Source organism: Erithacus rubecula (genome assembly GCF_903797595.1).
Source record: "Erithacus rubecula genome assembly, chromosome: 3".
In the NCBI taxonomy this organism is placed as follows: domain Eukaryota; kingdom Metazoa; phylum Chordata; class Aves; order Passeriformes; family Muscicapidae; genus Erithacus; species Erithacus rubecula.
The window spans coordinates 13782874-13843821 of record NC_136689.1 but is presented as its reverse complement, the minus strand read 5'-3'; the positions used below and the strand labels follow the sequence as shown (position 1 = coordinate 13843821).

The window sequence follows — 60948 nt, the reverse complement described above, 5'->3', positions numbered from 1 at the left end:
ATTTCTCATCAGGAATGACTCTTCCCACCTCTTTTGTGCTGCTCAAATGTCTGTGGATCAATGGAGACAAGTCAGCTGGAAATGAGAGAAATATACTAAAATGTCTCAAGCTTCACCTATGAGTGGATTTGATAATGATTCACCCACTGCACAGCTCTGACTTTCTGCCATTAATTCAGTATATTCATTTTGCAGTTCAAATAAAGAAACCAAATTTGCGACATTTCCAAGCATCTTCCCATTAAAAAAAACAAACAAACAAACAAAAAAACAAAAAAAAACCCCAAAGAGTGGGAAATGCATAGCAGAATATTCTGGTATGTATTTAGAAACATAACACACGTCTTGTCCCAGTGTTTCATCGCCAAGATTCAGTCCTGGGCAGCTCAGGAGCGAGGAGCAGCTTGGCTGTAGGTCCCGGCTGGACGGGAGGGAACCAGCGGCACCGGCAGGTCCGGGTGGTGCCGAGCCCGGGAACGCCCCCGAACGCTCCGGGAACGCTCAGGGAATGCACCGGGAACGCTCTGGGAACACTCCGGGAACGCTCCCGAACGCTCCTGGAACGCTCCGGGAACGCTCCGGAAACACTCCGGGAACGCTCTGGGAACGCTCAGGGAATGCTCAGGGAACACTCCGGGAACGCTCTGGGAACGCTCCCGAACGCTCCGGGAACGCTCCCGAACGCTCAGGCAACACTCCGGGAATGCTCCGGGAACGCTCTGGGAACGCTCCCGAACGCTCAGGCAACACTCCGGGAATGCTCCAGGAACGCTCCCGAACGCTCGGGCGCTGAGCGCGCCCCCTGGCGCTGAGCGCGCGCCCCGCAGGGGCCCGTGTCCCGGGCGGATCGGAGCCCGTGTCCCGGGTGGATCGGAGCCCGTGTCCCGGGCGGATCGGGGCCCGTGTCCCGGGCGGATCGGAGCCCGTGTCCCGGGCGGATCGGAGCCCGTGTCCCGGGTGGATCGGAGCCCGTGTCCCGGGCGGATCGGGGCCCGTGTCCCGGGCGGATCCGGGCCCGTGTCCCGGGCGGATTTGAGCCCGTGTCCCGGGCGGATCGGGGCCATGTCCCGGGCGGATCGGAGCCCGTGTCCCGGGCGGATCGGAGCCCGTGTCCCGGGCGGATTTGAGCCCGTGTCCCGGGCGGATCGGGGCCCGTGTCCCGGGCGGATCGGGGCCCGTGTCCCGGGCGGATCGGGGCCCGTGTCCCGGGCGGATCGGAGCCCGTGTCCCGGGCGGATCGGGGCCCGTGTCCCGGGCGGATTTGAGCCCGTGTCCCGGGCGGATCGGGGCCCGTGTCCCGGGCGGATTTGAGCCCGTGTCCCGGGCGGATCGGGGCCCGTGTCCCGGGTGGATCGGGGCCCGTGTCCCGGGCGGATCGGGGCCCGTGTCCCGGGCGGATTTGAGCCCGTGTCCCGGGCGGATCGGGGCCCGGCTGACACCCGAGATCCCGGACGGGAGGCAGGACAGAGCCCCGGGCCAAGGGGGCGAGCAGGGACCCTTGGATCCTGACCCGGTTAGTGCTGGCTATCCTTCACCAGCTCAGCACCGCTGGAACTTCAGCGCCGAGTGGACAATTCTGGTTTTAGTGCCCCGAGCAGCGAGATTACAAAAGTGGCTTACACTTCATCACCACCTTGTAGGTTCATCAACAAAACAGTCCCTTGCTGGGCAGGGAGGATGACCTCAGCCCTGGCAGTGGAGGAACTCCTCACTCGGCCTGAAGTCAACTGAACCTCAGACCTAGAAAGTGTCACAAACCAAACTCGAAACCTTTATTACTCCACCACAGCCTGGCCTGTGTTCCTTCCTCTCCATGGGCTGCGCTCAGCTCCTCTCCTATTGTGTAACCTTGAGCACACGGGAGGAAAGCAGACCTGTAGAAATCAGTATGCTCCAGGAGAAGCAGGCAGCTCGTCCCTTCCCCCAGCACAGGGACAAGGCAGTCACACCGGGGTGGGCAGAGGGCAGAGAGCTCTGCAGTCTGAGGGGCTGAGCCCGCTGATGCCAGCCCCAGGACTCGCTCTGCGAGCAGCAGGAGCTGCGCTGCCTCTGCAGGACAAGGAACTGTGAGAGGATGCGCTCCCCTACAGGAGCGTGGCTCTTCCCCCAGCAGCAGGAAATGGATCACCCTGCTGCCCGCCCTGCAAACCTGCTCCGGGCACTGCGGTCACCAGGCTGTGCTGGCATCGCAGTGAGCTGTGCCTGAAACCTTCCTGGGCAGCAGAATAAGCTCTGTCCTGGTTTCTGCTAAAGGACATTTCCTGCAGTAAAAACATTTATAGAATCATTGACACCCTCTCGGGGAAGATCATCACAAAATACCCTCCAAATACTCGCTTGTTTATGGGATGCTGAGTGATCACTTAAAACATCTGTCCGGGCAGCACAACCCCTGGCCATGGAACTGGGCCTGTTGATGAACGTGATAAGCAGGCAGGATAACACCGACATTTACACTTCCCTAATTTACCTTTACTTTTTAATGCCAAAAAAGCAAAATGAAGAAACCACTGAAACAGCAAGTGGCTTCACAGGTAACTTCGATAAACTGTTACAAGCTGTGAAGTGTATTTGTCTCCAGCTGTAGTAGACAATATAGCTGATTTACAGGACAAGCGTTTCCAGGCATTTGTTCCTCACAACAGGAGCTGTGGAAATAGCTCTCTTTAACACACACCCGGGGGCACCTCCGAGTCATTTCCACGCCCAGTTTTGTGGATTCAGGAACGCGGAGAATGTGGGTCATGCTGCTCTCCTTGCTGCAGGTACACATCAACACTTCCCTCGGTACTGGAGGTGGAGCCAGTCCACGGACTGAGCTCGTTCCACAGGACGGCTGCGCCCACACCGTGCAGAGCGCAGCCCGCAAGGCATCCCAGGGCGCAGATGTGCCACACCACGCTGTGCAACGCCTCAGCTTTCCCTTCATCATCATTGCTCTTGCTTTCCTTTTCAAACGCTAATAGGCTAAATAGGCTCTTTGCGCTGTATTTCCCTTCTTCACGTAACTGTCCTGCCCATTACACTGACTGGTACCCTCTGTCCCTTTCGCAGTGAAACACTCGCAGGCTTGCACTGCTCTCCCGGTTAAAGGTAAAACAACAAACAGCCCCGTGCCGAGCTCAGGAACACTCACGAGCTGAAAACACCCCAGGCAAAAATTCTGACGTACCCATCACTCCTCAGTAATCATCTTCCAGAGGGGTTTTCTTTGTCATTCAGAGAGGTTTTACTACGTCCTTAATACATACATAAGTGGCAGTTTTGCACATAGCACACGTTAAATAGTGATTCATTGTGACACTTCCTAAATGAGTGTTACAACTCCTTGGTGCATTCAAGGGGAAGGCACCTAGGCCAGCCAATGAGTTCCTTATCAGTTTGACAGTGCAGGTAACTACGGCTTTCCCCTGGCAGAGATGCAGTAATGATTTTTGCTACCTTTCAAAAGTAATTTTGGACCATTCCATTGCTCATAAGAAATTTCAGAGTGAAAGATTTCCTTTCTGAGCATCTGTTAGCGTCTGTCTGCAATTAAAGAGGTCTGAGTTGAACATCCCCTAGCAGAGACACCGATCTACTAAAAAGGGAGCTCTGTGACTGAGCCATCTTCTGCTAACAAGGCACACTACGAAATATTTTACAGTATAGATCAGCTCACTGCTGAACAGTTTTACAGATGCAATTTCTCCTTCCTGAGATCTTTGCTTTTACATAACTGTACTGGCAGACTTAAATCATGACCTCCTTTATGCTTTATATATATGCATATATTTATATATCAAAGTTCTATACATCTAGCTAAATCTTTTTCTATGGAAATTATCCAGAAGCTGATTGCAGCCTTGCATAACTACACTGTTCCATAAAAAAATATCAGTTCAATGGCACTAAGAAAAGTAGAACCAGCTATTATAGATAGTGGTAAAGGAAAATGAGTCCCTGAAAGGAAAAGAAGCCTACAAAAGTCTGGATAGCACAGAAACACTGGAAATTGATTAATCTGTCTCATCCAGAATGTGGGGTCACCAAATCAGCAGACACCAAGTTCAAAACAAGGAGAGGTACACAAAGCAAGTGATAACTCCTTTCCAACCAAGCGCACATGGATTCTGGAAACAACTGTTCAAGCAGTGGATAAAAAGAGAACTGTGATTATCACCACACAGACAACTGACACCACACTCAGGAGAGCCCCAAGCACAACACAACACACCTAGAGAAGATTGTTGCATCATCACATTTGACCACACAAAGAGATAAGAAATGGAATAAATGCACAAAGAAGTTCAAAGATTTTTCTCCTCTTTATTTAAACACAAATACATTTACAGCATGCAGGTAAGTTAAAACTATATGGCGTCTTCCCCAAACCAATTGTTTTAATGCATCTTAAGTGTACTGAAGTTAAATCAGATTCCACAGGTAGACTTGTCCTCATGTCAAATTTAGAGTTACACACAGTAGTGAGTCAGCATTTAAGTTACGTAAATAATTTAGTTGTTCACCAGAAATAAATATTTCACCAAGTTCCTATCCTAAACCATCTTTTAAAAATATGATCTAGAGGAACATAAAAATAAGAACCACTCAAAGACTGCAAGTTGAAATAGCAGTGTTGAACATTCCCCGTTTAGACTGAATATTTTCATTTACAAAATACAGTAATTGTCCTGTCTGGCTGACCTATGACAGCCTAACCAGAAAGCAAAGAAAGTTGTGTGTTTTTATCTTTTTTTACATTTTAAGAGGCAGTTCTTGGTAAACTTCATAAAAGGTTTAAAATAAAAAAAAAGTTTAAATATAAAAAAGTGATGTACACTGAGCTACACACTAGTTTACTATTTAATCTAATTCTTTAAACACAGCAATTTTCAGCACCAAAACCCATGACAATTACCTACAGGAATGAAACCCCCATTCACAGGCAAGAGAAAAAAATCCTGCTTCATTTGAGTGTGTTTTGTTTTTATGATTGCACATTGAAAAATGAAGGCCTGAAAACCTGTAGTTAACATTTGAGAAAGACAATGGACAGTGCTGATTGCATGATGAGAAATGGAACTCAAAATATTTTGTTGCTTGTTTATTATTTTTCCTCAGCATGCTGCCTTCAACTGTGCTCTAAAACAACTGCAAGTCTGGAGTGTTTGGCGGCCTTAGTGAAGAAAGCTGTCTTAAAAGCTGAAAGCTCCAAAATAGTGGGATTTTCAACTGATACACTCAACCTTTAAAAATCAAACTATTAAAAATTCAGACTACTGTAGCTATAGAAAAAAAGTGGTTCAAGGTCTAAAATTTGACTATATTCCATCATAATATAAATATTTTGCCTATTTTAAAATATAAAAATTAAAAGTGATTTGCTGTCTGAACAGTCACAGAGTTTCTACTGTTGCCACAATACCTGAATACCCAGCAAAAAACTCAATCCACAACATAAAGTTGTATCAACCAGGTCTGAAAAACTCATTGAATTCTTCCAGCAACACTAAGTTTTTTCTTTCTTAAAGACCTGATAGCTAGTTTCTATACAGAAGAAGGCTGTTCTAAAAATTATAGTGGCTAAACCCTACAAATAAGTTAAGTAAATTATGCTATAAAACTTCAAACCCCAGATTCAGCTCAGCGAGAGTACCGGGGCTCAAAACAAAACAAAAAATAAAAACTAAACAAAACAAAAAAATCAAACCCCCACATTTCATTTTGTTAGCCACTTTACAGGACTTTATTGCAAAGAGAAGAAAAATACTCAACAACTACTACTTTGGACATTTCGCATACCTACTTACAAATGGACTACAAATACACTTCAGGGTAGCACTTTATTTTATTGTTATTTTAAACACATGCCTCTGGCATTTCTGAATACATCAGTTTAAAAAGCTGTGTCCTTTATTTATGTATCTGAATTCATTGGCCTGTTGCTGAAAAAGGCTTTTAAAATTGAAAATTAAAATTTTAGCCAAAAATTCCAGTACTGTATGCAGTGGGATATAAAGTTACAGTTTAGATTGCCGTCATTTCACTATTATAAAACAGTGAAAGTGAACCGTCACAGCTACAGACAAATGGACAGACAGGCTCATCAGAATGAAGCAGAATGTTTTCACTCCACCAGACTGTACTGTGTGCAGAACCAGGACAGATGGGATAATCCATTGCCAAAGTCTTTTTTGTAAACTCAGGTTTACTGTTCCTACTGTACAGTATTTAATTCTAGGTCACCCATGGCCGGGCAGTTACAGTTACAGAGCCTCGTTCACACTGAACTCTCTCGGTCGGTGGTGGTGTGGTGCCTCTGGTGCCTCGTGGCAGCTCCTCAGCACTTCAGGATCCTCACACTGTACAAACACAGTTAGTTCCAATGCTCTGTGCAGCATTCCAAAAGAAAACTGTAATGTAGAGTGCCGCCCTAATTCAGTGGGACATGTAGTGTTATGTGAAGTGATAAAAATGAAAGTATACTTTAACACTGTTGCACATTCCCTAAGACAATAAGATGAACACAAATTAAGCTAGAAAATTTGAACTAAGATTTTCTCAACGTACATTCAGCTTGGCACAGTGCAGACTAAATTTAAGACATGAAAGACAAACTGTGTAATAAGCAGAGCTACACTTTAACATGTCATTTTTCGAGACGCCAAAATTGCACTCTAGTTGGTTTTTTTTTTTGGGAATCAGTTAGCAGAATTTGTAGAAGGGGGAAGAGCTGTACAGGCCAAGTATAATTTATACAATTTTCAAAAAATAATCCTACAGTCCCCAAAAGGAGAGATTATTGTCATGGAATGACTCCCTCTACACAATATCCAATCCTCCTCACGCTGCATTTACTTTTCAGCAACTGTAAATGAAAAAAAAAAAAAAATCATACAGTTAAACCAAAAAAAACCAAAGTTATTTACATTTACAGTAGACCATATCACTATTTACATGGCCTTTAAGAGCCCAGTTCTTAGACCACTCAGATAAGTGCTAATAAAACACACACTTTAAAATAAGAAATCACACAACACAAAGCATTTAAGCAACGCAGTCTGCTACCAATGAGTTTTCAGCACGACAAACTGACTGGGTATGCAATCTTGACTGGAATAATGGAGTAAACATTACAGACAGAAACCACTTACAGCCCAGCCCCATTTCCCATGAATGTTGCTGCTTTTCCTGGGTAGTGGCACCTCCTTGGTCATTCAAGGCAAATTTACTGAAGGTTGAAGTAGCCATCAGCACAACTTCTTATTTACTAAGAGACATTACTGAACAGAACCAGGTACCTTGACTAGTACTACAGTCTAGTTTTCTCTGAACTGGAGAGAAAGCTTGGAAAAGTCAGTCAACTAATCAAAGGAAACAAATAGAAACAAGATTCACACAAGCTGTTCTGGAGCCCTTCAGAAGAGGAGTACTCAGATTTCAAGCACCCTACCTCATTTTTGATACATTTCAAACTGAAGATGAGGATAATTAACTAAGGGAATGTCTAGAAGGAATTTATAGACTCAAAAGTGAAGATGAAAACAGAGAATATAAAATAAAGCATTGCTGTTAGGTGAACAACAGATCAACCAACTACTAAGCAGATGTTAATTAAAAAGAGATGATTTCGTAAAGCAACTTAAACATACTAAATACCATGCAATTACTTTGGAGATTAGAGATGTTTTAAAGTATGTGAACAGTTAATTTCAATCAATGTTAACTAACTGCATTTTAGCTAGGCTAACATTTTAAGTTTACTGGATAAAGACATGAATTCTTCTGTTAAATAATTCCAAATCACTGACACATGAAGCAGTGTGCAAAACAGTTAAGTAAATAAATAACATGCAAAGTACAGTAAATTTAATTTTATCACTTCATGTTTTCTTGAAGAAAATCACATTTTAAAAGATACTAGCAAGCTGAAAGAATTTAAAATGTTGACTCCTTCCCCAATCAGTGGCTACTGTCTTTGACCGGTAACCATCTCCAATTTGATTGTTTCCACTCCCATAGAACACCATCAGAATTACCATTTTACAGCAAACACGTTTTAGAAGAAAAGCAGCAGCATCTTTAGTCAGGTGTACATTATATCATTCCACTGGCTACAAAATTCTGTAAAAAGGAGGAGTTAATCTGACTACTTAAGTGACTTTATACCACAGAATGAACTGTAATAAACCTAATATGAAGTAGTTTGATCACACATTTTAAAAAATGCTGCAAGACAAACTTACACTTTGTCCTGCCGTCCACCTCCGCGCAGCACGACTGGCTGGCTGTTCTGAGTGAACGCACCTCCACCACGAATTGCACTTGGATGAGTTGGAGAAGCTGCTGGATGCTGGCCAGGGCGGATGGGCTTAGCTGCATGACAAGAAACATGACTTACAAATAGATACACAACACTACCTTGGATTATTCAAATTTACTCATACCATTAGCCAAACATAATAACCATAATTGAATGCACTTTGAATAAGAAAATAAGTTTACAGGATGGCATTCTGAGAATGTAATAGATAAGTGTGAACTACAACAAACCCTGGAAAACAGACAACGTTTTGCTTTCATTGTTCCCAGTTAAAGCTCGCAAAGCTTCTGATAAAGATTATCTTCATAAGAATTATCTGTCCCACCTAATGTATTACCTTCTATGAATCCTATTTTTTGGCAATAAGAACTCAGAGACAAAACACTAGACAGTTTCCTGAGAGTTATGTATCAATGAGGAATCATTACACTTGCTATCATTCCCACATCTAATTGACTGATAGTCACTAGTTTCTCTCTCTGAAGGTAGTTCCATGTACCAATATTCCACAGATAACAGGCTTCATCAAACTTCCACCACATAAAAATAAAACTTGCTCCATAGCCCAATTAAAAATCCAGCAGTTCATAAACTGCATACACTTAATAAACTGCATTTTCAATCAATTTTGCACTTAACTGTTAACAGAACATGCAAAATATATCTGTAGGACTTCACAAAGTTCTGTAATATTAAAAAGAGAAGCACCTAAAGTTTCAGCAGGCAAAAAAACCCTACAGGCAGCAGCTGCAGCAGAGAAACACTTCTTAATTACTGCCTTAAACAAAGCTGATTTCCAAGAAGACATGGCTAGATCATCAATACATTTAATCACAAGAGGCTGTAAACCTCAGGTGAGCTCACCAGAGAATTGTTTGTTTTCTTGGAGACCCACTTGAGAGAAAATTAAGACAGAAAAGCACCCATCTGCAAACTGCCACTTCACGTGACCAACAAATTATAACTATTTTGCAACAGCTCTTTTGAGCCCTGCAGATTATGAGCAAAATTTAACTGCAACACTCATTACAGTTGCATTAACATTTAAGAGAAGTGTATTGATGACTGAAGTCCTTTAGTGCTACTGCTGTAGTGTAATGTGAACAGTTAAGTTTTTCACACACCACAGTCCTCCTTGGTTCTCAAGAAAAATGGCAGGTGGAGGAGCAAAGGATTATAACTATTTTACCTCCACCTTCCCACCCCTGTTTGTCCATTATTTATTCCTTGAGAGGGCTGTGGCTATCTAATGTATTGGAACAAAGAACTGGAAAGGTAATTAATGATCTTTGGATATTGTGAGTTTCTGTCTGCCCCTCTGCCCCATAAGATCAGGTCAATTTTGTTGTTGTTGTTGAAAGTGATGGATTAATCTTTCTTATTGCCTTGAAATACCTGTTTAGTCTTAGAAATCGGAATGGAATTGGAATAATTTAAGAGATTAAGACTCACAAGCAGTGTACTGTTTCTTCTAGGAAATGTAACACATTAAGGCTAGAATCCTACGTTGGTAAGCCTTATCCAAAGCCATTTAAAATAAATAAAAAGCCAAACAACCATAAAGCACCACCTCCACACACAGTATGTTAACGAAAATACAACTCACAGTAGAAAATAGATCACATTGATATGTGCAGTTTCAATGAGGGCTGAAAGATGCTCATGTACACAAAAATAAAAAAAAAAGTATGAGACAGATGTAGCTTTAGGGGCAAGGGAGTCTTAACTCACCAATTTGTGCCGAATGTCCTCTTCTGGCCATGTTCTTGGATCTTACAGCCTCCTTTATGCGATCTACTTCCTGCTGGTAGCGCTTGCGATCACGAGAAGCGTTCTCTTTGGCTTCCTTCAGCGCAGATTCCAAAGCTTTAACTCTCTCAGCTGTAGCTCGAAGTCGCTTCTCCAGTTTAGGAAGTTCGCAGCGAAGATCAGCATTATCACGTACCAGCTACAAAAGCAGAAGTGATTATTTCCTTGGTATCTCTCTTCATAGGGAGACCTAACCAAATACCTCCCCACTCCTAAAGAAGCAAAGCACTAGGGCTACTATATTAACTTGGCTTAAGCTTTTAGTGAATCTATGGAGGTCAGTGACATTGAGACTGTCATTTGAAAAAACAGTAAGTGTGGAAGAACCTACTACCCAAGAGAGGCACCTGCTCCATCAGAAACAGGCAAGCAGCCTCTAGACTCATATGAAGTCAAAACATGGACTTGGATCCCTTTCACTTTAAATGCAGCTATTTTGTTATACACCTGTATGTACTTAAAAAAGCTAATTAAATTATTTATATATATTTTTATTTTCTTTTTACAAAATAATACACCGAAGTTTTCCTTTATCAAGAGACACACGATGTAGAAGTGCTTACTCATAAAAGTTACTTTATGATCAATAGGCAGTTGCTTCTGTAACAATGGATCTGGAGTAGTTTTATTAGAATTTGAAATGATGTCTCATTGTACCTGCTTGTGAACCTTTGTGAGCTGTTCAAGATTATTCTCAAGGAAGGAAATCTTCTGCTTCTGTGCAGCACTGCCTCCTGTATCATCTGAATCGATCTCAGCACTCTGCAGTAACAAAGGCATAGGGAGGGTGACAGGAGGCTGAGTAAAAATCTGAACTTTCATATTAAGATCAAGCCAGAAAAATTAAACCAAATAAACATCAGCTCCTAATTTAGTTATAAACTGAAATTCGTGTAGCATTCTCAGAAACAAAAAATTTAACTACAGCACATTACCTTTTTCACTCTAGTAGCCAAATCTTGAACAAACAGCTTCCGAAGATTGTGAAGAGTCTGAAGTTCTTTTGCCTACAGTTAAGGACAAGAAATTAACAAAACAACCCAAACAAACTCTGAAAGAAAAAAAAAGAGACAAATATTGACATTTGCTCTGGAATATATTTAGACTATCTTACCACAGTCTCTTCCAAACCCTTTAAATCTTGTCTTGCTTGTTCCCGTCTGTCCTGCATAACCCTAAAAGAGAATAAATTATTCTTGAAATATCCTAGAAAAATTAGAAATTTTGCTTTAGAGGACTAGAAAAATAAATACTATATGGTACAAATGAAAATAGTCTTAGTTGAAGTCTTAAAGATGTAACCAACAGATGTCACTCAAATCTGTATGGCATGGGGATGGTGGGATTGGGGGAGTTGCAAAAGGAAAAGAAGGACACATTTTTAATATTGAGTACAAACAAGTACATTCAGATGCATAAGTTTCTAGAATAGTAAAAGACAAGACTCTCAGAGTCAGTTCCAGAGTGAATACTTGGGGAGATCTTATCCTACAAATGTTCTTAGCTCTGACCAGCCAAGATAAGTATCATGTGCCTGATTAAAAATTTTCTGTTTTCTTTAACACCTCACCCTCAACACACTGGCAAAACCAGCATCATGAACAACAATGTCAGTGTACAGGAATACAACCTGATGATTATCAGTGTACAGAGCTGCTGTCTTGCCAGTTAATGTGAAAGCATTTTCTGCACAGGAAATGTTCTCAGAACTGTAAGTCAGTGCAGTTATCAAGATGAGAGAATACACAAAAGGAATGTGGACATATTTTTTCATGACCTGGGATTAGAATAGAAAGGCCAAGGACTGCACAGAAATGAAGTGCTCCTGTTAAATAGCTTAAAAATCCTCCTTTCCTCTTGAAATTTCTCCTCACTCAGTTTCACTACTAGTTCACAGTTAAATGTGCAATTGTTTGATCTAATAAAATATTCTAAACAATGTTACTATCCTATCCTATTTTCCAGATGTCTCTGGATAAGTAAGTAGTTCCAGGCATATTATACAACTTCAAATCAAAAAAGTTAAAGTGAATAATCTGCATTGTTCCTGCTCTGTCATTTGCCATGCACATTTATAATATACAGTGGCAAATAACTAGATTCAAGAAGGCTGGGAGAGAACACAGAATGTAAAACTAATTTTTAAAACTTCTTTGAAAATATTTTGAAGAGGAATGTTCCTATACAGCAAGTGCTTTGAAGTGGTCAATGCCAGATGTGGCTGAGCCTGCAAACTGAAATAGAAAGTGATAATGTGGTACGGAGAGCAAATCTTACAATACAAGAAAACCTGCTGTAGTTAATACAAGTTTTGTAATCATTGTGGCATATAATTAAATCACAATAAGATGGGATTCATGAGACCAGAGTACTATACAAATTTTAGTCAGTTAAATAGGATAAACAAAAAAAGTGTTAAAGAAAAAAAAAAAAAAAGCAAGTGCTGCTTCTTGGTTACCAGCACAGATCAGCTAGGTCCCTCTGATTACTTCAAATTCCATGATGAAAACCCCTGAAAACCACTGTGTGTGTTTTAAACATAGCCAAAAGCACTTTTCAAAAAGTACTTTTAAGTATGTGTATTTTTAGCTTCTGTTAAAATAAATTTGTATGTGCCAGGAAGGGGTTACAACTGATACACTTAGATTTCCAGGAGATTAAGGTCAGATTTCTAGTAGCTGAGAACTGTTTTCAAGCTTGACTTGGATACTTACCTACAAGCAGAATGTAATTCCATTTTTATACTAACTTTTGAGTCTCTAATTCACTAATACATTGCATTTAGTTAATCAATGAAGCATGCAACTGTTTAAGAACAAACCAATTAGAGCCACCTAACAAGTAAAATCACAGAAGAACCATAAAAAGAATAAGGGAACACAAAACACAGAAAGAGAGTAAGGGGAATTGTTAGAAGTCTCTCAGTCTTACAGAATGCAATACTTAGTTGCAAATTGAGAAGTTAATTATTCCAATACATAACATAATTTAAAAAACCAAAACAGTTGTGGCCTTCATATCTTTCACAATTTTACTTCCCATTTTAAGTATTAACACAGTGCAAAGGTTTTAAAAAAGGTTCAAGAAGGCATCTAACAAGCATACCAGAAATGGAGAGGCACTGCATCACATTAGAGCATGAGCTTATAGATAAAGTGTCCCCACACACAGTTTTATGTTTCATTATCACTTACGTTAGCTCGTGAAGTTTTCTGCTTTTTTCCTGATCAGTCGCTTTCAGCTTCTCATGCTCGACTCTCAGACGTTCCTGTTCAAGCATCATCTTCTGGTTTTGGCTAAACACAAAGTAAATATTTTATCAGCTGAAACTCTCAGACGGCACATTCAGTAACAAAATGGAAGAAGGACAGTTCTGGAGGAAACTCTCACCACTTCCTTCCACTGTACTGTGCTTCTGTACTTGCACAGTTCAGAGATACTTGGCACCACTAAAATAATAACAATTACTCACTCTTGAAGCTCTGTGATGAGCTTCTCCTTTGCATCAACTTCATCTCTCAGGCTACTGATTTGTTTCTGATGAGTCTCACGATGGCTCTGAATTTGCTGCTCCACAGCTTGCTATTAGAAAAAAACAGAACTTATTAAATGATCTGAGTTACCACCAGACTTCACTCTGTAGGGATTTGAGTTGAGGTTTTCTTTTTATAACAATGAAATTGACTTACCTTGACTTCATTTGCAGTTTGAACCTTATTTAAGTGCTCTTTCTCCATTTCATGGACCTTTTCTAATAGGGACAGAGATGAAAAAACACATTTCAGCAAGGTAGCTAGGAAATCACATGGATGATGGCACTTGCCAACACCTTACAATTTGGGAAAAGGTCCCAACCACCACAAAAAAATTAATTAAATTAGTAACATCTTGAATTCTATCAGTAAGTTCTTTCAAATAACAAACAGGTTTTACCATGGATTAATTCTACATGTTCAGTAGCAAAAAAGCTTTTCTACAGCTCTACCTTTAAACCTTAACAGAACAGAGAAATTCCCTATGGATCACTATATTCTTAAAACAGTGGTGGTGGGTGGGGTGTAGGGAGGCAAGTCCTACCCTGTGCTCGGAGTTGAACTAATTCTTCATTAAGGGAATCCACAGATTCTTCCAGCTGTCTCTTTTTCTGTTCCACATTCTGAAGATATTCAGTCAGTGACTTGATCTTGGCTTCATGCTTGTGGAATGAAAAGATTCATTTACTTTGGAACTAGGTACCATGGAATTATATCTGCATACACAGTTCATACTTATTTTTTACACAACAAGTAACCTCATCTCAAAAAAAAATGGTGCCAACTAGACTCTTAGAAGAATATGACTACTCGAGTAGATCTGTAATGTAGCCTGTAAGACAATGTCTTTATTCTGGATTGGAATGAAATACATTTCTGGCTGGGAGAAGAGATGTTTTGAATGTTAAATACTAACAGGGCAAGAGAGGCCCACTGTATTTAGCAGACTGCCCTGAAATGTGCATCTCTTGATTTTAAAAAAGATTATTAGCTGTATGAAAAACAAAACACAGAAATATTAAACAGCATATCTAGATAACAGTTTTCAGAAGTGTTAGATGTCACATTACTTATCTTTTCTAACAATCACATTAAAATGGTCTCTCTCACATTAGAAATAAATTTAATCTGCTATGCAAACCTCCTGGAATTTTACTTTATTACCTCTCCTGCTTCCAGATTGGGGCATTAGCAGGCATAATGCCCACTAGCCACTGCTTCTGTAAGATTTGTATTTGTTAAGAATCCTGTGATGGAGAACACATGGACTCCAGTATTTAATACAAGTGCTAAAAAAGCATTAGTAGGCCAGAGATAAATTGCAGAAATTCTGACATCCTGCCACACTGAATTACTTAGAAGCATCCAATCTGATGACAGTACTAAGGAAACAGCTGAGTCTTATTGCTGCTCACTCACAGTGGGCTTTGTTAGATGCCAAAAAAACCCTGCAACTTTTTTTCCCCCCAACAGGTTAATTAATTTAATTTATAAAGAACACTACAGAGAAATATTTACCTGTGAGATCCGGAGTTGGCAGGCAGCCAACTCCTTTTCATTTTCTTCCATTTTCTTATTGCTTTCAGCTTGTGTGCCTTCTAACTGTTTGCAACGTTTCACCATTGTTTTCACTTCTGATTTCATTTTGCTAATGTACAGTCTTGCGACTGTGAATTCTTCATCTATCATGCCAGTTCCCTCAGGCTGCTGAAAAGGGTGGAACAGCACATTTAGAAAGCTCAGGTAACAAAAGTGAACTAACAGTGCACTAGAGCACCTTAATGACCCAGACACACATCCCCAGCCTCAATTGGCAAGTACAGAACGTAAAAAAACCCAAAACCTAACATTTTGGTATTTAAGTTTTCTGCTTGATTATTTAGAAGTTTGCACAAAGATATTGAGTTGCCTGAAGAAGGAAATAGAGCTCACTGTTGATTTCTAATAGTGCTTACATTCTTGCCCTTTAGCCATCTTCTAGGCTTAACCTTTTATCTCATGTCCTCAGCCTGTTTTTATTAAAAGTATAATCTCGATCATCACTGTAGGTCAATATTAGATTTCCAAGAGAATGCTATTGATTAATACCACTTCATATAGCAGTTTGATAATGTGAATGAGAACACTGCTTCAGAAAAAAAACCAAACATGCCTGCTCTTCCTTGCTTATGCATAATCAAATTCTGTCTGGAACCTGATTAAGTCACAACATAAGCAATGGAGAAGCTTATGTCCAAGTTATTAATACACAAGAAGCTTCCTATGGTGGTAATTTTTACCATGCTAAGAAAATGTCCCCACCTATCCACAATGTATATCTTTGATAGAGAGCACTGAAGACAGCAGTGATCAACTCTTACCTTGACATCATTATTTCCTACTGCAATTCCAATCTCTGCAAGATCTTTTAGTAAGGAGGCCATCATTTCTGTTGCTCGTTTCTTCTGATGGTTGGTCATTTCTTTAAGTTTCTGAAGCTCTGCATCAATACTGGCTAAAGTGACCTATAGTAAAAGAAGTTAGCCTTGATTAAACAAAACACACTCTTGTTCTTGGAACTAGTTTCATACTATTTACTCAGCATCAGAATTTCTTCTGAAAGAACTAAAAAGTACTCACAAAATATAATCATAAAACTCTGCAGCAAAATTAGTGTTAACATTGTTAAACAGCATTTAGAGTTATATACAATTAAATATTACAGGGAATCACATTTATAGAAAAAGGGTAAATGGACAGCAAGGCCAACTTTTCACCATTATTTTGGTAAATTAAAACAACTTCAGCTTTATCTGCAGAGCTCTTAACAGTTCCTACTTGAAATCAAAAAATGAGAGCACTCTCCCAGTACTGACATTTCATAAGCACAGCACTTATTTATGAACACTTTTTCAGCTGTTTTGAGCTGCTGTGGCTGTAGTGGTTGCAATATTGTCTGCAAAGCCAGCAAACATGCTAATCCTTTCCAGTACTTGAAATTTTAGGACAGTAAGTAGACTGTCCTAACTGATTTAAATGATTGAGGCCTGCCAAATAACGGGCTACCAAAACAGTCAGTTCAGAAACTTTGCAGGTATGTAAGGAGGTGCACAGTAACCTGTAAGACTGATACTGCATCTGTATTTTAACCAGGGTTATCTTGTGGAATACGTCCTAAGCTACTCCTTTCAGAAAATAACCCAAACTGCATTATTTTTCAAGGCATCAAAGTAAGTTATTCCACATTCCATACACACAGCAGGTAAATACACATTCCTTTCAAGAAAAACTGTGGTATGCTCACTGCAACTTCAAGACTGGAAGAAGCACATTCTTAAGTCAGTATTTCTCCAACTGCATCAGAAATACAAACAAAACCAGCATGTAATGAAAGTGTTAAGTTTTGACACCTAGGATATTTCTGAGCACTCTTCAGGTAGTAAAATGCCACAGGCACTAAAAAGACAAACACTATCAAGGTCAATAACCACTATAAGTTTTTACTTAAGCTTATAGGTTTTAGTTAACCTTACTTTGTTTTTGCAGGGAATGATTAAGATTTAAGCTCTTGTTTTCCCTTGTGAAATACTTTCAAATTACATTAAGAAATACAGGTAAGGCAAGCAAAGTCACACTAAAGATTGCCAGTAAAATCCCAGTTTCATACCGATTTTTGATTGAGTTCATCACTAAGCAGTTCATATTCCTTTGCCTTATCTTCTACTTCCTGAGATTTCTGATCATAGTTGACAGCTAATTCTTCAAGGGCTTGTAACACCTCTTTCACTTCCTCTTTAGAAGCATCATTTTCAGCCTGAAGGCGATTCAACTCTGCTTGCAGGTTGTCTTGGTCCCGTCTGGTTGATGCCAGAAGCTGCAATAATGACAGAGATTTAATAAAAATACAACAACAAATAATAATGAAGAAAATTCTATCCATATCTTGAATTTTATTAAGGCTTTTAGCCAAATAGCTTATATCTACATTCTTAGTGAACAGCTTCATGTAATAAGGATACCAACAATCAAATATAATGAACAACTATATTTACCATCTACATACACAGTTCTTTTAAGTTTTTAAATATCTTAAAAATGGAAGTGATCACAAATGAAGACATATAGCAACTAGAAATGCACATGGAATAGTGCAAGTTCTCAAAAAAGCCACTGAAGACTACTTATGAGTATGAAGTTGTCAATAGTCTAGGGACTAAACTTCCAGAATTTTAACAGTTAGCTGCTGAAGAATAACTAGACAAAGGGTACAACTGCTAAAAAAACCAGACTTATTTATTAAACTAAGATTCAACAGTAGCTCCAACTTCCCCAGTCCTTGGCTCATTTCATTCTGAACACGTGCATGAGGATTACGATTTTTTAAATTTTTGTGCTATAGAGAAATAATTTTTCAAATATTTTAGATAAATGAAATTTTCTTTACTAATAGGAATTTCCCCAATTAGTTTATATCCCTGGCAAAATGTGCATACTAATAATTTGAATAGTCTAGCAAGTATGGTCTGAATCAACACATTGATACTTCCTTTTTCACTGTTGGCCAATGCATTTCCCTCCTTCCCCTTTCCCCTCTGTACAGCAACTGACCAGAAGTAAACTTTAAAACAGATTTCTTACATTAAATCAAGTTACCTTCAGTTTTGACAACCTGTTAACTTTGCATGGGGAAGACAACTGTGGCTGTCTTCACATAAAATACTTCAATTCTTTCAATCTTCATGGATACTTAAGATCCAAGTAAACTGGTTTAAGATTGGCCATCAGCACAGTGTAGGTGGGAGGAATGAACAGGCAGAGCACTTAGATAAGGCACAGAAGAGAACTACTGTGCAGTACTAAGATGTCATTCTAGTCCCTGGTCATAAACTGCGACCAATTCCAAATAGCACCAATTTCTTTGAAGGAAAGACAAACGAAAATCAAATATAGCTGCAAGAGCAAAACTCACCTCCTCCTGATCCAACATCTGTGTCTTCAGTTTTTCTACTAGTTGACTCTGCTGATTAATTTCTTCATCCTGCAATTGAAATAAGACCATGTTCATTAAACTGACAAATACCATTCAGAAAAAATAATCTATGAGACTGCAGACATTAGGTATCTAACTTTTCCCTGTTCTGAAATAATTACATAACAAAGTGATAAAAGTAAAATACAATTCTTTTCACTGGTTGATTCATTAGGCTCTTAACCTGCCCATGTATGTGTAACACACCATGCTTCAGAGACAAGTCTCATACCTGTGCTTTTGCAAGTCTTCTCCAAGTTGCTCTAACTTCCAAGAAACAATATTTAATTTAAAGATGTTTTTCTATTCAAATGCAGTACTATTGCTTAATTTTGAGATTGCATTCAGATAAAATATCCAAAACATGGAAAGAAAAAGTTTTGTCTTTAAATTACTCATTTTTCCACAACCATTATTTGCCAGCTAACAAATGATACCTCCTTAGCACCAGGTAAGAACCTTTTCTAATATCCAACCTAAACCTCCCCTGACACAACTTCAGACCATTCCTTCCAGTCACAGGACTGAAGAGATTTGTACCTGCCCCTTGGCTTCTCCTCCTGAGAATGCTGAAGATGTATTACACAATGATACAGTTTAAGATACTTTCAAGAGATCTTACAATAAATAAGAACAGCATACCTTGTCATCCAGCTGTTTGTAAAGTTTGGCAATTTCTTCCTCACACTTCCTTCTCTCAGCATCGGTGAAATTGCCAGGTACTCCAATTGTGGTAGCTGGTTTATCATTAATAACAGAAATATCCTTGTCCACTGCAAAAGCTTCCAAGTTGGCCTTCTCCTTGTCAAACTGTTCATCAACTGGTACAGTCTCCCCTTAAAAATACACTTAATTTTAGTACAGTTAGCCATGACATATTTACCACAAAATTACTCTTGAGAAGCATTACATACTTCCTACTAACAATATTGCATAGTTAATAAGCAAATGAAGTTCGGTTGATTACTTGGCAAAAAAAAATGACCACTAGATCATCCAAACTATTTCCTGCTTAACACAAAACATTGTATTTCACCCAGTTACTCTGCTATGAGCTTCAAATTACACATCAAACTGTATCTTCTAGAAAGTTACCTAACTTTCACAGAAGACAGAAAATTCTCTTTCCCTTGGCACTCTGCTTTGCTAGGTGGTCATGTTTACTTTTACATTGCTTTGCTTCTAATTTAAAATATTTTCAGTTACACTTTTATCCTTTTATGTTCATAAAGCTTTTTCTGAGGAGAACACTTTAACTTCACAGAGAAGAGAAACACCACATGCCAAGGCACTTCACTGGTACATTAACCTAAATTCCTTAGTGCTTTATTCAAAACATTTTATGCAGTTCTTGGAAGGTACAGGCTCTTTCCAACACTCTAGTATCTCGTGTTAAGTATAGTCCTTCCAGAATATTGACATTTCAGGTGTGGCCTCATACCAGCCCTGAAACAATAAAAAAACCCAGCAAAAAAAAAACCCCAAACAATCCACATCCTACCAAACCTATTTCAGCAGAGCCATTTTCTTGAGATGAACATCAGGATGTGGTGCAGCTCTGTACAAGATTGCAAAATCATCTTTTACAGCTGCCGAACTCCAGAATATATCTGTATGACCTATGTTCTCTTCTCATGAATGTATGGCCTCACTATGGACTTGCATTTTGCCAGCAACTTGAACTGATAAGAAGTTAATCATTCAGGAAGAATTAACAGGCACATGTTTGGTACTGTCAGCAACTTTGGGGTTTGGATGGGTTTTTTGCCTATTCACATGTTTGAGCTTTAAATGGGGCAAGATCTTGTGATATTGTTTTGAGTCAGAAAACCAAAGCAGAGGAAGCATTTTACTCCGTTTCTACATTTAAAAATAATCAGTTGTTTGTCCCCCAAAAGAAAATTTTTACAATACATGTAACTCCAGTCCTGCTAGAAAACCAAGTGTTGAAAAATCTAACATGAATACACTTTCAGACATTTTTGCCATTACATGATTATTAGAAGTTATTTCAGTTGCAATAAAGTAAAAAATATCATGTTCCAAAGCTGACTTAATACTATAGCTTTAATATCCCTATTACTGCCTTACATAGTGCTCTTAGATACTTCTGGTAGCCTGAAGACTAATTCTGTTGTCTTGCCTAAAGTTTGCAGAATAATAACATTACTGCTTCTCACCATTCCTCCATCTGTTGAGCTCATTTTCCAGCCACTGTATGGTGTTACGCAGAGTCTTGTTTTTCTCTTTTTCCTTCTCATACTTTTTCTTCCACTGCTCTGCAGTGAGCTCCACGTTGACACATACTGTGTTCTTAATGGTCTTTGCTCTACACAGAAAAAGCAAATAGCTCTGAAACTTCATTTTTAAAGAAAGGAATTAAAGTTTACTAAATAATATGTTCACATACCATTGTTGAAAGCACAAACATTCTCATCTCTTACAAAACCTTATTTCTATTCCCTGTCAAGTTGCTATTCTTTAATTTGGATTGATACAACTGTCAATGGACAGAGCAACACAACTTTGGAAAACTAAGAAATCTCAAGCTCAAATTCACCTGCATACCATCACCTGAAAGAACTCAGGTCAGGAGAGGTGTGAACAGTTTTGAACCAGGGATAGTATTCCACATCCAGCAAACACTGTCCAATGGAGAACACAACACTTTTAGGATACAAACCATCTGGCTTTTCTAAAAAACAGCTCATTTCAACCAAAAAGTCCAGTTACTAGATCTCCACTAACCAAACAGATAGTACAAGCTACTTAGAAAACTGCAGAAAGTCTCTGTGTTCAGTTGAATTCTGTCAAATTAAGTTTGGACCAGAGACAAAACTACAGGTACTGATAACATAGTAATGAAACCATGTATGGTGTTCACTATAGTGCCACCTCACTTATCTCAATAGTTTCCTGTTTGGTCCTCCACTACTGAATGCCCAAAAATCAGAAAAGCAAAAAAACTTAATGGCAGCTAAACATGTCCCTTATTCTGCATTGACACCTGTAAGTACTTTTCTGCAAAATCACAGGGACACATTACCACTAAAAGAGACATGACTTTCTATTTTCTACATTACATGACTATTACATAGGCTGCAGTTACTACAGTGGAGGGCTTCAGCACAAATTTGACATTCCTAGAAAGCTGAATTAACATACTGGACTAACTGTGGTGGCTGGGACAGAAGTGCACTCTGTCAACTCCAGAAGACATTGAGAGTACAAGGCAGTGAAACTACATAGCTGCAGCTGGAAGAAACTTTTCAGTAGGTCACTCACAAAATAATAAAAGGAAAAGACCTCTTACCTTCTAAAAGGAAACAAAAAACCTACACTGTTGCAGAATGCAGTCATTACTGCACACTCACTAACTATTCATATTCTGCCAGATTTCTAATCTGGTCTATTTTCCATAATACAAAACTTCTCAGAGAAGACCAGTAGGAAACTATCTTGTTGAACTGAAGTGGAAGAGGTACGCTAACATCAAAGAACAGATGGACTAGCAAAACAGACTGTTTTTGTAATGTACTCCACTAAATTATGTGATTCTATCTAGTGGTCAGGAACTGGAGTATAACAAAGCAGCAACAATAATAAAATGGTAAAGAAGAGCTACCTAACAAAATACCAAACTGGAAATTAGTCTGTATAAATTCAGTTACAAATGACACAGGAATTTACAAGTATCACTTAAAAATTTACTGGACTGTTAGATACAGGCCAGAGTACAAGCTCTCCTGTCAAATAAAGGATTCAACTTAGCAGGGGAGAACTCCTTCCTACCATCTTCCACCTTAGGGAGGGCAGGGGACAGGGAAGTACTTACAGCCCTCCAAAATTATACATTAAACCACATTTTGAACCAAATTATATGCTTCTCCTAAAAATACAGTCTTCAGGATCCTGGCTGGTTTAAGAATTTTTATACATTGAGACAAGATAGGTCACAACACTTAGCCATATATTCACTGAAGAATTACAGAAAGAAAATAAATATTGTAATTAATTTCATTCAGGAATCTTAATAGAGCAACTTTACTTATTTCTCATTCTGCATTTATTCCTATTAAGTCATCTACTCACCTTTGGCCGAACAGAAGAGTAGATTTAGTTTCAGATTCATTGTAAGAAGATGGAGAACAACAAATAACAATAGTGGTTCTGCAATTACCCCCTAGTGAATCTTGAAGGATTCTGGTCATTTTGCTATCACGATATGGAACATATGTCTACCAAGAAAAAGGTTAAATTATCAGTTATGGATTTTTAGACACATTTAATTAATTGAAATATGAACTACACTTTTGCTAGGTGTGACCTTACTAGAAAGACATTAAATTCTAATTTAATTCATTAATCATAAGACTGAAGATGTATGGGATGACAAATTTGTATTTCCATGTTCGGTAAACTTTAGAGCACAAGGAAACTTTCAGTATGATGCTTGGGTCCCTCAGCATTTACTGTCAATACAGCACAAGAGTAATGGCCACTGTATAACATGTTCAGAGATGCAAACTTTTAACCTTTAAGTATAAAAAGACAAAAGAAAAAACTTACACTGCTTTCAGCCAGTGCTGAGATGACATTTCCAAGAGCAGACAAAGACTTGTTGATGTTCTTGGCCTCATCCAGCACAGCACCTTCTGCTCCAGTTTTACTAACCTATACAAGATTTCAGAACATTAGTACATGCATCTTCAAAAACACCTTTAATATTTAAGAGAAACTTACATAATTTCCCTGCTTAAAAGTCAGTCTCCCTAACTTTATGAGGAACACATAAGAAAACTCAGACTCTTTCCCCAATTTGTCATCAATTTCTGATTCAAAACTCAGTATCTGAAGGCTTCTCATGTTTTTAACTGAAATGAATATTGTTCCTGCAAAGCACACCTTTTTGTAGCAGATATATGGCTAATAATTTATGTCAACTTAACAACTTCAAGTTCTTTGATGTCTGTAAAAAAGATTGAATTCCTTAAAATGAATAGTTTGTTCAGAGATCATCCTTAAAACCAAACTACCTCTCCCCCTTTAAAAACCCTAACAATACAAATCATAAAACCCAAACCACATACCACTACTATACCCAGAAAATATATCAGAAAATCTTCACAAGCAGAAATCTGTGGGAATAGATTTTAGAGGCTAAATCTGACCTACATTCTTGAATGCTCAAGGAACTTAAGTAGGTATCAGCAGAAATGTAAAAAAGCTGACTGATGCCATGCTATTTACCTTACCTCTTTTGCCTCAAGGGTTGAATTTGACTTACAGTTCTATAACCCTCCCTTTACTATTTCCACCAAGCTGTGACCATGTCTACAATTAAACAATTCTACTTTCCTGTGTTTAAACCAACACAAGGCATTAGAAAACTCCATGTATTTCAAAGGGAATGGGGAAATGCACTAAAGTAAAGTTTGAAACAAACACTGAAAGGAACTACAGAGAAAGAACCAGCAACCCAGCCCTTTTCTTTAAAAGAAAAAAAAAAAAACTCTGATTAAAGAAACACATTTCAGAATAAACAGGATCAGAGACAACAATAAGGTCATAGAAAAATGACGTAAGGAAAAACAACAGCAAGCAGAAATTACTGAAAAAACTGGAGGCAAAGACAGGAATAAACCCAGAAGCAAAGATGAAAAGAATGTCAGAAATCCAGCTCTTAGAAGACTAATTACAGCATATATTTACTTTCCTTCTTTAAGCTACTGATACAGAAAAGCAAGCTGTCAACCAGTGTTAATCAGAATTTCAAATTAAGAAACTTGGTATCACTACATAAGAAAACCCAGATATTCCACAACTATAAAACTTTATTTCTGTACCTGGCAAATCCACACATCTGTAACACAGGTAGTTTTTTTTTTTTTTTTTTTGCATTCTCAGATACTGAAACTGAACTTTACCCTCTTTCCCCACCCTAGTCCAGATTTACAAACCCTCACTTGCAGAAATGCAGATCACCTTAAAGTGGTAGTATCTAATAGCTAAGCCAGCCTAGTATTCAGAAACCATGTTTCAAAGTCAAAATTAACACACCTGAGATGACAAGTGAACCATCAGTATTTCACTAATGTAAAATACTTGATTATAAAGAAAAAGCACAGTTTCAGAGCAGAAAAAGAAACTTATAATTACCTTCTCACTACCTGCCAAGTCCACAAGGTAAAGTTTTCCACTTAGTTTCTGTTCTGTTTGAGTATTCTCTTGTTTTACATTAATAAGAAAAATACTATGACTTCGGGAGCTGTGTTCATTCATATCTATAATTCAAAAGAAACACATTGTAAAAAAAGATTTGTACAAGCAATCTTATTTAAAACAACACCTTCCCAGAGTACAGTAAAAGATCCAAAGCTAATGAAGCTGTATAGTGCAATTTCTCAATGACAGCAGACCTAGAGGCAGCAAAAACAATGGTATCATCTAATTGTGGAAGAAAGATCCAGTTTTCTCTTGGGCTCCTATTAATATCCCATAAGTTCACTCATCAGATTTACTAGCACAGATTTACTAGAACAGTAAGCATATTTAGGTTTTGATAGAAAAGCCTTCTGTAGACTTCCAGTGTACCCCATTTTATGCTTTTGTGAAAATTTTAACTGGCCACAGCATTTCCACCCTGTCTTGTACTGCCCCCTCTGCTGTGAAACATTAAGAGGAAAAAAAAGACATGTTGAATTTAAAGTATTATTTTAATCCAGTAACAAAATTTAAGCAATCTGAATGAGAACATCTGCCCATTTCTTCTTCCTTTTAACTATAAATCTCTCACAGTTCCAAAAGTACCACCTTACTGATTTTAAAGAAGCAAAGAACACAAAATAATATTCTATCCCAATTTTCTTAGTGCAGTCCCCACTTGAACTTTCTTACTTAGGAGCAATGAAGCAAAACCGCAAGACTGAAACATTCCTTAAAAGAACATCATATTTTTGTTTTTGATCTTTAACCAAAGAAATAAGAAGAAAACACTTATATTTTCTTAATGATTGTATAATCTTTCTTCCTGAATAAAGAACCAAACACAGATTGTGAAACATCCTTGAATTGGCTCTGAGACTTCCAACAGTCACCTCAGTTGCTAAGAGCTCAAGGCTTACTTTGCATGCACCTACATCTTCCCTCATCTTCTCTAACCCCTCTATCATTTCCAAATTCTGCTTTTTGAGGGACTTTGAAGACCTTTGACATGGCTCCTTGCAACTCAGTTGTATGCTACAGCTAAAACTCCTGGAATTTTGGGACACTGCTTAAATCCGCAGCAGGTCTGAATTCTGATCAGCTGCTCTTAGAATATGTAACAGAATGATCAAACTGTGGATGAGCCTCACTTACAGATTTCTAGGTTGTAACAAATTCCACAAACTTGGGATTTTGCACTATACCTGGAGTAGAACTACACCTTTTTCTCCAGTGATGCATAGCTCCTCACTGATGACTTACTTTCTCCTTTCAATCCTAGTCTAAGCAACATGATCTAACCAGAAATCAATTTAAATATTTGTTTCTGAAAGGCATACTGAAATTGTTTATGGCCAGATCCTTTCAAAAATATGAATGATTTAGCTCACTATCTGTGCCCCAACTATGTTTTTAAGGTATACCAGAAGAAAATAGATGAATCACTAAAAGGAAACAGAAGATGATACTTACTTGTAACTGCTACGTGTCGATTTGATTTTCCTTCATCTATAGTGTCCATAACTTCTTCTGGACTACATACAAAACGTTCTGTGCAACCCTTTGGGAGAAAAAAAAAAGGGAAGGTTGTGAAAAACAACAACACATCAACAAGGCACAAGTCAATGATGCACAATAGAAGAGATCAAGACAAAAATACATCAGACTGATGCTCACCTTTACATAGGGAACTCTATTTTTGTCCTCATGGACAGAAAGATTGGTCTTTGAAACTGGAAGAGAAAATATTCCAAAGCTAAGGCAAAACTGAATGAAAGCACTGCATACAATGCCCAAGTCATAAATGTTACCTCTCAGAAATACTTGACTAAAACTTCACGTATAAGAAAGCACCACCACTGCAGCTTTAGTAATCACAAAATAATAAATCATCATAAATCATAAAATGAGCTCCATACTTTCCCAGTATGATGCACCTTTATAATACAAAGGTTATTAACATAATGAATACTTAAGTAACATAAGGGTTTTTTTTAAATGAGTCCCTCCAGAATAATTTATTTTATATGTTGAGTACAAATAAAAATCTTACCATCCAAAAGGTCCCTTATTTTATCCAAGTATATTTCAAAATATGACACCTAGAAAGAAGAAAAGAAATACATCAGAAGGCAAAAATGCTTTGCTTCTTGATCACAAGGATTCAGCATGATTACTATGACCTCCCACATAACACATCCAGCTCAAGCTCTTAAGGCTGAACTAAAATACACTGTTAAGAAGAAACTGTTTTGATCAGAAGTTTCAGTCACTATCAGCACTGCCACAGATTATCAGCATAGCTTCCATCAATGTTCAGTGGAACAAAATTAAAGTGTTAACATAATTCCTCTTTAGGAAAAATCAGTTACTTCAGCAATAACTCAGGTTATCAGGTTTACAAGTTACAGGCATTTGAAACATACAGAATATCCATTTACCCACAGACTACCTTCAAGTTTTAATACAGATTAAAATAAAAATGAATGAAAAGTTTACCTTAATATGAAACTCAAGATTCTCATCCATGGAGTAAATATAATTAAAAATATCTTGCACTATTCTTGGAATAATGCCCATTCCATCTGGGTCATGAAGCTTCCCCTTAACAGAAAAAGATATAACAAAAAATTCATACTCAATCCAGCATTACAAACAGTATTAAAACACAAAACATCTGGTTCAGGTTTAACAGACAGAATGCTGACAGGTATGACACACTTACTTCATGAAGTAAAGTGAACCACCCATGCAGCCCCAGAATTCCCCAGTAAGTGAAAAGAACGACTTCAGAACTCTCCCAAACTACTACAAGTGAAAATATGCTACTGAGGGTGAAAAAAAAAAGCCACACGAATTGCTATTCTCAGTCCCAATACAAATAATGGGGTATCAAAATGTTGCAAGAAGAAAACAAGCAAACATCTTATTTCTACAATGCAAAGACTATTGTGATGAAAAGACAAGACAGTGATACTAAGAGAAAATTATTTTAACATTTCTTACTTCCATAGTGTGTGTCTTTCCAGATGATGTTTGCCCATAAGCAAATATTGTACCATTGTATCCCTCAAGTACATCTAAAGGGAAAGAGTATTTTCATTAGCATTCACTTCCTTCTTCTAAAGAAAAAGTCAAATTAAATAGAATGCAAGCAGGCAGGTCTTAAAATGCCCAGCAAGTTAAATCACTCAGTGTTTGGCAACTTTGTGCTAGAGTCAGGGGGAGGGAGGGTTTCCTCCCTACATCTTTTAATGCATTTTGCCATCACTCTGTGTTAGAAGTTGGCTGATAAGAAGCACCTGTTTCTTCAACCAGAAAAGTCAGAACTTCACAGTTAGGAACAAAAATGAAATCGATACAATCGCGAGGCTGAACAGATGGTCTTTGATATCTCAGAAGAAACCAAACATGAGAACACCATCACATTTTCTGCCTTCAGTAAAGTTTAATTGTCCAATTGTGATGAGAATGGGCAATGCCCTAAGTGTCAAGCATCTTACTTTTAGGCCATAAACCTCTATTTCAAATTATGAATGAAACAAGGAAAGTTTTAGTTTGAAGGGAGAAGGGGCTGGTGGGTTGACTTGTTACTGCAGAATCCTACCCTGCAAGCAAACTTTTATTTTCCAAAAACAAGGACAAGGAGATACTCCAAATGGGAAGGTCTTTGCCACTTCATCATACTCATAAATCCATCTGTCTTACCACTAGAGCTCATCTGCCACTTGATGCAGCACAGTTGAGAAATATCACACAGAGCTCAGAGTTTTACACAGAGAAGAGGCAGCACTGCAATTCTTAGCTAAATTCAATTTTCAAAGAACAAACTTCTGATCTCAGCCTGATTATTATTTAATTCATTAAAGGTTTAAATAGTTGCAGCAGCATAAATTTCCCAAGGTAATGTACTTTTCTAATTATGAAAAATATAGTATGCTTACCCAATATTCTGTTGTCACTAATAGCTGGTATTTCAGTGATTTCTGACAAGGCTTTGTAAAGCTGTTTTTAAAGTTGGGTCAATTAGAACTTAAAGATGACCTCACGAAATCAATCAATTATTTTTAGGGAACTAGCTAATTGCTTACTACAAAAACTTACTGTAGCATATCCTTCTTTGTGACAAGACTTGATTCTCCAAAGTTGCCAGGCCAAATCTGAGAATGCAGTTTCAGAGAAACTGTACACCCTGGCCTGCACAGCAATAACTTATATTTCACAATTTTTGTTTCCTCCTGCACTCCTCCAAATGAATTTCTATATGATGCTTTTCACCAATAAATTTCGGGTGACATGGGAAGGGCAAATGACACACCTCAAACTTATTAACAACTGTTTTCATGATTAATTTCTGATAAATTGTTTTCAATTATTGCAGAGAACTGTAAAAAACCCCTGACAGAAAAATGCTACCAAATGTTGCAATCAACTGAAACAGCAGGTTAAGTACTGACATAATTTATTAGCTCAACTACAGGATGACTGTATGGTGCTACAATCCACTTTGGCACTTATCAAACATTCCAAAGATAAAAGGCAGCAATAGAAGTATTAGTTTTCAACACTGAAATCCACAGGAATAGGAGATTTTTCTTATGGCAAATTTGCTCTTCCACCTTACCTTTGACAATCTTTTTAGCACAGTCATTGTACACTTGTTCTTGTGATGTGTTTGACTGGAATACACGGTCAAATATATATGGCTTGGACTGAAAAAAGGAAAAAAAAACCCAGAGCAGTTATCAAAAAATGCTGGAAGTGGAACTCAAAGGCATTTGTTAATAGTTTAGAAGTATTCTACACTGTCTCAGCCCAATCTTCTATTTTAAGCACTTGAAGACTGTAGTGAGGAAATCAGCTTAAATAGTGCTGCCTAAATCTTCCCATGCTTGCTTAAGAGGAAGGCTGTGAATTAAATATATTTGGGTTCAAAGTGTTATCTACATAATTCTGCAAAACTCCTCTGCCACATGACCTCAAGTTACTTGATTTACAAGGAAGCCATTGCCTGGTCTGTACATCTGAGAACCCCTTATTCTCATCGACCCTGGGAGTAGGTTTACTCTGGTAAACTCAAATTATTAAAAACATACCCCATGATACAAAATATATATCACAGTACCAATTCTCAAAAAAATCAAACCAAAAGGAAACATTCAACACAAACTATCATGCCACATAAGGTATCCTTAAAATAAAGCTCCCTTCTTCAAGCAGAAGAAAAGGCAATATTGGGGAAGGGAACCTTTCACAAAACTCATTTTAGAAAAGACTACATGAGGAACATCTGACAGAATATTGAGAGGAATGCTGAATATTGCTTTGTTTTATAGAAGAGACTTTCATAACAGTTCTGACAATAAGCAGCTGACAATCCATTAGGATATAAATGATTATGCTCATCTCACAAAGTTCAAACTTTTGTAGCAATTCTAAGAGCTTGATTTTGTAGTAGGTAGCCAAGCATACGGGTGCAGTTTACAAAGAACCTAGGTCAGTAACATTGTTAAACTCCCTGCAATGGTTAAGTGTTCCATTCTGCCTAAATTTAATTCATGATCACCCTTCCACAGGGATATTCTGGAACTGCCTCTGGCAAAGAAACAAGTATAGCTTCCATCTTTTTACCCACCCACATTCCCCTCCCCTGACCTTCCATTTGTCTTTTAATAATATCTAGCACCATAACAAACAAAGCTTTTTTAGACTAAACACATTTATTTGAGGCCTTGAAATCAGGTGGACGAGCACCCTCTTGGAAAAATAATTACAGTGTTCACTGTATAAATATGTTCAAGAAACCACAAGACTTAGCAGGTAGAAACTGTCCCTAAGGGGCTGAAGTTTGTCAAAACACTTGTTTCACAGCAGGGAAAACACCACCCTTCTCCATTACTCATTCCAGCTTCAAAGACACCTCAAATCCCTATGTTCTACAGGTAGAATTGAGGCCATTAGATACACCAGAAGGGAGACAGCTAACAAGTTAAGGAACCCTGAGGTAAGAAAATGAAGACTGAGAACACATTACACAAATAGGAAGATGCTGTAGAAAAGATGACACCACCTTTCTCACTAGCCACTGTAGTTTCAAAAAGCCTCCAGTTTCACAGATATCAATCAGCTACACTACACACTGCAAGTCAGCCACATCACAAAACATTAATCAGCTCTGTTTCGTGCTCAAGTGCTTATTTATATGCACTGAAATAATTCCACTATGGAACAGAAAATCAAACTGCAAGGCCTTCACTTGGGCAGTATTGCCTTTAATTGACCTTGTTTATTTATGCAGTGAAAGCTGCTAAGCACATGACCAATTTCAATTTCCCTCAAATTAACAACTGCTACCAATAAACAGAACTTAACAGTTTTGGCCACGAGAATCCTCACAAGCAGTCCTGTTGTCACTTGTCACCTTTTTATCCTTTGCAGGTGGAAAGTGGATTATTTGCTTACATGTCCTCATTTTTTTGTCACACCTATGAAAATCTGTATTAGTGGTATGTCCCTGCTCCATCATCACCGAAACAGTACCTAATCAAGTAGGTTTAGACAAGCATGCTCCAAAATAATTATGTTTTAAGAATGCAAATTACTCCCACTCAGTATGGTTTCACATCTTTGACATCTACAATCCTATGTCTTATCACTTCTCTTTACTGTCTACTTTCTGCAGTAAACAAAGCTAAAACAGCATTACACAGATTACCATGCCCTAGAAAGTCTCCTCATTACCTTTAAGAGATTAATCAAGAAAGATTAAAGTGTCAGATATTTTTTCTGCACCAGATGCCTTTTCTTCCCCAAGCAGTAAACAATCAGATCTAATGATGAACCAAAGAGACAAAAGGCCCAAGCAGCATTAGCACGTGGCATCCCTAACAGGGGTAGTAGCAGTGTCACTAACTCAGTATGAGGCTGCTTGGACACACTCCAGAAATTTTCAGAAACTGGTGCTCAAATTCTATTAAAAATTTAATATGCATGGCCTTATAAGCCATATAAAATACCAAGCAAACAAGCAGAACTTCTGACTTCCTCTTTCAGAATCTTTTAGTTCCTTGCCTAGCATTTCTTTTGTCCATTGTCAACCACAAGATAATTTCAGCTCTCGCAGTTGCCTTGTACTTGAAGGGATGTGGTCTCACAGCAAAAATTTCCAAATGCTCTTACAGCCTTCAGAAAGGTACAGCTGCCAACATGATTTAGCAGTAGTTAAACTGCATCTTAATAAAGGGATGATGCTGAAGTACAGTTCCATACCTAACTTAAAGACTAGTTACCCATTATATAAAAGGATGCTCAGCCAATCTAAATTATACAAAATTCGGCGTACTCATAAATTTCAGTGGAAAAGTTTCTTTGTCAATATGTCCAATTAGGACTACAGAAAAATCTGCAATCACATCTACACTGAAACTTACATCAAAAGTCTGAGAAACACTTAATGTTATCTCCATAGATGTAATTCTTAAACTCCTATTATTTTTGCAACTTTCCATAAGGTAGAGAATTGGTTATTCATAAGACCATCTGAGCTCACCTTACTTTTTATGCACTGATATCTGAAGCAAAGTCAGGAGCAAAAATTCATTTGAAAAATCAGTAGCATATTTTTCTACACAACACATCCAGAAGCTCTTTAGTGTTTTTTGCTGGAATGGAAAGTTAAAACAGTGCTACAATACCTACCCATGCTTAGCCCATTCTTGCTGAAAGGTTAAAGTAGTACATAAATGGGCTTACTTTGCCTTTAAGATCTGGATTTATATTAAAGAACGTTCTTCCCATCAGTACAAAATACGCTAAAAGAATAATCCAAAGTGGAATAATTCCTGGAAAGTATGATGTCGGGTACCTGACTCACTTCTTCCTATTATTAAGCTAAGGTGGTGCTGCTTTTACACACCTGATCCAGTCCAACACTGCCAGTGGGTGAAAAAGCACAGCTACAAATTCATATTTTAATTTTACAATAAAGAGGAATTTCTTCTAGTCTTAGCCCCATGCACAATATATAGAACTGATATAGAACAGTCAGTGAATCTCAGCTCTTTTTGTCCTCTTTTTCTTATTTCTGTGCAAATACTACAACTCAAGTATTAACTTTTACAGCAGTTATTTATTGCTATAAAATGACTAAATATATGATTTTAAACATTGTGTCTAGAAAGTCAATTTCCAGAATTGAAACAGAGTATTTTTTTAATAAATGTTTCAGCCAAACTTTAGTAGAAAGGTTCTTCTGAAGAGAAAAGCAAGTACTGCTGTTTACAATAATAGTCATTGAATTTCAGAACAAAAAATATGAGCGAGGTGTCTCTAAGAAAGCGGCACTGCAGGGAAAAAAGCTCTCCCTTTACTGATTCTTGTAAACCAGAGCATTTCCTTCCAGTTAAATCATCACACCACTGTCACCTGAAAAGCATCTTTGTTACTCAATATCTAATGGAAAAAAGAAAAAGAGAGTAGCACTGGAGAAATAGTATTATTTCAGCTACATATTGCTATTCCTGATTCATATTTAAAGTTCCACTGTAGACCTGATGCCTCTTTTTGTGTCTGTAATTAAACACTAGGTTTTTTGCATTAACAAACAATAATAAAGTTACTTTAAGAATGCATCTCATTTCTTGAATTTTACAATCCAGTACAGCCTTCAGCATTTTTCTTTTGCAAAACCTACGACTAAAAGCTGCAGTAGTAGCAAGTGACCTTCATTACCTGATTCTAACAACGCTGTAACCTAGCCTTGTCTCATTTACGATCTGGCACTAGTTTAAAAGATAATGAAGAAGAAAGCCAAATGTCTCAGGCTCTTTCCAGGATCACAGGGCTATCTCTTACACTAAATAAAAATAGTACTTAAACAAATATGAAAATACAGACATGATTCTTTCCTAAAAGCCATACAAATAAGGACTAGATAATGATGGTTACTAAAACCCATTTGGACAACAGAGGCATACTGCTCATTTCTGTGCACACCCATAAGGCCTCACCACTGCAGCCACTGGGCAGTGCTGGTTTTGGGCCAGGCTTCAGTTCCAAACCCTTGAGCATCACTGTATTCAGCAATGTTTCTCTCAGGCAGTTTTAAGATGAACAAGACTAAGAATAGAAGGTTTTTTAAAGAAGATGTATAGACACATTATGCAGAACTATAAAGCTACTCAGTTACAAGTAGTTTTATATTTGATAGAACGAGATGATCCCATATCAAACTGGTCTTCCTCCCTGTTCTTACTCAAAAGCCTGAAATCCACAAGCAAATTGCTATCAATTTTCACATACAGGTATATTTCTAATGTTTAACATAACAATCAAATAACGAGTTATCATCCTATCATATGTTTTAACAAAATCCTTATAGTAATTAACAGAAGAAGTCATTAGGAGAAAATAATTAATAGAATATTAAGATAGAAAGAAGCCATCTGTAATTAAAAAGTAAAAGTTCTTTACTAGGTAAAAATTTTCATCCTGTGGAAAGAAAATACTTTGATTCAGAGACTGATCTTTAAAAAAGACCAACACCTTATGTCCCCTCAAACTGCTGTTACACACTAGCTACAATTAAAACTATTATTTTATCTAACACAAATCAAAATGACTCACTTGTCCAGAATGACATTAATTATATAGGAGCTAGGAAAAAAAGAGAAGATAGCTAGCTCAGAGATGACAGGGGAGTCAAGAAAGAAGGAGGGTTCGGTTATAGTCACTGATTTTCCTCCCCACCCTCCTCCAGAGGAGTCAAATCTGCAGCCTGGGATCTGCTCTGCTTCCGCTGCCTCCCAGTCTTCACCTCCCATCGACCATTACAGGCAACTCCCAAGCACTATTAAAGCAGCCTCCACTTCCAGCACCGAGCCAGGTGCCCACAGGAGGTGCAAGTCCTTCAGACAGCTGAGGAAAGCAGCTATAAAAAAAACAAAAGTGGCTCAATTACTGCTCAACAGGCAGCCAACGTGACAGGCAGCAACAAGGACAGAAACCAAAGAGCTGAAGTAACCCAACTCAGCTTGTGGAGGAAGCCCTTCAGACACTGTTTCATGAGCACTGCTTCTGTTATCCTCCCCTGGGCAATTCTGCAACACACAGAAACAAGTCGTGCCTGGCTACAGGCTCAGGTTAGCTCCCTAAATTTGTAAAAACTCAGCCAAGCAATTAAAAACAAAACCACCAAAGACAAGATATTGCCAACAGTTTCAGGGATTCAAGTCATAATTTTGAGGATATAAATCTTGTCCTACTGCCACCATTCCAAACACAAAATCAGAGAACATCAAACCTTGACTCAAATTTTGTGAAACAAGACACAAACACTGTCACTATCAAATTTAATAATTTTAGGGGCGTTTTTCCTCAAGTCAGACACAGCAAGTCCTGGATCCAGGACAACTGGGAAATTTGTTGTGATTTTTACCAAGCAGGAATCACCAAGCTGTAGCTGGCAACACTAAAAATCCATTCTGAGCAGAAAGCCCCACATGATCCCTCAGGAGCACACCATCAAACTGTTCTACTTAGACACAGAATCACTTCAGCACAATCTATGTTTTAGATAATTTTAAAGTGTGCTTAAAGAGTATTTTAAAAAGATAAAGCTTTCATTTACTCTAAGGCTACTGAAAGAAAATTTAGAAAATTTCTTTTTTAAGTTAGAATACATCGAGGTTTATATATTAAACTGTGAACTATAAACAGACTATGCAGAGTTACAATGAATGGGTATTCACTGATGAAACTGAGATTATTCACTCTAGTTAAATTTTCCATTTTCCAGCATTGCTTCCTTACTCGAGTTTACCTGCACAACATCAGGAAGGAGTGATGCACTCCAAGATAGTAACTTGCCAGCTGAAATAAACCCAAATTACCTCATTTCACAAGCATGCTATTGTTCTTGTCACTCCAGACTCATGGAATTACATACTTTATTGACAAATTCAGCTGAATATTAATAGACTAAAGCACTAATATTAAGTAACTCCTCATAAAATAAATATTTTATTAAATTGCCTCCTGCAACTTCAGTTACTGTGCAAAAAGAGCTATTATTGGTAGCCTCAAAAAACAAAACATAAACCCTTAAAATTTTTAGACAGATAACTGGCATCTGAAGTTAATTTCTGTAAGAATCAGCAGTCTCTCAAGAAATATATTTACATGAAAACATAAATTATAAGTTAACAAAAATAAAACAAACATCGAGGCTACAGTGTGTTTGTACAACACCAACCACACCAGGCAATAAACGCCTGTACTTTATTTTTATATTCCAGTTCCACTTTGTAGCTAAATATGATCCATCGAAGAAAAAGGAAAGGATTATCTTTCCCCCTGCAACATCCTGATTGTTTTTAACAGGCCTCATACCTCGCAAAGAGACTCCAGTTAAAATACATTTACGAACATGCAGTACGGCAAATGGTCTGTTTATTCTGATTTAACAACAACAAAAAGAAGCTGTCAGCTGATGACTGATGTACAGATCTTGAGCACTATTCTCTGGAGCCTGCACTGCCGCCCCGCATTTCTTTCCCCAAACTCTCCGCAGACAGTTCTCTGGCGGCAGCTCCCACGCGTGCATTTCGGGGCAGCGGCAGAGCGCGGCCGGCCGGCGGGCACAGTGCGGGACTCGCCCTCGCTCCGCACTCGGCCCTTTCTCAAAGCTCTCCTGACCTGCCCCCACAGCGCTCTGCGCCCACCGCCTCCCTCCCTCCCGCCCGCCGTGCCCGTACCCAGAGCAGCCCACCCCGCCCGCAGCTGTCCCTGCCCCCTCTCCCCGTTCCCTCGGTCTCCAAGGAGGCCGCTCCCCTTCCCCAGGCGTCCCCGCCCGCGGGCGCTGCCGAGCGCTGCCGCCTCACAGCGCGCCCATCCCGCGGCGTCTGACCCCGCCGACCCCTGACACCCCCTCCCTCCCTCCCTCCCCGCCTCGCCCGCCGCGCTTCCCGCCTCTCCCGCCCGGGGCGGCCCCTCACCGCGATGACGACGGTGTCTTCGCCCTGGAACTTAGCGATGTACTTGTCGCCTCGGGCCACTTCGGACTCGTTGAGGGGCCTGAAGCGACACATCACTTTGATGTTACACTCCGCCGGGTCCGCCATCTTAGGCCACTGCCGCCTCCGGGGCGCTCAGCTCCGCCGCCGCCAGCTGCCGCCGCCGCACCGCCCAAGCCGGGGTTCTCGCAAGCCGCCGTGGCCGGGAAACCCGCGCCCGCCCCGGCAGGAGGGAAAAGGGAAGGGCTCCTTCCTGGCCGCCGCCGCCGCCTCCCGCTCTCACTTCCTCCCCAACATGGCACCGGCCATGGCGGCTGCGGCCGCGGCTCCCGCCCCGCCCCGCCCCGCCGGTGGGGCGGGCGGGTGACGTCACCCGCCGCAGCGGCCGCCCCGCCCCGGCCCCGCCCTGTGCGCAGGCGCGGCCCCGCCCTCAGGCGGGCGGGGACAGGGGCGGGGCTGCCTCAGGCGGGCGGGGCTGCCGTGGCTTCGGCTCATCTGGAACCGTGGAACCACGAAATCATAGAATTATAGAATTATAGGATCATTAAATCATCAAGGTTGGAAATGACAGCTAAGATCATGAAGTCCAGTCGTCAACCCAGCATTACCACTGGGATCCCTAATGCCCTAAACCATATCACCCAGCGCCAGATCCAGATGCCTCATGCACCTCCAGGGATGGCGGCTCCGCACCTGTCCTGGGCAACCTGGCATCCCCACAGAATCACAGAATCTGTTAGGCTGGAAAAGCCCTGAGGTCATCGAGTACAACATACGGCCAGACATCATCATGTCAACTAAATCCAGATCCAGTCTTTCCTTAAACATATCCGATAAAATTGGCACAGCCTCCCTGAGCAGCTCATTACAGTGTCTGATAACCATTTTTGTGAAGAAATTCTTTTACTGTCCAACCTGAACCTCTCTTGAGCCATCTTAAGGCTTAGTCCTCTTGCTCTGTCACCTGTGAGAAGAGGCTGATCCCACCTGGCTACAATCTCATTTCGGGCAGTTGTAGAGAGGGATAATTTAGAGTGCAATTTATTGCAAATTTTCTTTATATATTTATTACAGGAGTTCTAAATCTAGCTGACCAAAATGTAGGGACTGTATCTAGCAAAAACATCAGGTAAACCATTCTGATAGATAGCCCCAAGAGTCTCACACTTTTGCAAGTGTGCCTCTTACATCCAGGCATGACTTTCAGATTGGAACAAAGTACAAACTCACAGCCTGGCTGAGTTCAGTCAGTTTCCTGACAGAAATCATGATTTGTACTGGGAATTTTTCAACTAGCCTTGAAGTTAAAAAAAAACAAACAAAAACCCCCAGAAAAAATAATAGGGATCCTTTCTGTTAAGTTAGTATATTTGAACGGGTCAGAATGACTCAGAAGAGCAGTGTGCTTGCCTTAAAAGTACTCATTTTATAAAAAAGGGAGGAACTACTGTGAGTTTTAACAGAGATCATCTCTAATAAGGCATCCCCCATTTTTAATCCATTCTCAGTTTAGGGATTTCAGTGATGTGTTTTACTTAAGATAGGCGTGCAAGGCACGCTCTTCAAAACTGCTCCACATGAGAGAAGAATAACCTAATAATCTAGTTGCACTTATAGGTTCTTTTCACAGAGTAATGCAAAAAATATTTCTGTGCCTAGTTTATCTTATGAGGTAAGCTGTCTGCTAAACCGGGTTCATGTTGTAACAAGTTTATTTTTCCGCTGTGATTCAAAACGCAGCAGGGCTGTGCTTATGCAGAGCAGCAACAATGACATGTCCACACCTATAAGCACATGTGGAAATAGCTGTCTGGAAAAGCAAAGATATAGGCTCAGTATGTAGAAGGTGTAGTGCCAGTCCACAACATCCCAGCATATGAGATACACACAGACATCAGTCTACAGTTTTCAATAAAATGTTTTAAACATAGTTGTTATTAAGTTTTACGTGTCAGAAAACCTGTTTTAGTTGGTTGCTATTTTTAAAATTATTACATTGTATCTCTAGCAGCAATATGTATTAATTCTTCTCATCTATTTTTGGGATTATTCACAGGTTTATAGCTAGGAATGTTCTTATGCAGCTGCAGGATTTGGATCCTCAAAGATTTCCTGTGACAGAAGGTTATTATTTTTATGAAAGGAGTGTGAATTATTTACTACTTTTTCAATTTACTTTTGCACATAAGGAAAAAGAAATGTTAGTTGCATAATAAACAACTCTGTGATTATTACTCATGGAAGTACATGTTTCACCTGCTGAACATCCTTTACCCTAATATATTGATGAAACTTCTAGTTCTTATTATCCATAAGCAAAGTGGATGTATCTTTAGCTACATTTACTGACATGTGGTGCCTGATGTAAGAACATTTCAGTCAAAGATGAAACCTCATAATGACATGATTCTCAAGAAAATAAGTGCTTGGCCTTGCTTATCTGTTGAATGTTTGACAGAGCAGGCACTCTGACAAAGAAAGAAAACACAGACACATAAGTAGATGGTTACTCATATTAACTGTGTTGAAACAAAAAATGTCAGCATGTGTGAACTCTGTGGTAGGATCTGGCCACTCTGAAGCTGTGGGTTCTCAGGAGAACTGGCTGATGGTGGGAGCCCTTGGTGAAAGAGCTCTGCTGAGCCACACATGTGCTTTCAGATCCCTGTCAGGGACTCAGCCATGAAGTTTCTCTTCTCTGATCTGTTGTTCAAAATAGCAACTGCTCCTTGGCATGACCTACTTAAAGGCTGACACAACAAAGCCGTGTGCTCAAAGAGGGCACTGTGTTATCTCTGCTGGCGCCGAGATGTGTCAAAAGAGCAGCCTTGAGCACTTGTGTTTAAAGACGTGGTCTCATGAGAACAGGGCAGAGACCAAGCATCCTGGAAAGTTTTCTGTTTTGTGGCAATAACAGAATGTACTTTCTTTGCCAATTGAGAATACATTTGCTGTCTTCTATGTTGTTATGTAATGTCTGTAGCATAAATTTTCTGACACTTAGGATAAGACACTCTGTTTAAAAATAGTATATTGTAATGAGAAAAAATTATATTTCACTTGTCATAAAAAGTGTATCATTCTGTTTTGTGTTTAAGCCTAGTGCACCCCATGTAGGTGACAATAAGTTTGGTAAAACTTCTCAGTAAAGAGCAACTTGTTTTATTAAAGTAATTTATGAAAGGAATTAGTGTTTTAGTTCACTAACCATGTTTCTTTCCCTTTATGATCTGTGCAATAAACTCCTAAAATTCTTTTATGATTTATGGATCTTTTAGATCTTCAGTCTTTCCTAGCAATAAACACATGTTAAGCAAAGGGAATTGGCAAACCAAAGCCTTATAGGGAAGCTGTATTGGGATAATGATGTCATTAACCATCAAAATTGTTCCAGCAGCGCAAAAGCGATCTTGATTTGGTTTTAAAAGAACATTACATATTTGAATAAATCTTTAAACCAGATGTTTCAGAAGCAAATTAAAGCTGCTTCCTCCTGCTCTTTCAAGAAGTAAGTTCTGAGATTCGCCAGTTGACAGCACTTGTTGACATTCAGTGTGCCTGATGCAAACACAAATACTCTTCTCATTTAAATTTGCAGTGTGCTGAGAAAATATATGACATGACTTCTGAGAATTTGAGGTGCAATCCAGGTAAAATTTATTCCAAATTTGTAAGTCAATTTGCAGGACAAAAGAGTGATTAATCTGCCAGATGTAGTGTACCTCAAACAAAGTTCTTTGTTGCTTGTAGCACACTCTGTAAATAAAAGCTATTAACATGACTTATGAAGTCTAGCAGCATCACCTGACACTGGAACAGTGTAATTAAAATTAACAAAGTGTTATGGTTCAAACAACTTGTGCAAATATATTTTAAAGAATAGAAATATATTTTAAGTCTCATTACCAAGAGACTGTGTCTGTTCAGCTCAGCTGAGGAACTCACTAACTGATTTATTGAGACCAGAAGGTTGGTGGATGAAGTTCAATGGCCTAAGATACTGTTGGAGTCCAACTAGACCATTTGAAGCTCTTATCTGGTTGCAAAACACTAAAGCCTCTTTTAATTCCTGCAAACAATATGGAGTGTGTCTCCTGTCCAAATCAAGTTTTGGATTTTATGTGAACTAGAAGAATGAAACATGTTGAGTGTGCTTCTGCATATACATAGTAACTTCATCTTGGAAAAAAATGTAATTAATTTAAAAATCAGTTTTATTTTAGCTTTTTAGCTGGAAATACATAAAACCCCAAAACCCTCTAATTTGTTCCCAATCAGCAGGGTTATATTTAATATTCTGATAGCAATAGACTAATTAAAAGCAAAAGCAAGCTCTGGGAATAATGTCACATTTTAGATGTTTATTTCAGCTAATTTGTGCAAATTCATGCAAAATAATCTTCCTGCTCACTACCTAAAGCATTGATTCCAATTCTCTTTGAAGAAGAAACATACTTTTGGACCTTATTTATATTCTTAACCATTTAAAGAATCCAGCATAGGTTGTCAGAAACATCCTGTCATAAATCATATTCTCAGTTGCTTTTCATTGTTTATAACCTTACTAAACTGACCACTGGATTTTATCTTAGCTTGCTGGGTACCTGCCTAAAGCAAGTTTTTTATAGTTGTACAAAAATGGGTAAATTATTTATTAAAAAAAATTAAATTAGAAACGCCTTGTTTTCCATTGTTGCTAAAGGAAAACTTAGAACCCTTTCATGTGGGAATTATAAAAGAGAGCCTAAAGACTGAAATTCAGTGGGGAGACTTCTGTAGAGCTCTACTTTTGATTGTCAAAAACCACTGAAGGCTGATGTTGGGGGGAAAGCCTCATATGAACATATTCTTTAGAATACACAGAATCGTTTATTGGAATTAAAACCCCCAGCCCATGCCCTCTGCTGTCTGTGCTTGTGTGTGAATCTCTCTCCATGTCTTGGCAATGGGGGTTTAGCAGCCTTGCTTTTTCAGTCCAGCTGTTCAATCAGGGAGCCAGAGCTGAAGGCAAGGAGCAGGACTCTCTTGAATTCAGGAAGAAGATGCTATATTTACAGAAAAAAATGAGAAAAGTTGGGATAGAAAAGGCAAAGCAGAAAACAGAACACAGAAGAACCATGCAAAAAAGCCTGTGACTTCTGCAGGAGCTCTTTCAGCATCAGGAATAGGATTTACAATCCCTCATTTTCTGCCATCAGCAAAGAAAAATGGAACAAGCAAGTGAAGCTTTGCACACTCAGAGGGAGACCATCCTATAGCTGCCATAGGCTTTGTTAGTGAAAGGGGCAGGGATAAAGTGTGATCATGAGAGTGTCTGTGTGGTTTATTGAAGTACTTCAGAAAAGAGTTGGCCCAGGTGCTGCAAAGCAAAATTAATGCCAGTATTATAATATGGCAATATATAGAAATAGAGAGAAATTTCCAAGCTTTTTAAAGGACTAAGAAATGATGCACTGAACAAGCTTTGCAAAACTTAGCATCCAGAGGGTTCAAAAGAGTATAAATTTTTTCTTGGCTGATGTACCTGTAAAGATCTGGTATTGACAGGAGTGATGGTCTCACAATAACCTGATTTCAAACCACTAGTGGCTATGAACATAATTGCTTTTGCACCTCAGGTTGCATACAGAAATGGCAAGAAATCCCACTGAGATGATCATTCTGTTACATACTTAGCTGGTAGGGAAACTACCACTTCACAGGATGCAGTTACTACAACCTCACCTGAAATGGGAAATATGTAACACCAGTGTATTCTGAATGCAACACTTTTCTTTGGCTCCATTTTGGATTTGCCCTTCTTTTTCCCTCCTATTTGTTCTCCATTTTGTTTTCTCCTTCTCTTTGCTGCAGAGTTTTTCTTCTGAAGGAGCATATCTTGATAACCTTGCCAGGAAGCAGCAAAATTATGGATAAAAGTCTACCACTTTTTGAAACTGAATTTGAAACCGAAGCCTTTCTTATTTCTTCAAAATGCTTTTTCCCCCTCAAATTTTAAATGGCAAACAAACACTTAGGGAGCACAAGTTGCATTGTGAACTTTAAAGGATGCACAATCTTTGGATCTGTTCTTAATTGTAAAGTGCCAGTTACAGGTCCTCACTGGTATGGTCTGTAGATAATCTTGCTTTATTAATGTAAGTGCTTTTACATGCCAGAAACCCCTCCACTCTAATATAATTTGGGTCATAGCTAATTTGCAGTTCTTCAGTCCCCAAACTTGGAGAAAGAAGAGTACAAAAATTAGATTGAATGATAAGGAAACATCAAGCTATGTATTTTATGACCATAGATCTATATGACATGTACTATCTATTGTAATACATTAGTCATATATCCTGTGTACTTCCAAGCACATCAGAGTCTGTCCAGTGGTCTTATAGAGCTGGCTATAAGGGTGTCAGAAATTCTATGCAATGTCCCATCTTGAGTGTGGAAAAAAATCTCCCAAGGCCCCTAGATCTTTTTTTTGGTAGTGGTTTTTTTTTTTGTTTGTTTGATTTTTGTTTTGGTGGTTTTTTTTTTTTTTTTGAAAGCTTCTGTCTTGAGATTGTACAGGTAATTGAGCAAGATTTTATTTTCAGTGATTGAAAAAAGTCTTTTAATGGAGTTTAAGGTGTCCTCTCTGACACTTATTCCTCCGCTGTTGTTAAGGGTATTTGGGCACTTGCAAAAAACAAAATCTTAATTAATATGTTTTTTGAATTTGAATTTAGAAGTACCAAAGAAATAAAAAGCCCCTAAATGTAGCAGGTAAAGCCCCATCTCTTAATATGTTTCTTTAAAATCTAAAGCTCAAAAGACAGTAATATTTGGGAAGGCCTTATTGATTTCTTAGGGGAGGGCCTAAAAAGCCTGCTGGAACAGAGGTCTCATCTTGCCTTTCTTCTTGTTTCTTAATTCTTGCAGCTAGCCAGCCAAGCTTGTCATGCTTCTATTGGCCAGTGAAAATTAAAGTCAGAATCAGTTTAAGATAAATGGGGTTTGCCTCCCACTGATACTATTCTGAAAAAATATACCTGGCTAGATATTTTTGTCCAATTCATGCATTAAAAAACATCAAACGTCAGAGGCTGTGAGTGTTGAAGTAAAGTGTGTTTTTTACAGTTGTTACACACACAAAGTGACTGTAAAATCCAAATTTATTTTGTAGTTTTGTAATTCTGTCTAAAAAGATACACAGCTTTTTAAAGCCATGCACAGCTTTTCACTCAGCAAGTTTGAAATTTGCTTATACTCAAATTCATGCCTAAAATCTCTTTACAAAATTATATTTTATGAATCTCTGCTTTAAAGCTTTGCAGAAATAATGTTGGAAGGGAAGAACCTAACCTTTTCCTAGTGCTTTTATCAACGGAAATTTCTCAATTCTGACATTTATCATTTGTGACAGTACATGCAGTATGCAGAACAGAGCTGACTTTCAGAATTCATTTTAAAACTGCAAGGCTGAAAGTGCTTTTTCAAGTTGCATGCTGAAGAAACTACTCTGGCAATGGCAAATGCACCATTCATGAGGGTTGAGAGGGGGGGAGAACTGCACCTCAAAAATCAACCTTTCCTGTGAAGCTCCTGCTGATCTCACACAGACTCACCATCCTGCCTTCCAACCCTCCCATAAATGGGTGTGTGCTGCCCAAGCTGGAGGAGAGTGTTCGTGCATGCACATGTGTGTGTCACAGTGCAATCCACACTCTTCTCTCCATCTCAGTCACATTTTTATCAAGCTTGTTTACTATACTGTCCACAGGAAACAGTAGAGAGGTTACACCAGATTTTCAAGCTGTTTAGTAAAAATCTCCCTTTTCTTTTTCTTTCTGCTCTGGATGTTTGCCAGCTCTTACAACATGGATTTAGTGTGTGGGAAAGCACCAGTTCTTTGAGGTTATTCCGGAGCTTTGGTGCTAAAGTGCTGATCTAGCACAGTGAGGAGTGGCTGAGTAAAGAAAAGAAAATCAGGTAAGGGATGAAACAGGTACTAATCACCTTTTTTGGCAACATATAAAGAGTTTTTGTCATCCTAAGTAAACTTGTGTCTCATCCCTATTGCATTCATGAAGATGGTAACTCCTCAGCTTTAATACAGCTCTACTCTGTTTGTTTAAATCCTGTAATGGTTTCCTGTGATGTATTTGTTGCTTCCCCAATGTCCATCAGGCATCCCAAACCATTTAAAAAAAATGTATAGCTACTAATAAAACCTTTCTTGCCCCCACATATTTAATCCTCTCTTTCTCAAGTACCTTCATGACATTAAAGATCATTGGTTTTGTGTTTTATTATTTGTATGACTTTGCTGCTCTTTTTTTATTTCTCCTTGTCTCTGCTCAGGTTTTCCTGTTCTCTTTCCTTCGATGTTGAGCATAGGGTACAATTTGTCTCCCAGAGTTGCAGCAATGCTTTCTACTGCATCACCCTAGCTATTAAATAACCTGGAAGAATGATTTCTGTCATGAGGACTACCAAAATGGTGAATAATAGGGGCAAAGACAAAAGAACAGTGACAGCATTTTATGAAACCTCTACATTTCTGATATTATGAAAACATGGATTTGTCTTAAAAGCCATTAATCAGTTTTGACTATGGTACTATGAATTATTCTTTTCCCATAGACATCAACGACCTTGTTATTTTCCTAATTGTTTGTAGAAAATTTTAAGGCCTTGCCAGAAATACAGAGGAAAAAAAAGGAATAGTGAAAATGAAATTGCCTTTGTTATTCCCATGCCTCTTGAATAATTGCATTCTGATTTGTCCATATGCATCTCTTTCAGAAACAATAATATCATCATTCCTGGCAAAGAATGCTTCCTTCCTTGGTTACAGCTCTGAAGAGAGGGCTCGTACTTGGATAGAAAAATAAGGAAATGGATTCCTCAGTTGGTGTTGTCTTAATTTTTGGAGCTCCCAAAAGCATTAAACTTGGCACCAGCTAAAGGGGAAAAATTCGTAATAAAATTTTCAGTAAGGTTTATGTCCATTAAAATGCAAAACAATGCCCCTTGCAATAGCTGGAACTTATATAGCATGGTGTGAATAAAACAAAAATTGTCTCTGTGCCCTTTGCTCTGGCCAAGCATTTAACAGGCAGCACACAAGGGTGATAGATAGATCACTGCATTCCTCTGAATCCAGTTCAATGATGTGGGATTGGAGGTTTACCTTGCAGAGTGTGTGAGGGTTAGGATATAAGAAGAGGGTTGGGAGCTTAGAGTGGGGCAGCTGAAGCTTTAGCATGTGGTTCATTGGTCATTTGGCAGATCAGCCTGTAGAAGGTTGTAAAGAACACTGCAGATTTGAAGCCTTGTGTGTGCTTCAGCTCCCCTTCCCACCCACCAGCCCTCTACCCAGTCACAGCTCTGCAGAATGGTTACCTCATAATCAGTGAAGTACTATTAGAATAACTCGTAAATAATTTTATACATGGACTTGAAAATTCTGCAGAATATTTTCTAAAGTGAAAATGTATTTGAAATCAATTTAGTTAATGTCAAACCTGTATGCTGTGGCCCAGTTTACAGCATACCTGATGCTGGTCAGAGTTAGCATCCATGAAACAACTATCTTTATGGATATCAGAGTCCTTTTTCAAGTGCTTTCCTTGGAATAGGCTCTTTTATGTTTCTGTTATAGAATTCCATCTTTGTTTACCTGTTAATTCTAAGCCTCGTCTACATTATCTCCCTTTCTACTTCCAAGTCAATAATATTGGTGTTTTCCAGAGATATCATCCACTGCATTAACAATATGCTGAAGTAAATTTAGTGCAGAAAATTTCCACTTCTCTTGTTATGTGTATTTGTCATTATTGAAAAGAAAATAATTTGTATTTATTTATTTTGTAAATATACTATCATATATCATATTAAAAATACATCAATTTCTAACTGTTCATAAAATTGATGATCAAATATTCAGAGCAGATATAATTCCCCCTGTTTAGAAACAGAAGATGAAGAAATATCTCTTTAGTCCTGTCACTGTTTCTGAAAATCCTCCCTCTTGAACATTATCATCATCTCGTGGGTCACAGTGGCTTAGGTGGGTACCTAGTATGTCTTGAAAAAATTAGGCTTGCATGTGTTCTGCATTTAATCAAGGACTTATGAATTCAATTGTAGCAGTGTTTTATGCATGAAATAATTATCTGAAGCAGCTGTTCTTTCTGTGTAAGGATTACAGAACACACTGATTACAGAGACATCAGGCCCTGTATCCATTGCTCAAAGGTACAGCCTGGTCTACAGAAAACAGCAGTGGTCACTATTATGTTAGATATATAATATTCAGCAGAATGATGTAAGGGTTAACACACAAGTTCATGCTGTTTAAATAAAAAAAAAAAAAAAAAAAAAAGCATCACATTCCTGTTGTATTCCCCAAGGCTAGCTTTCCCTGGGAAAAGGTAGACAACAATGGTACATTGTTATAAGAAACTCTAAGTGTTTTAAGATGGAGGTTGATAAGTTTATGGATGGGGATCCCAAAGCAAGATAAGAATGACTGTGGGGTTAGAATTAAACCTTGAGATCACTGCTCTTTTGTATCAATTTATTGGTAGGGCTGGTACCCAAATGCTTGTTGGAGAGGAGATTCTGTGTGTTTGCAATGCTTTAGCCTCCTATTACCTATGGGAGTCAAATTAAGCACTTTTTTTTGTTAGCTCTGCAGTCAAGTGGGTCCTGGGCTGAGTGCTCAGCAAGAGGCACTGGTGTTGTTTGTGGTTTTAGGAGCTCTTGGAGCATCTTGGGATCTTTTGGTCAATTTAATTCCAATTCTTACTGCTGTAAAGGTGTTTGGAAACAATCACTCCTGCTTTCTTCTCATGGTACCCCAGATGTACAGCTTTACTCCTTTTTCTTTGAGTCTCAGGCCTACAGGGAATCAGGAATAGCATTCAAGCTGAGGCATGGAGCTGTTCATGGAGGAGTTGTATGGGTCTTTTAAGACTAAACATCTGTTGCAGCTGTTCTTGGATTGCCTGGAACATCATTCAGAAACCTAAGCATTATTTTTCAATCCTCTGTTACTACGTTCTAGACTGTTCTGAGACCCAAACCCAGAGAATAACAAGCAGTGCTTGTAAGCTTGGAAGGCTGTTGGTTGTGCCTCTGACCTGCTTTTCTTCTTGACCAAATTAAAGATTTCTCCAGAAATCCTACTGAGAATTTTGTAGATGAATATGTCACAAGAGCTGTTTTTGGCTTTGAGTGCAAAGCACATTTCTCTTCTTTGTACCTAGATGTAGGTAGTGGCACAGCTCTTTTCCAGAGAGACAGGCATTCCTTTTCTTTTACTTCCCAGCTTAACAGCATGACTTATCTTTAAAAAAAGACAAGTACTGGCATGTTGGTCACATCATGTTAGAATGAACTAAAAATCCAGTGTGATATAAGTCTTCATTAAGATCACTGAAGGTTTTATGAGATACACAAGATACTCTAAAATCTTGTGTGTATTAATGAAATTATATCAGAGTGCTCAGACCAGTGTGTTCTGATGTATAGAAGATTTTTGCTTTTACAAAAAATGATGAACCTGATGGATTTTTACTTAGCAAATCCATTTCTTTGTTCTGTAAGAATTTTATGTGCACACACAAGCAACAAAAGTAATTTTGCTATGTTTTTTTATTCCTGTTAAACAGGATAATTATGTCTTAGGTAATAAGCTGAATTCTGTTCCGATTTATACATAGCCAACAGAATTTACTGCATTGTGTGCAAATATATTTATGTAACTTAATGAGAACACAGAAAAAGCAGCAAAGGTTTGGTTTGCTTCAGACAGGCTTCCCGTGAGATTACCATTATTTATTGCTTTGATCTTTCCTCAAGGTTCAACATTAAAAGAGGCAAAATCATATAAACAAGACTTTAAAGTTGCTGTCAACTGGTTAATTGATTATTAATTTTTTTAGATTACTTTGCTCCTGCAAAGAAAAAACCAGCCAAATAGTAATAATTTATCTGTGGAAATGCTGTTCTTCTGCTAGTAACTTTTGTTCTTTTTTAAGAAATAGCAAGGGAAAACTGATTGTCTTAGGAAACATCATATACCACAGGATATAGGAACCTTGGTATTTATGTTCTGTAGTCTGGTTGGTGTCCAGGAAAGTCTCTTCAGCATTCTGACCAAGGAAAGCTGGTCTGTCTGCCAGAGAGGTATCATGTTCTTTTTTTTTTTTTGACCTTGCCTTGGTCAGGAGGATTTCTAGGGTGTTAAACAACTAGAACAGTTAAAACCTAGAGCAGCTTTTGCCTAACCTGTTTAAGCATCTATAAGCTAGCACACAGTCCAGTGCTCTTAATCTCCTCTTGTAGTGCATGAACAAATTCAAACAGCCCGGAAGGTGATTTATGTCACTGCAAGGTATATCAGATAAATTATCTTCTGGAGTGGCCTGTGTACCTTCTATTGGCTGTAAAAGAGCCCAAGTAATCTAACTTAGCTTTGGATATCCAAGTCCTAGATGCCCAAAGCTTAGATAGGATGAGGACTGAGCTGGACTGCTAAGTGGGGTAATTCTAGTCATGTGCTTAGGTTTACCCACAGAACCCTTAAATGTAAATTTGGACCCACCTTAAGTAGGCTTCCAGAAAACTGCAATAAGATATGCAGCAATGTGCAATATATTTGATAAGAGGAATGCATCAGTCTCAGAACAACATTTCTACTCACATGAAAGTCTCAGATGTGCTGCACACATTTGGTACACTCCTCAGAGCAGTTTTTTCCAAAGCAGAGGCTGTATTTGGCACTCACTGGAAGGAAAGCATTCAAATGACGTAGAATCAGATTGGTTCTCTGTATCTTGCAAAGATCAAATAGAATCCATTAAAACATTATTGATTCAAGCTCTGTGCTGAAGTGCTGTCTGTGAGAGCTCTGTCATTAGCCCTCTGAAAGGGCTGATTAGACTCTAACATGAGTTATGAGCAGAGAGAAGCTACCAAATGGAATTAGTGTGCATAGTGAAAGGCACAGAGCATTAGCAGAGGGCAGGACTAGATCCTCTCCAGAGCTCACTTCCAGCCTCAGCTATTCCATGATTCTGGGATAAAAGCACTCTTGGCATTCATGTACATCCCCTCTTCCCTGTGCCTGAGTTCTCCATTGCTTTGTCCACCCTATAATTGCATTTTATCTGTGGAAAAAGAAAAAAAAAAAAGAAAAAAAAAAGCCGAACTGAAATTATATTTTAAAATATTTTAAAGAAACCTTCTACTTTTATGTCAAAGGGACAAATTTGGCAGGTGGCTGTAGTATATTTGAAAGAAAAGTAAGGGGCAGTCAGATTCAAAATGGAATCCTTTAAAGATTGACTAACCAGCCTGCCAGTAATGGGCTACTCTGTGCTTTCCCCAACAGGTGGGAACAGAAACATCAATATCAATGAATGCATGTCAGATTGAGTGGAAGAAAACAAACCCTAAGGACAGAATAGTGTGGTGAAGTTATCTACCCATAGAGCATTAAAAAAATTGATCTGCCAGTATATTATAAGTATTTAATTGACACTTTGCAATGATCAAAATCAGACATTCCAGTGGCAGAGCACAGCATGCACTTTTAATTTACATACTGTTTTATGTGATTATCAAAGTGATCAGCCTTTTTGGATAATTGCATGAAAAATATGCTACCACATCTTACATTGGAGGGTACTTTTTCTCTTCTTTGTCTTTAGATACACAGTTCATTTTCATAAAACTGGGCTTATAAAACGGTCCTTACTATAATTTAAAGTATTTCAATAACTTAGAACCAAATCATAAAATTCTTAGCATACACAATCAAAATTAAATTTAAATAGAAGGGCAATATCAATATTTTTAAAATTTCAGCAGTCTTTTCAAGTTCATTTTCCCCAGTAAGAGTATGTTTTCACTGCTGAGTTAAAAGTGAAAATAATTAATTCCATATCATTCAAGATAGGAAATTGCTTAGTGTTCTAATTCCAGACTCCCTAAACAAGCACTCACAGTCTGATTCATCTAAATGCAATAGTCTTCATTCAAACCATCTCCATGAATCTTTTTGTCCAATTTTAACCCTGCAGCAATGCTTTTGATTTCCTAAAGAATCAAAGAAAGTTGATGAATAAGATTATGGAAGTTTTATTTATTAAAATCAAAAGATAAAATAATTATTTTGTTTGGATGGATTTACTTTTGATTTTTTTTCCTGCTTTGGCATACCGTGTTTTTAGATGAGTCAAATTGATGATTGATTAACAAGTATAATCTCTTAACATTATGTGCATAGGATGACACTGCCAAAATTCAAACTCCTTGACTGCCTTACACTACCTTACATTTTCAAATAATGTTAATGGAGCTGTGTGTCACAGAGACAATCAATCAGATGACAGATGATTTACCTTCCAACTGCACAAATGAATGTGATGGATGTGTGTCATAGATGTTTGTTATTTCTGAGGCTGCCACAATAAAATACTCTTTTTAGCAGAATGCTTAATTATTTTTCAGAAGAACAAATGTATCACTGACAAAACTTGAAACTGCTCTAGCAAGCCATATAATTTCAAGTCACAAACATCAGGTCTGGACAACTGACTGTATTATATTGTTTTTGCAATATGCTAATTGCCAGGTGTCTGACAATCTACCATGGGCAATTCTGCACAAACTGCCATGAGTCAGTGAAGGAAGTAATTTCACTCAATTTGGAATGTACAGACTGTTTTGTTTTCTTAGGGCATGTATTTTAGCTTCTCAAGGTGAAATTATGATTGTCATCTCTGATACTGCAATTCAGGCTGGGAATGTAACAGAAAGAATGTGTAGACTCAGCCAAACTCATAATCATTCTGTGTGCCCTGCATCCACTCTGCTTTGTCCCAGCAAACCCAAGAGTTGCTTTTTTACTTTAGCTAGTGGCTATTTTGAGATGCAGGTAAAAAAACCTTGCGGTATTAAAATGTTAATTAATAACATAAGTTACCTGCAGGTCAACTGAGATATTTTGCAGATGCATTTGCCTCTTCCCTTGTATGTCTGTATAAAGTTGGTAAAGCAATACAAGGCCCATCAGTCTTGGGACTGCTTGGGTATTCACCCAATCCTCATGAGAAAAGCTTTCCCAGTGCCTTTACAAGGCAAGAACTGCTATTTACAGAGGCATTAATGAGCCTTTCCACCACTTTTCTCCCTTGCATGCCATTTCTCTGCCTGGGTTACAAGTGCAAAGACAAATTCCCAGTGGCACAACTGGCAAAGGATCAAACACAGAGCCACATTGCTGATCTCTAGTTCAAGATGCAGATCGACTTATTTTAATCCATTTATTGAGGGGTCACACTTTTGCTGATGAAGTCTTTCTTAAATTTAACATTTCTCAGTGATTTTCTGCTAGGTGAGATAACATCCAAGCCCATAAACTTTTCAGAAGGGCTTGCAAAGCGTTCTGTTTTATTTGGCCTGCAAACACAAGCCACTAGGCATAGATCTGGGTAAGGCTTTTTACATTTTGTTTTACTTTGTCTTTTCTGCCTATTACTTTGGAGAGCAAAATATCTCTATTACTTTAAAAGTATTTGGCAGGCATAGCAGGTTCACTTCATGTGAAATATACATGGTAGTTTTTTATTCTGATTTATTTAGTTTTATTTACATTATTTCAAGTTTTTTAATCAGAGAAGACGTGTTGAACAGAACCCAGCTTTTATTTTTATAAGGCCAGGATTAGTTTCACCATACAGAGACAAAAAATTGCACTTGTTTGAGGAGATTCCTTTTATGCTTAAACAGTACCAAAAATCCACTTCCAAATTTCTAAATGCCCAGGTGCTTTGCAATGGGAATTGCAGCTCCAGTCTAAGGAGTGGAACTTTGCAATTTTCCTGAAAACAATGTTCTCCTCCTGACCACAGCCTGTGGTCCAGGGCATTACCATATTGCATGGGATTTTTTGCCTGGGAAGCAGAACAGAACACAAGAAATTCTCTTAATATTTTCTTGTTCTTTTTCGTTTTTCATGTTCTGTCTTCATCCAAATTACATCCAGAGAATTCACTTGAACAGGAAAAAAAATGTTGCTATCCTGCTGTCTGAAAAGAACTCAGCACAGCTATTCTAGAGTAGATCAAAGTAATTTGAGAAACTAGTCAAAGCTAGAACTGATTTCTAATTGAAAGAAGAAAACAGTTCCTGCTTCTGTGGAGACAGGAGTATTCCTGCCTTTTAATGCTGAAATGGATTTCAAGGAAGATGCATCTTTGGGTCCATTATGGAAGCCATAAAGATATTTCACTTTGCTGACAGCAGAGTCACGAGAAAAATAAATAAAAATATCCTAAGCAGCCTGAGTGGTAATTATAAACACAGGCAAAGTAGGGTTCTCATTGCTATCAGTCCTTCTTCTGCCAACTGACCCATCTGGGCATCAGGAAGGTCCTCTCATGTGATTTCTGTCTGAAGTGCTGAGGTGTTTTCTGACTATTGACAATGGTCTCTTTGTATGTTGAGCAGACCAGGGTACACTCACAGTCAGTCAGCTGATAGAGGAATTATCTTAGAGTTTTTTTCTGGGTTGAAATTTGGAGAAAAAGTTATTGTTAAAATTTTAGGAATTAATTACTTTTTTCCCATTCAAGATAAAAAAGGAAAAAAAAAAAAAAAAAGAAAAACTAATGGTAAAATCAGTAAGAGGCATTTGAAGTTAAATAAATGTATTCTAACCCCTGAAAAATATCCTGAATTATGGTTTAATTCAAGAAAACAAATATAATTCTTCCAGCAGTATTATGTATTTTCCTATTTCTAGAAACACACTTCATTTCTTTTCTCTAGTGAATGTAGTCTGATTTTTCTCTGGAAGGGTGCAGGGGCTATGAGTTCAAATGGAACACAGAGGACAAAAACTGTTTTGGTATCACTCATCTCTCACAGGGCTAAAGAAAGGAGTGATAATGCAAAAATGAAAATGGTATAAGGACTCTCAGTGACGTGTGAAGAATCTTTTCACAGAGCCAAATGATCTTTAGTGATGAATCTGGGTAGTGCAATAATCCTGCATCCCCCATGGCCAAGGAGAAAGAGCAGTGGGCAGGGTCAGGGCAGGGATACTCACCAACCTCCTGCTGGACCCACATCTATCCTGAGGCTGTTAGCAAAGAGCCAAAGTTAGCTGGGAGCAAATGCCCTCAGCAAGTCTCATCCCCACCCACTGAAAGGAATCCTGCCCCTGGCACTGCATTGCCACCAGCATGGGAGAGCTCTCACTTGTTCTTCAGCCTGCTCTGGTCACAGCCAAGACAGGAGTCAGTCTACAGAATGCAGATTTTGGAAACTAAGCAGCAGTAATTCAGCATTTTACTTTCACTCTCCAGGAAACAGGTCTTTCTAAAGCATGTTTTTTAATTTTGAATTTTAAATTTTGCCTTAATGCCTAGTCAGCAGTCGATTTCATCTGTTCAAGACATCAGAAGTTCTTTTGACCTCAATTAATGCTTTGAGGAGCTAAGCTAGTAAGCATTTGAGCCATTACTTTACCATCATTGGGACATAAATGTATTTTAGAAACATGTGCTTTGCTAAAATGGTCTTGGAGCAGTTTCTGCATGCCTCTGTCCCCCTTGGATCACTCTTGCCATTCTTTCTGTGCTGGCATTCCAAAGCTGCTGATTCACAGGCTGCATCTGGTCCTGTAGCATTCTTGCCAACTCAAAGCCTGATGGATTATTTGGACACTTAACTTGCTCAAGTCATTCTCCTTCTGTCACTGATTTGTTTGACATCCTGTGTGTTATAAATACATTTCTGCAGGGCCTTTCCTCACTGTATTTGAATTGCCTATTTGGTTTATTACAAAATGGGGTGTTTTCTTCTTTCTTTCATTCTTTCTTACTTTGGCTCAGTTCTGCTGTTGAGGATGAGAAGAGAGTTGCTGATTTTTTTACAGATGCCTGCAGGTTTCAGAAAGGCAGGGGGTAGGTGACAACATCTGCTTAGGAAGAGTGACTAGACCAAGGACTGGGACCCAGCTCTGTGACCTGACACTGGAGAGAGCAAAAACTGAGCTTTTCAGATGTGTTACTGTAGAGAGTCATCTGGGATTTCTGAAATTTAACATTAAGATATTTTTAGACTCACATATTTTCTTAGTGTTGAATTGTGTCTGTGTCAATTAATTTATAACTGCTTATGAGTTCTTTGGTCATGTAATACAACTCGAGTATCAAAGAGAATATGTGAGATCAGATAGCAGCTGATTTCTGTCTAACTTGTGGCTGTAAAGAGGCTGGGAACAGCAGAACAGTGACTGTGCTTCATTACTTGCATGTTAGGAGGGATGCCTTGCTTTAAATTCCTGCACTAAAATGTGTGAAAAGTTACATGACTTGCCATCCTATGGAGTTCAGCTCCACAACATCAAAAGTGTCTAAGGTCCCATTCTGTTGAAATAAATCAAAATTTGAAAGTAATTTCTATGCATCTAGGATTACTTCAAATGAAATATATCCCTTGCTTTAACCAAGGCTGTTTTTACCTCTTCAGCTATTTCAGTGGGAATTCCTCGTTGAAAAAGCTGCTTAGGGCATGAGTGGCTTTTACAGAGTGAGGGTTCCTCCAATGAAATGTTTTATATGGGAAGCATCTGTGAAGCTTTCTTTATCAATGCACTTCAAAACTATTATTTCCACCTTCACTAGGCAGAAATTACTTCGAAGGGTGGGATGTGAATTTAATTTCCATAGCCCTTCAGTCTTACTGTTGAAACTTAGTCATACTGCCCAGTGGCTGTGCCATTGGTGGAAGGGGCAACATGCACTGGGAAGAGGTCAGGCAACTCCTGAGCCACTAAAAAACCTTGTACAGTGCTTTCAGTGAGTGCTGGCTGTTGTTCAAAAGCCAACACCAGCTGTCTTTCAAGAAACCTGCCTATAAACTGAGGCAGAAAGCCACCATTAGTCTTGTAACAGTAACCATGTTATATTGTGTGTGAATGGAGGTGGGATAGACATTGGCTGTAGTGATCCTGGTCCATAGCACAAATAAGCAAAATAATCCAGCCTTTGCAGAGTCCTGTGTTCCTGCAGCTGGCTGTTCTCAGCTGCCTCCAGTCCACAGCAAGATTTGCAGCATCAGGTTTTTTTCATCCAACTCATCATTCCTGCAGTCTGACAGTAGTGTGGGAATATTCATTTCCAGGGATTTTCTTGTTAAGAAGCAAGTCTCAAGTCTTTGAAAAAACTGCTGAATGTACACCCCACTGGCTCAGAGCCAAAAGGCACAATGCCGTGTGGGTTTTATTTGTTTTCAGCCAGTCATAAATTTTTTTCTAACCTGAGTTCAGCCTATGGAAGTAGAAGTAGGTGGTCAGATTTATCTTTCACAAAATGTAAGGTGTTGATTCTAAGTTAACTGAAGGAGAAGGCAAATTTAGAGATCCCTGGTCTGGTTCCTGTAAGCTTTGCACCTCTGTGCTGCCCTGCCTCCTCTCTCTGCTTTTCTCACTCCTGAGCACATGCCCCCAGCATCCTGACACTGCTCTGTCTCACACCACAGCTCAGAGCAGCTGCTGTGCCAGGACAAATCTGCCTCCTGAGAAACAGTGGGGTCTTGGCCAGCAAACCCAGGGCCAGCTCAGGAACCTGCCCTGCATTGCAGAGCAGCTGAGTTTCCATGCACAGCCTTTCCCTACCTGCAGGCTGAGCTCAGGTTTTCAGCTTCCTTTTACACATTGTCCCAGAGCTGGATGCTACAGGAAGCATTAGGATTTCCATTGCAGGAATCAACTTGGAGGTTTTCAACCACAATTATTTAAAGAAATTGTGATATTATGTCCAAAAATAAAGTCTCTATCAGCAGATGGAGCTGAGCTGAGGTCACAGTGATCCCATTTCCTATATCCTGAATAAAAGGCTTCAAAATGAAACTAAAAAAGAAGGTACTTGTGGTGCTTCACCAGTACTGAAAACAACCCAGTTTAGTGCTGGCTGTGACTGGTGAGACAGCTCCCCTCTTTGAAGTGTTCTGATACCCCTTGTGATATTCCCTCCACAGGGAATGGTGGCCCAGGAAGGCTGCTGCACATCTTGATGGTGGCCAACCCTTTTCTTCCCTCAGAATAACAGCTGCTATCAGACAGTGCAGCTCCATTGCCAGCCAGTGCAAAGTCAGTCTCTTGGCAGGAAATCAGATTTCTGTTCTGGGTGTTCTTTCCCCTAATCTCTGTACTTTTCTGACTAGAATTCCCTTTGCAGACTAGAATTCCCATTGCTGTACTTTCACAGAAGCTTTCTCAAGCCTGAGAGCTGGCCAAAAAGCCATGTTCACACTGAACTGATAGAAATTTGTACAAGGAAATGTAGTGGGAAGTACAGAGAACAGCAAAATTTATCCAAAATTACTATCTAAAAGAGGCATAAAAGCCAAACCAGGTTAGAGAGATGAGACTTCTGGCAGCCAAGCACATAATCACTAGAAATCTTCTGGTAGTTACAGTATTGGTATTTTGAAGATATTTGAGGAAATAAGTACCTAAATGGAGGTAGATGCTAAGTCACTGTGGGAGGATATAGCAATGACCATATGAGAAAGGCCACTAAGTCCAGTGGCACGGATGTAATTCGCTCCCAGGCACGGCGCCAACCCAAGGCCTCATCTCTGCCAAATTATTTTGGGACAGGTTTCTGTGGTTGCTGTTGAATCTGTCTTTTTCCATCCTACAGGAACAGGCTGTTTAGCCCCAGCAGACACATGAAACTGAACTAGCAACTTATTTCAGGGAATGGGCTTAATGCTCCTGACAAGTTGGAAAGTCACCAGCTGGGTTATCTTCTGCATCTCATTCAATCAAATATTGTCATTATAATGTCTATTAGACCAAGCATAAGTGAAAGGTAAATTTTCCCAATATCTACAAAACTCCATAGCAACAGAAAGGGAGGCCAGCTATCACATCATTTTTTTCTATTGAAACAGCATCTAAAAAGGCACAAAGCCTTGACAGGTTTCCATACTTCAGAGAATGCAGTTTTAATGGCATTTTTATGTGAATAACCTCATCACTGAAAGTTGTTTGTTCAGCTGATCTGGCAGAGCTGGATGTATTATAGAAAGATAAATTATGAGATGTGTCCCTGAACCTTCCAGATGAAACGCAGAATCCTGTTGGAAAAGGCAGTGTCTGAAGGTATTCAACACCTTCAACCAAATTGTTCTTACTGCTGAGAGTTCTTCCAGGTTTTCCTGGGATCATCATAGGTAACAGTGTGTCAGGTGCCCAAGTGTCAGCAAGATTTTTCATATTCCTGCTATGATTGCACCATTACATTTTATGCAAAGTTGGTCCTAATTCCAATTAGAATATTTGGTTTTCTGGTATGTCAATATTCAGTAGAGTTTTTGTATATGTTATCTTCCTCGCTGCTTTGCCTTGTTGCTTGCCTCTTTCTGTGGATCTTTGCTGAATCTACAACTTCTTCTCTATGGAGTGTCCCATATAATTATCTTGTCACCCTGACTTATAGGGAAGGAAAGAAAGTAGTAAATCCCTGAGAAATAGTATTTATCATCACTTGACTTATTTTGAGGGAAGGTTTTTTTGAGACTATCAACAAGGAGATAATTACACAGCTGGATTCAATGTATCATCTAACCCATGTTTTGGTGCCTTTACTTACATAAAACAATTATTGTTTCCTGCCTGATGCAAAGGCGAAGGATTACATGAATACTGCTAAATCTGAGGTGGAAACTGAAAATGCAGATCCCCAGTGAAATGGATCTGACATGTCTGGCTCTGTTAAAAGCTGAATCTTCAATGCAGAGCACTGAAGCACATTTACATTATTTTTTCAGGACTGAGATTGTATCACCAAACCTCACATGTCTGTTTACAGAGGTCCAAATTAATTGCAGTTGTGGCAATTGATTTAATGATTTTGATGATCCGTGTCTGTCAGGACCTGACTTGAGACGAACTGGGCAATTTTTTGCTACCAAAGAGCTAAAAGACATCCTTTGATGAGCCCTGGCCTGTGCTGCAAGCAGACAACCACCCTCAGGGCAAGCCCCTGTTACTCTCCTGCAAAGCCTTTGAATCTTCTGAAGGCTCCAGACCAGACAACTTAACCACTATATCAATGTTGTCTGTACCAAGAGAAACAAGTTAAAGCAGAAGGCCGAGAGACAACCAGGGACAGCGGGAGAAAAGACAGTGGCTGGTGAGCAGCTCGGGAGGGCAGATCTGAGAGCCACAGAGCAGCAGAGAAACAAGCACAAACAGCTGGAAAATGAGATATGAAAAAGGCTGCAAGTGGTTTGGCTGATGGCATCTGATTGCTGAGTGCAGCAGAGCAGGCATTGCTCCAGAGCACCGGGACGAGGCGTGTGACAAGCGCCAGGAAGCGCCGGCGCCAAGGAAGCTGCACAGGAGGCTGCTCATTTTCATGCTCCAGGTTTGCTCAGTCTTTACCCACATCCGTCTCCTCTTCCTGGGCAAGCTTCTCCCCCCAGCCCTTTCCCAAGCCACAGAGGTTCTGCAGAAAGGAGCCTGCCCTCTGAGCCCAAGGGACAGCCACCACCCTGGCCACCAAGGCTGTGCTGCTCACACCCACACAGCCCTGCAGAGGCATTTGCTGCTGGCAGCTCTTACAAACAAGGAGGGTGCTTTTGGAAATGAACAGTGCAATAGATGATTTCTTAATGGACACACTTTATTACCCTTCCTGAGCCTTACTTTCTAAGATACAAATGATATTATCTCTGGAGCACAAGCAAAATGTTAAATCCACCAAAACTCAGAAGGCTTTTCTTCTGAAATTCTTCATTTATGATCATATTGCTGACAAAATACTAAACCACACCACAGATTTCAAATCTCTGTGACAGTCTCCTGGGCTAAAGCAACAGCTATTGCCATATGCTTTGAGCTTTAAATCAGGCATTTTTTGAAACTGAGTTATGTCTGTTCTCCTGACAACTTCAATGAACCATAAACTACTTAATCTAAAGAATTAAACAAACTCTGAACTCCCAGCAGATGCCAAACTTCAGATTTCTCCATGCTATCCTATCTCTGTCCAGATTTTTGATGTGACTGGTTTCCTTTGTCTCTTTGAGAGACAATTATAAACAGAATGAAAACTTTCAGAAATACATATCTCAAATATGTACATATCTCAAAATTAATATTACTCTTAAGATGGTGCCATCTTTGTTGTTAGAGAATAGTATTGAACATAGAAGTGCATTTATTCAAGTGATTTGTTTCCATTTTATCCGTATCCTCAATTATGTAACCAAACACATTAAAGAAATTCTTTTTTTCAATTTGAATTCTTTGATGATAAAAGCTGTTTTCTCCCAGAAACTTACTAAACCAAAAGGCCAATTTGGAAAGCAGGATTTCCAACACACTATCAAGAAACTGGACCATGATAGTTTATGTTGCAGAGCTGGGATTTGGCTGATTGTCAGTGCCTGTAGAAAGTGGTAACCTAGTGAACCAGTTTCAATTGCCAAAAAGCCAGGATCCTGGTCCATTTGTGTGTATGTCACCATCTCAATCTTTTATGGAGACTAAACACTTTCTTGGGCAGCAAATTTTGTTCTGGCTCCTGGACCTTGTGCTCATGTCCTGCACGGCATTAATTTTACCTAAGAATAGTTGTACACTTCCATTGCATAAGTCAGGGCCAGACTGTTAAGATTTTAGATCACACATCCAGTGAAATCCACTTTAAAACCTTGCCAGGAATATTTACAATCACTGTTTCAGAGGTCTGCTCCTCAGATAGATCAGTGCTAGCACTCACATTTGAAGTTCCAGTAAAAGCCACATTGCACTGGAGGAATACAGGAAATTTGTTTTGGGGACAGTGGCCGCAGTGGTTTTGATTCAGTTATCAAAAAATTCTCTTTTGCCTCCAAGAAGTTTGGATTTTTCTGCACCCACTGCAGCCTGAGCCTGAACCTGAAGTGCCTGTGCCCCTGAGTTAATCCTTCCTTCTCTTTCTGGTGGTACTAGGGCTGCCCCCTGCCCAGCTGGAACTTGCCCACTGGGACCTAGGGAATGTGGCATTTCCTAACACGGTGTGTTTATGT

General features: G+C 39.0%; 1 protein-coding gene across 2 annotated transcripts; it reads right to left on the bottom strand.

The window, feature by feature from the left end:
• Positions 1–4288: 4288 nt before the first annotated feature.
• On the bottom strand, positions 4289–37222 carry KIF5B (kinesin family member 5B). Of its 2 annotated transcripts, none has more exons than XM_079302077.1 (26): positions 36853–37222; positions 29484–29571; positions 27866–27939; positions 27359–27463; positions 26913–26961; positions 26537–26592; positions 26333–26420; positions 24815–24939; positions 23225–23329; positions 22748–22893; positions 20836–20984; positions 19298–19491; positions 18596–18664; positions 17294–17500; positions 16008–16151; positions 15166–15354; positions 14192–14309; positions 13804–13865; positions 13587–13696; positions 13309–13410; positions 11229–11289; positions 11050–11121; positions 10772–10876; positions 10037–10253; positions 8229–8358; positions 4289–6850 (listed from the first exon to the last, which is right to left on the bottom strand). In XM_079302077.1, exons 1-26 carry the CDS (start codon positions 36976–36978, stop codon positions 6844–6846), a joined length of 2898 nt encoding a protein of 965 aa, XP_079158203.1. In that variant the 5' UTR covers positions 36979–37222; the 3' UTR covers positions 4289–6843. The 2 variants fall into 2 exon arrangements, with proteins under 2 accessions (XP_079158203.1, XP_079158204.1); XM_079302078.1 differs by having other exon boundaries at positions 15166–15351.
• Between the last annotated feature and the right edge of the window lie 23726 nt (positions 37223–60948).

Bases quoted from the DNA above. Each gene is read 5' to 3' on its own strand.
- KIF5B (XM_079302077.1), bottom strand. From the start codon at position 36,978: ATGGCGGACCCGGCGGAGTGTAACATCAAAGTGATGTGTCGCTTCAGG. The intron at 24,940-26,332 runs GTAAGTATCATC...TTTGAATTATAG, and splicing joins TCGACACGTAGCAGTTACAA to ATATGAATGAACACAGCTCC. The intron at 13,411-13,586 runs GTGAGTAATTGT...CTTTGTGTTTAG, and splicing joins CTCATCACAGAGCTTCAAGA to CCAAAACCAGAAGATGATGC.